The sequence below is a fragment of the Micrasema longulum genome, unplaced genomic scaffold, assembly GCF_059751315.1.
Source record: "Micrasema longulum isolate JH-2025_06_02 unplaced genomic scaffold, ASM5975131v1 h1tg001232l, whole genome shotgun sequence".
NCBI lineage: Eukaryota > Metazoa > Arthropoda > Insecta > Trichoptera > Brachycentridae > Micrasema > Micrasema longulum.
Genome location: NW_028278419.1, coordinates 1 through 54,593, shown reverse-complemented (window position 1 = coordinate 54,593; position 54,593 = coordinate 1). Strand labels below are relative to the sequence as shown.

The 54,593-nt window shown below is 31.1% G+C and overlaps 3 protein-coding genes across 3 annotated transcripts; 2 read left to right on the top strand and 1 right to left on the bottom strand.

The window, feature by feature from the left end:
* Window positions 1-355: 355 nt before the first annotated feature.
* Window positions 356-4,394, bottom strand: LOC148276359 (uncharacterized). Its single transcript, XM_088234368.1, has 3 exons — window positions 4,246-4,394; window positions 3,083-3,190; window positions 356-470 (listed from the first exon to the last, which is right to left on the bottom strand). Exons 1-3 carry the CDS (start codon window positions 4,374-4,376, stop codon window positions 356-358), a joined length of 354 nt encoding a protein of 117 aa, XP_088090494.1. The 5' UTR covers window positions 4,377-4,394.
* A 6,292-nt stretch (window positions 4,395-10,686) lies between these two features.
* On the top strand, window positions 10,687-29,456 carry LOC148276358 (uncharacterized). Its single transcript, XM_088234371.1, has 6 exons — window positions 10,687-10,947; window positions 18,284-18,571; window positions 19,469-19,682; window positions 22,150-22,548; window positions 26,354-26,464; window positions 29,330-29,456. Exons 2-6 carry the CDS (start codon window positions 18,286-18,288, stop codon window positions 29,451-29,453), a joined length of 1,134 nt encoding a protein of 377 aa, XP_088090497.1. The 5' UTR covers window positions 10,687-10,947; window positions 18,284-18,285; the 3' UTR covers window positions 29,454-29,456.
* Window positions 29,457-37,832: 8,376 nt separating this feature from the next.
* LOC148276357 (uncharacterized) lies at window positions 37,833-43,783 on the top strand (the record flags this gene model as incomplete). The annotated part of the gene is made up of 3 exons (XM_088234376.1): window positions 37,833-38,113; window positions 40,428-40,621; window positions 43,673-43,783. Coding segments are annotated over exons 1-3 (533 nt in total), but the record flags the coding sequence as incomplete, so codon positions are not given.
* Between the last annotated feature and the right edge of the window lie 10,810 nt (window positions 43,784-54,593).

Below are 54,593 nucleotides of genomic sequence, written 5' to 3'. Positions count from 1 at the left end.
AGGACTGGTACGATCATGTGCAAAGAATGGATACCGCCAGACTCTCTTATATTGCCATAATTAGCCTCGTGGGTCTCGTTTTCGAGAAAGACCTCCTAAAAGATGACGGACAACTGAGAATCCACCTCACAGGAGGAGTAACCCTCGGAAGAACAGATCATATAAGGGAAGAAGAATAAGATAATTACTCATAATTGATAAGCCTCGTTTTCACTTGAATATAACATAATAATTTGTTGAGTCTTCCATCAGTCTGACGATGTCGATTACGTCAAAATCCGGTCACTGGTGGTAATTATAAATGAAAATGGATAAACTTAATACAGCATTTTTATTATAATTAAAGATGTATGTGTTAGTCGTCTGTATATTTAGAAAGGTGTAATAGTGATAGTGGGCAGTGTCCATCTAAAACGTCACATTGTTCTGAATTCAAATAGGGGTAGTTTATATCGTCTCCCTCAGGTATTCTGAAAAGCAGGAAAAAGAGCCAATTAGTAATAATAATAAAACATGTTTTAAAAGGTAAATTTTAAAATTGACAATTATTTGAGTTAAAAAGTCAAAATTTTCGTAGATATAGTTGGATCCACTCCCTGAGGGTTGTTAATCTTGTGGAATCCAGCCTTGTCCATAAGCGCTTGAACATACTAAAAATATTGTTGATGAAACTAACTGGTATGAGAAGTATAAACATTGAAGAGAATTTCCTGGCGTTGCCTATTAGGTAGAATAATTTAAACAGACGAATCTCACCTACAATAAAGGTTTCAGGTCTTTTACCTCACAAAAGTCACAGATGAAACTGTTGAGAAAGTGTGGATGTTCAAAAAAAGGCAAAATGGGCAATGTTACACGGTATGTAAAGGCCACTTAAATCGGTGAATGACTATTCTCGATCCAACATAAGATCGATCTGCGATCGCGCATGTCTCCGCCTCCTCCCCCACTACCAACTTAACTCATTTAATCCCGATGAATCAATTGAATAAAATTAATTCACTAATTTAATTTATATTTTAATTTTAATTACCTACTCTCAATCAAAAAATGATAACAATTAATACATTCAGTGATGGTTATGGTATTAGAATATAAATATTACATTTTGTGAGGCTCAGATTTATCAAATCGATTTAGGAATTGATCCATAATTGAAAATATAGTCATTGCTATTAAAAATAACCAATCTTCCTTTAACGACCCACTTGAAATTTTAAAAGCTAATGAGTCATTATAATTATCCTTAAGTTAATTAGCAATATATTTGATATTCGAAATTTGCTAAATACCAATGATATGTCTAACGAAATTATTCCAATAGTCTAGTGTAACTCTTTCAATACCTTCTTACATAAGTGTTCTTACATCACTTATTTTGAAAGTAGTATTTTTAACTTTTACGTGGTGTTTTTCGACCATCGACCACACCAATTCAATTGGGTTTAATTTGCATTGATATGGAGGTACTCGATACACAGTTTTATTTGCTCCGCTTACAGTGACCACATACTTGTAATATGTCCCCCTGCACGAGCAACAACTCCGCTTTGATCATTATTGTGCCGACATTAATTTCTCCTTTGTCTTTAAGCCATTTAATAATGTAACATTTTTTCCATTTTTTATTTGGAAGCTTTTTCAATTTCATAGAATGGTATAAGGAATAATCTATAACGATAATGCAATTTTTATCCAGTGATGGCAAAATATTTTTAAACCACTTCAAAAATGTTTATTCGTTCATTTCGTCATGATAGTCTGCAGATTTTTTTCCGATGCAAAAATTAACTAACCATTCTTAGCAAATACTGCGGCACTTCCAATACGTAAAACTATTAACCGCTTTCCTTTACCCGTTGGATTAGAGGGTATAACGGAAAGGCCGCGTGCGAAAACTTGTTGTCTTGATTTAACGGTATCGTCAACACAATTTTTTTTAACACATCTCCTGCATTTATTCAAGTCTCATTAAATTAGTAGGTCGTACGACCTTCCCTCCGGTTTATTTCGATAGCTCTTAAATAATCTCTACGCCAGAGAATTAGGTCTTCCCGCTCTGTCAATGGCGACTGTGGCGTTTACGATTTCAATATTGGAAACCCTTGATTATCTTATGGAAAATGCTACGCTTGAAATTTGGAAAAGAATCATCGCTATTGACAACCCGAAAAACTTTGTTTATTCTAGGATAATTTTTTTCCAAATAAAAAGAGTAAACCTTCGATCTAATTGCATTTTTATCGAAATCGTCGATTGTCATAAATATGCTTAATCACCGTCTCTTTTTATTCGGTGATTTAACTTCATCGGTTCTTGAATATAGTAACAAAGTATTTTTTACTGAATGCACCCCAATACCAGTCTGCTCAGAAATTGTGTGACTGGCACAAGTTTGCGAGATATCAGGGTTCTCAGATATTATTTTTATATATATATAGAAGTGGTAATGGGCAGAACATGTTGCGAGACAAGACCCCACAATATGGACCCCTAAAATTTTCAGATTAAATGGGAGAATAAACGAGGCGTCAGAAGACCTAAACAAAGATGGCCAGACGATATAGCTGCTGTGGGGGGTAAAAATTGGCTGCAAGCAGCAACCGAGGGAAAAAATGGAAGGATATGGAAGCGCAGCAGCGGAGGACAGAGGACTGAAGAAGAAAAGGAAGATTTTTTTAGGCATTTTGTGTTAACACGATTAAAAAAAAATCCTGGACAAACAAATGTTCAATGGATGTACTACTGACACTAAAATTTGGTACGTAAAATAAAATTTTGGTATTTCAGAGCACACCAAACTTTAAAATTTCTTGCCTTCAAAATGTATAAAAAGTGAAAATTCGTATTAAGCCATCTTTTTTTTTACTGATTTTTAAAAAAATGACCCACGGGAAAATACGTAAATTATTTTTTTTAGAAAGAGGACTTAAATTTCAAGTCAAATTATATATGTTATATGTTTTTTTCTGTTGTTATACATTACGTAATTTTACGGCGTAGATTTCCAGGTTCTGTATTTTAAAGCAAACAACTGTATTATCTAGAATAAATAATTATATTTGCTTTGAAGTTTGCTTACGTGAATATTTTCTTGAATAGTTTAAGAAGTATGCCACTTTGAGGAGTTACAAGTCTTGAAGCTTCGCAAAGGGATTTCAGTACGCAGGCTCTTCCGTCGAAGCCGTGCCTAAAAATAAATGAATATATATCAGAGATACAAATTACGTCAAAAATCGAAACAAACAAATAAACAATCACGTAGAAAGGATAGAAGGCTACTTTACTCGGTGTTTGCATAGATACATTTAAGGAATTAGTGATCTTAGATATAAGGCAATAATATATTTTTAGAATAATGATGTTTGTGAAAGCAAATTATCCTACCGAATCCCAAAAGGAACACTCCCACACTACCAGAAGTCAAACTAGAGGATAGATTATCGGGTCTATCAAAAACTCTGAATTCGGGCAAAGAAATTTCAGGTTTCTGGGCCCCAAAATACTTAATATGTTACCCAAACATTGTAAGTGTATTTGACTACACATTATCGATTGTTGCGCGGTGTGATCGATAATTATGAGGTTATGATGAGCATTGGTTTGTATGTTCCTGATAATTACCTAAGACAGCGTCAGCATAGATTGTTTCATATTCCAATATACAGGACTAACCTGCCTATGGTTATGCCTGTTGGAAGGGCTACCGCTATGCTGAACAACATTGCTCTGGATATTGATCTGTTCCATGTATCCGAAGGGGTTTTCCGGAACAGGATTCTTCTATTACTTTGACATGAGTCTCTTTCATGTATATTTTTCTTTTTTATAATATGTACGTATTGAATATATGTTTGTAATGAATACGTTATATTTAAATAAATGAATTGAATGAATTGATTTGAATAAAACCATGACCCGGATTCATTTTTTTTTAATGTAAAAATTTAGATACTGGGTTTAGGTCGACAATAATCGGAAAATTGACTCAAAATACATTCTTAAATTTAATAACAAATAGTATAAATTGATATTTTATAACTGTATAGTAAATTAACAAGTAGATAGTAATTTTATTGTTTATTTTTGCATAAAAATGTCTGCCTTAAAACAGGTTGTACCTAGTAAGGCAGACTAGACATAATTCAGAGAAATCTATTACCTTAGTATGTATTTAGTGGATATAGAAATTGTATTTTTTTGTTAAAAAACCATTATTATTAATACTATTGTAATTATTCTTACTGCATGACGAGCTGCTCCAGGTTTTGATACAAATCTTTTCTTACGATTCGATGACGTTTTCTAGGCTTTGGTTCTTCGAAGTTCACTCTGAAACCTGACGCTTGTGCAAATATTCGGAATTCTGGAACCATATTGTGTTTTATATTTAATCGCACCTAAAAATATATAAAAAAATAAAGTGTTTTATTATTTTACATTTGCAATTTACGATTTTCCGGCCAACCAGGCAAGAGCCAGTTTTGCGACAAATTGTGGACTTACTGGTTGAAAATTAAAAGAACATGTAGGTATACAAAAAAAAAAATTATGGAGTATCAAAAGAAGAACGATATTAATAAATTTAAATATTTAGTTTTTACTGCGTAACTAGGAGTAAGATACATTTTCAATAAACTAATTCATAGTCTCGAAAGCATCATCATTCCCTTTCCACACCTAATGGTGCACTGCATTGGTACATCAATTGCAGTATAAACATCACTCTGTCAGATTTAAAATTTACACTAAAAATGCATTTTGTAACTTAGTAGACATTATAATAATAAATATATACATCTCCCTTCCCCTCCTTATCCTCTTTTCAAGCATTCTTGTCCTAATCCCGCCCAATGTAAATTAACTTACTGTTCTTAAAAAAAATAAAAATTCTTTGATTACTGAAAAATATTTACGAGTACATGAAAATAAAGTTTATACAAACTTAGATGTATTTATTTAATAAGTAATATATTTTCTTTACTAATTTAGTAAACTTTGTGGAAATCTGTTATTAGTTCTGAGTTTATACACTATATCTGTTTGTTTACTATAAATATGTATGTAGAACTGTTGATTTCTCAAATAAAATGAAATAAAATAAAATAAAACATCTTGATCCCCTTGGCAATGAAATATTCTAGTGTAAAAACACCCTTATATATAAATATTTCATGTTAAACATGTCGGGAATCGAACCCGAGACCTCTTCCATGGTAGGCAAACGCGCTAATCACTACACCACGATTTAAGCGTTATTTTATTTATTTTTTTCAAATTATTATTTAAATGTATCTTTACATCTTTTTTCTTTAATCGAAAAGAGAAATACATTAATTTATTTAATTTTAAGACCATTTCCTAAAAGTCGTCAATAACTTGTGCTGGAAAAGTGGAAATCGAGTTTTGGCATAGTGGGATTTGAACCTCGAACCTTTGGCCGGTGAGTCCACAATACTACCACGAGACCACAACCCGATGGATAGTACTCTAATTTAAACAAAACTGTAAATCAACTCTCTCTGACCCCAGCTAATCCGAACGCCTCTATAATCCGAACGTCTCTATTATTCGAACGACCTCCCTACCCCAAGATGAAAAAGATTTTAACCTTTAAGTCTTTTTCAAAGCAGAGGCATTTCAGAAGTAGAGATCATCAATTTCTTAATAAATAATGCTGATTTGGAGTTTTTAACTGATAAAGACAGTAAGAAAAGTAAGAAATGAGCATGACAGCAAAAACGAAAAAAAATCGGAAACTTCGGAACCAGTAGCAAGGATTCCATATACTCAAGCTGTGTCTACCTTGAATTCTTGCCAGAAATGAGCAGATGAAGTCGTTATTTGAATGAACAACTTCAGCCCTACGGAAAATTGGATACAATAAATGTTTTCTTGCGCATGGTCAAAATTGGAGCATTAAATTGTACGGAAAAAATTGTACAAAAAAAAAACAAAAATCATTTTCATAATAACAGACTATTTTGAATGACGTCACTGGTTCATATAAATCAACCTATGATATGAGAGCTATGGAAGATTTCTGGTCTGCTTGCTATGGATGAACCAATGGGAAGAACTTAATGAAAAAAAGCAGAAAAGAACCTCTCCGTAACGAGCGGAGTTATTTCAGAGATACAAAACTTTAAAAAATCGTAGCGCTGATAGTACGATATATGAAAATTTGAAAGTTTTTTTTTTTGGCTTAGTTTATTAGAAAAAAAAATCCTCATTCCAAAATCTTCATCTTAGAACAGGCTGAGCCATGTTAGATGGAGACTATCCTAACTAGAGGACGCTCCGTATTCATTATCTAATTCACTAGTTTAATAATGATTCTCTGGTATTTAATGTATACTTATTTATGTAATAAATTCATAAAATGAATTAGTTAATAAATGCTTTTACGGTAACTCAGGGATCAATCGTTTTCTATGTCAACAATGTTTAAATGTCCAAATGCTTGTAGACAGCCTGGATTTCCTCCCTAGGGTGTTATTTATATCTAATTTGGTTGCAACAGAGAGGGAAAGCATTTTTGGGAAGGTAATATGGAAGTCTAAGCATTTACAGGGCTTATGACCGTTCATTGGTAGGTCTAAGTGGCCACTTAAACATTGTTGATTAAACTAATTGGTAAAAGAAGAAGTGTAAAAATTGGAAAACGAACAAAAGAACAACATTGTTTAGTTAATGAACGAGTTACTCTTTTGAAACGTTCAATTTCATTTACAGCGATTTTAATTGAAACATTTCATATATGGCGATTTCAATTGAAGATTTATTTTAAAACTCAGAAAAGTCAACAGATGGAAGAGTTGAGAAACCGTGTATGTTTAAACATAGGTATAATGGTAAATGTTACGCAGTGTGTAAAGTGACTGCTTAAACCATCCAATGACAGGTCATAAGCCTTGTAAATGCCTAGACTTCCATTTTCCCTTTCCAAAAATGTTTTCCCTCTCTGTTGCAACAAATTTAGATCGTTTTCTATGTCGCTAAATAACACTCGTTAAAGCACTAAATTGGAATTATTTTGAAAAGTGCGATTAGTAGCATTATAATTTAATAAATTAACATTTTGCATAATTAAAACATGCTTTCAGTTACAAAAAAGTTGTTGTTATTGTCAAAACATCTGCACACTATCTTCCGAACACTTTGTTCATCCAAACAGGGTACACATTTAAGGTGTTCAGACAATCGAGGTCCTGCTGAATATCATTGCCCTGATAATCTCTAAAACAATTTGATTACACACAAGTTTAAAAGTGAAATCATGAAAGCGCTCTTATTTGTAATATAGATCCTAACGTATAAAATACGTTTAGGTCATGTTATTAATTATTATAAAATTAATTATAATTTTAAAAATTACTTACAAAATACTTCGATTTTTCTATGAAACGTAGATACCGCTTCTGTCGTCTTTTTGGTTCCTCACATTTGGATTGGTAAACTAATATGCAAATAATTAAAACAATAATTGAAACGCAATAAGTCATTCGAAATCTTGTCATAGTAAATAACAACAGTATGCTTCCGCAAAATCATCAAGCTGCCATCAATTCACATAGCTTTTGTAAACAATCAACGTTTTATTAATGTCAAAAGAGTTGATGTTAGGTCATTTTGTTGAAACATAATACTCGAAATTCAATTCCGGAAACAGTGTGTCTATCTTGATTTTAACAACCCCTTCCGGTAGGAAATATTAAATTATTTTACTTAACACTTAATGTTATACTTATATTTCACGACCTGCTCTTATCTTACTGACTCTGTTTTCATGGCAGATTGACTACTAAAACCTGTAAAAGTGTCGTTCGACGTAAGAACAGTTACTCCTGTATGACCCAGTTAAAGCACTGAATCTCTGAATAACTGATTTATAGTTTACACACTAAATTTTCACAGATGATCAAAAGAAAGAGAGATGTCCGCCACCGCTATGAGTTTTGTATTTCAAATTTCTTTATGTAAGTGATAATTATTTATTAGCAATCGTTATTTATTTAATTTTATTTGGGAAATCAATAGTTATACATACATATTTACAGTAAACAAACATATATAGTGGAAAAAATTAAGAACTAATAACAGATTTCCACAAAATATACAAAGTTAGTATAGAAAATATATTACATATTAAATAAATACATATAAGTTTTTATATATAAAAATGTTATTTTCATGTACTCGTAAATATTTTTCAATAATTAATGATTTTTTTTTTTTTTAAAACAGTAAGATATTGTAAATTGGGCGGGATTAGGACAAGGATGCTTGAAGAGAAGATAAGGAGGGGAAGGGAGATGAACATATTTATTATTATAATGTCTACTTAGCAGTGGCGAATGCTGATTTTATTAACAGGTAAGCTATCAACAGATATTCTATATTTGTACCTACATAGGAAGTACATAATATAATGTAAGTAATGTATACTATAAATGGAACTTTTATCCGTGAAATCAACTCAAACGATGTAATTTTGTGATAAATAATATTTTATTATTTATATATATGTATATTATCCATTACTTCAATACATAATTCATTAAAAAATGTTAGGTATAAAATTGAAATGTCAACTGGCCGAATTGTTCTAGTAATTAATAATGCTAAAAACGGCCGCGTGGAGCGCTATATGTCCTGCAATATGACGCATGAAAGTAATTATGGTCTTATGTCAAAAGTACCATCTCAAATAAAAATAGTCCTTAAGAAGCAATGTTTGAAATACTGTTTTCCAAATCAAGAATCTTCAAATAATTTGTGTAATCTGCGAGTTTAATCTAGGAGAAAAAACCCGTACTGAAGTTAAGATATTCAAAATAAAGCATATTTATTTGTACGAGAAGATAATTTGGAATTATCAGCTTGTTTCTTGGCTCACCGCAGGCGCTGGGCGCATTTTATTAAAATTTATATTTATATTAGGATAAAAATACAAACAGTGGAAATGATTTAAAATAAATATTAATTATTTATTGGTTTTTCTGTAAATAAAGTAACAATAAAACATTATTATGGTAGGTCAAATATAATGGTAAGCTGCGCATAATCGCTTCTATACACGGTTCGCCTCTGCTACTTAGTTTCATAATGCATTTTGAGTCAGAACATCAAACTTCCGTGGTTAGATAGACGCAGCAGCCTCCTATAACGAGTGTCTTGAGGATGCGGCGGTGGACCTGGCTGGAACACATGCTGCGCATGCCTCAGGAGACCCTAAGCCCAAGTCGCCTTTTCTTTCAACTTGAAGGCTCGCGCCGTCCTGGAAGGCCGTCAATGACGATCATTCAACATTATTAGGCGAAACTAAGGCGCGCTGGATTGACGTGGGAGGAGACGAGAGTGCTGGCGGGCGATAGGGTCTCCTGGAGGCAGACTGGTGATGTCTTCATGCTCCGCTTAGGAGTGGATATAAAAAAAGAAGATCTCATTATATTTTATAACGCAAAAATAAGTAGAAATTTATTAACAATACCAGTAGTAGAGCCAATTAAAAAAAATCCTCTCCTAGTCTTATAAGACTAGGAGAGGATTTTTTTAAATATACACAATACACAATATATGTAAGAAAAGAGTTCACATAATTCTATGTGTGCGACGTTTGTATTTATGCGTGTGAGGGTGAATATGAGAGGGTGTGTGAGTGTGTGAGGTTGCGTGTGTGTGAGTGCGTACTTCAAAAATAAACTGCAACTTGAAATGTTTTGAAAATTTATTTCGAACATGGTATGAAAAAGACCTTGATAAGAGGTTTGATTATTATAAAAAATATTAAAAAAATAGTTAACTAGTATACCTGCTTTCAAAACCTTTTAAAAAATATTTTTGATAACTAATATATTGATGCTTTGATTGTATATTTAAAAAGTATAGTATATTATGCAGTTAAAGTCTGATATTGCAACATTTGACTTCATTATATAAAAAATAAGAGAGATAGAGTAAAATAATACTTAAAATGCCCTAAATAATAATATTTTTTCTCAATTCGCAAACCATCTGACAGAAAATATTTATAATTTGAACAAAAACAGAAGATTCAAAATTCTTCATATTGAAAATAAAATATAAAAGTAAGACGAATTGGAAATCTTAGATATTAAAAAAAGCGATGCATAAAAATAACAAAAATATGAATATTCGAATAAACAATATTTCCTTTAGTCCACTCTTGTCTAGTTTTAAAGATCGTATCTATCTCACTTTAAAATCCCATTGCTTGCAGGAGCAACATGACAAAAGGACTTGACTTATTAGCTCCATATGTTTCCATGTATGTTTATTCGATGTTCAGTAATTACTGTTAAAATGAAGTGGGATAGGATTTATTGGTTGGATATGCCGTGATAAACAGGCTTGTGTGGCTTAGAAACCAGTCAGTAGAAGAAAAAAAAAATAGTTGGTTAAAAACAAAGTTGTTCAATATTTATTTTATCAAGGTTGTTTTATTTTAATTTTAATTAGAAACTGTTTATTTTGCCGTAATATTTGTTGTTTCGTCTCTCACTAATTCATCGTTATGTTTTACAAATAGTACAGCGTCAAATTAACAATTTTCCAAGTAAATATTATATTTTCATGCTTACTCAATCTAAAACTGGATCGAGTAGGTTCCTTTTTAACCCAGTTTGAAGCTTCCCGTTATAATTTCGTGTCGGCCTAACTAGCATAAACAAGATGGCTGACGTCAACTTTAATAAGTTAGTAACGATCCTTGCTTCTCGTGTGAAGCACTCTGCAATGTGTAACTATGCGGTTACATCCATTATTCAAATGTAATCAAACGGTCCACGAAACAAAGCTTAAATTAAAATCCGATAAAAAGTATATCAATGACAGAATAAAACTATTTCGATAAGTGCTGCACATCAATAAACACAACAAGACATTTTGGTTTAGATTTTAAAACAATTCGCAGTGAAAATCAAGGTAATTATTATTTAAAAACTCTTATTCGTTTAATTTTGTATACTGTCTGGGTTTTAAAAGAAATATCAACATAAGTGTCCGTTTTTTTCTTAATTAAAAAATGACCGCCATGGGTTGAAAAAAATTTAAAAGGCTATACGCCATTCTGAAGAATGTTTTACGTTGCAGTTATATTATTTTATTTGATTACAGGCCTTCAAAATGTAACGTTAAGTAGACGAAACTCAGCATTTTTGACAAGTCTTTCAATCGAAGGAATAAACTTGCCAAAGCTGCTCACGATATTTGCGCAGTGTACGATAAAGATGCTCTGAATTATTGACTCATTTGTTGTAAAATTTCTATTAATTTTCATTTTCAATTAAAAAACATGTGCATTACAAAATGGAATATCTTCATTCATACATATTGAAATAATTAAAATAATAAGGTAAAATTAGATATATATATAAAAATAACCCATAAGTATACATAATATCCAGATAATAATATGTTTGTATATAAATGTAAGAGAATCTTGTAACGAAAAACTCCATCAGAGACGTGAAAAATGTTAATGTCCAAAGTAATATTGTTCAACATAGAGATAGCCCTTCTAACAGGCATAATTATTGGCAGGTTGGTCCTGTATATTGGAATGTGAAACAGTCTATGCTGACGCTGTCTAAGGTAATTATCCGGAACATAAAAGATAATGCTCCGCATAATTTCAGGCTTGTCAATAATACCGCGCAACAACTGAATTAAATATAATACATTATTCATCAATTTAATTAATTTTGAAGACTTTTTTATTGAGAATTAATCAAATAAAATAATATTTCATTTACTTAAAAGAAAATACAACATTTAACAGAAAATTATTATTTGAATGACGAAAAAAACAGACGCAATTTATGTTAACACCTAATACTCGTATAATAAAATAATTAATAATAATCATCATTATTCCCTTTCTGCACCCAATGTTGTGTAAAGCACTGAATTTATGCTCCAATTGCAGCGCATCATGATCATTATTGTAACATGCAGGTAAGGTGATCAGTTTTACGCTTTAGGCACCGGTACAGGGACTGTAAAAAATTCTAATGTTAAAACCATTTTTTAAATGAATATTTCATATCAACCATGTCGGGAATCGAACCCGAGATCTCTTTCACGGCAAGTCAACGCGCTGACTATTACACCACGAGGCCGATGTATATAATAACATAGGCATACATTGCAAGAGAGAAAAATAACATTCTTAAGGAAGAAAATGTGGAAGTCTAGACATTTACAGGGCTTACAGCCTATCATTGGCTTACAGTGATGATTTCTGCCTAAGTTTGAACGTCCATCTAGTAGTAGATCGATTCAATATGTTGATTTTTGTGAAGAAACGAACCCTCAGAGTAATGATGCGTAACCTAGAGAGAAGCCCTTTAACTATGTTTCATAAAACGCAAGCGATGTTGGTTTGCAACTAATTCGTGGCCATTTTGTTTTATTTGAGAACATAAACATAACGGTTCGATCGGATGCTTTTGTAGCTGCGCTTGGATTTGTTTGTAAATAACTTGCATATTTACATTATAATAAATAAAAATCGACTATGGTGAATTGCAGTATGTTTATTTGCAGCAGTTTTCACAGGTAATTAATTCCGAATATTTTCCCATGATTTACATTGATTTTTGGCATTTATGGTCCCGACACGTGTATTATGTTGCTTAAAAACTTTCTTTAAATCAACATATTCACTTCAAATACTATTTTTTCTCAATTTAGGGGATAAATTTGTGGATTAAAGTGTGTTTACTGTTGATAATGACAGTTGATTATCGGCAATATGTCAGGGCCGCACTAGGCATCCATATAAAGTTTGAGTCTTCATTGAGTAGAGGTCGATTAAAATTTTACTCGAAAACAGCAACGTTAACCTTGAAATCGCATCTTAAATGACGTGTCCTAATTTGACGTGATGTGACGGACAAACAAACAAACTCAACACAGGACTTTGGTTCAATGGAATGGTTCTTATGTCTCAATAAATATATTTTGACAAATAAACATTGTGAGATTATAAAGTGCTTAGTGTAAAATACGCACAAACGTTATTTCGGTGTTATGTGTAAACAATTCACATCTAAAGTCGTTTTGTGTTTATATTCTGCAAATACTTCTGTGCTAAGTGCTTGTATCTAACGAATGGTGACAATACTAAGTTATCAAAATAAAAACACTTGAATTTCAAAACATTTAAGTTTTAAAAAAAAAACATTTAATTGAATGAATCGGATTTAACCTACTCAAGATTTATATTTATTGTTGAAAGGCATATTTAAAAGTCAGATACTAACTAAATAAATTATACAAAACATACTATAAAAAATATTTATAAAAATTGAATACATATAAAAAGAGGGTGCATAATATAATTCTACAATGACTACAAGGAGTAAGCAGCAATCAGGTGAAATAAATCATTATATGATTGAATACATTGATAAAAAATTTGAATCACTAAAGAATGATATATTATTGAAGCTTAATGAGCAGGGAGAAAAAAGTAATAAAAATTTTGAATCATTAAATAAAACCATTAAAGATATGGAAAGCTCAATAAATTATTTATCTGGGGAGGTCGAGGCGACTAAAGACAGCGTTAAAAAGAATAATACTAAAATAAAATTAATGGAAGCAAAAATTGAAAACTTGATTGATAAATGCAATGTTCTGGAACTTCATCAGCAACGACGAGAGCAGTGGGACAGGGCTTCCAATGTTGAAATAAGTGGAGTGCCTTTTGACAGAAATGAGAATTTAATACACACATTCTCTAAGATTGCAAAAAAAATTGGAGTTAATATCAAAAAAGAAGAAATTACGTCTATTCACCGTGTTCAACCTTGGCCAACGGCAGGATCCAGTTCTCGCGATAAACCTAATATCATAATACATTTGATCAGAAGAGAACTTAAGGACACGATTATAACTGCAGCACGCAGACATAAAAAATTGTTATCCGCGGACGTTGGAATATCTGGAGAAGCAAGCCGGATTTTCATTAACGAGCATCTTACACCCGCAAACAAGCTTTTACTGCGTAAAGCGAGGCAGTTGAAAATAGATAAAGAGTACGCATTCCTTTGGGTGAAAAATGGCAACATATTCCTTAGGAAAAATGAAGGATCACCCATATCCAAAATCTCATCAGACGCTGATCTTGAAAAAATAATATGACTTTTGAAGCAGCTGACTAGTGTTATTTCTTGTTTTCCTTATTTTTTGTTTTTACCTTTTCTTTGTACTATTTTCAACTTTTTTAATGTGTATAATTTAGCGAACTACTTGCCTTTAGTGACTGCATTGATATATAGAGACTCATTTTACAGGTGCGTCCAATATAATTTAAATCAATTTTACTGGTGTATTTTAAGTTTATTGTTTAATAGGTTGAAATATTTTAATATTCTCAGGCGCTAATCCCATAAATAGTCTATCTATTTACTACCAAAACGTACGCGGCATTCGCTCCAAAACTCATGATTTTTTAAATAACGTCTTGATTAATGATTATGATATGATTTTTTTATCTGAAACATGGCTCCTTCCAAGTATCAATGATAGCGAAATTTTTGATAGTAGATATAACGTATTTCGAAGAGACCGTGATTATGAGAAAACACAACAGACTCTCGGTGGAGGCGTGCTTATAGCTGTCAAAAAAATGTTTTGTAGTTCTGTAGTAGATTCTTGGGACCTAACGGCGGAAGTTATTTGGATTAAAGTAAACACAATCACACATCACAAAACCTTAAATATGTTCTGTTCCTACTTTCCTCATGGAAATTCACATTTGCGAGTGATATCCGAGTTTTTTGACAAAGTTTCCGATACACTCTTAACGTCCCCTAATGAAATTTTCCTGATTATTGGTGATTTCAATATATCTAATGCTGCCTGGGTTTCGAATCCCAGTTTTACTCACTGCACCCTCGATCCTAAGGATGATCCACTTAGCAAGTCTCTATGTAATTTTATGTCATTTAATAACTTCTACCAGTTCAATTCGCATGCCAATACTCGTGGCCGTATTCTAGATCTAGTTATCTCCAACTTTGACTGCGTAGTCACCGAATGTGTATCCCCATTAACACTGGAAGACGCCCATCATAAGACTCTTGTAATTTTGCTCAATTTACAATTCAAAATTCTTCCCGATAATCAAAGATTTGTTCGTTTATTTCATAAGGCAAACTACGATGATGTTTGTGCCCATTTAGATGATATTAATTGGTTCGATACTTTGTCTAATCTGAACATGGAAGACGCAACCCAGCAATTTTACGTTGTTCTAAATGGAGTTATAAACAATTTTGTTCCCAAGCGTCTCACAAATAATAATTGCCGATATCCTCCATGGTACACTCGACCGCTAATAAAGTTAATTTCAGAAAAAAAAAAATTTCACAAAAAATGGAAAAAGTACTCTCAAGCGTCTGATTATCATACTTTTTCTTTGCTGAGGGAAAGACAAAAACGCACGAATAAGGAATGTTACCTACATTTTATCACAACTGCTGAATATAACATTAACCGAGAACCTAAACTTTTCTGGTCTTTTGTCAAGTCCAAGCGAGCTGGGTGTGATGTGCCTCTTCAAATGTCCTACAAAGATAATTTGGTAATTGGCGGTCAGAATATTTGTAATGCTTTTGCGGAATATTTCCATTCTGAATTTTTGGAAACTAATGCATCTAGTTGTAGTGTTCCTGCCGAAGAAAATAGTGTAATTGATCTTAATGCTATAGAAATAAATGAGTCATTGGTAACAAAATATCTCAAAAAACTTAAAGTCAGCAAGGGTGCTGGCTTTGATGGCATACACCCTTTTTTTATTTCTAAATGTATTAAACAGCTTGCGCGTCCTCTTACTTATCTTTTTCAATTATCAATAAAGGAAGGCACGTTTCCTGAAATATGGAAAAAGGCAAATATTACACCTGTGCATAAAAAAGGAAATAAGAGTCTTGTAGTAAATTATCGACCCATTTCTCTTCTTCCCATTTTTAGTAAAATCCTTGAAAATATAGTAACCGATCAGCTCTTCGATGTTATAAAACCACATATTAATCCCAATCAACATGGATTCTATAAGAAACGGTCAGTTGAATCAAATCTTTGTGAATTTACCGATATTGTTTTGAATGCAATGGATGCAGGTTTTCAGGTAGACGTTTTATATACGGATTATTCAAAGGCTTTTGATAAAATAAGTCATTTGGTCTTACTTCGCAAGCTTTGGAACATCGGTATACGGGGGAATCTGTATCGTTGGATATGTTCCTACATTAGTAACCGCAGTCAATCGGTCTCACTCAAGGGATTTAATTCATCATTTAAACCAATCCCATCAGGTGTCCCTCAAGGTTCGCATCTTGGACCCTTATTTTTTATTATTTATATCAATGATATAAGTTTATGCATTCAAAACTCAAATTTTTTGCTATACGCTGATGACAATAAAGTATTTCAAATTGTGTCTTCAATAAATGATTGCGAAGTTCTTCAAGCTGACTTAGATAGAATCTGTTGCTATTGCAAGGACAATCAGTTATTATTGAATTCTGATAAATGTCTTGTCATGTCATTTACTCGAAAGAAAAAAAGTATACTATTTGACTACAAACTATCTGGGAAAATTGTCAATCGTTCAATGAAAGCGAGAGATTTGGGTGTACTGATGGATGATAAGCTTTTATTTAGAGATCACATAAATACAATAGTAGATAAGGCGTACAGACTTCTAGGGTTTATCTTACGAATCTCCAAGCCATTCTCATCACCAAATACATTAAAACTTCTTTACTATACTTATGTGCGAAGTCAACTCGAATTCGCTTCATTAGTATGGTCCCCTCAATATAATGTATATATTAATCAAATTGAAAACATTCAAAAGAAATTTATAAGGAGCCTGGAATATCGTTTTGGTAACATTGAAAATGATTACAGCGCATCTTTGATCAATTTTAATATAGAATCACTACAAAAAAGGCGCCTTAGATATGATTTAATTTTTCTTTTCAAAATTCTCAATAACATAGTTGATTCGCCGTATCTTTTACAAAATATTGGTTTCCGTTGTCCTCTTCGCTATACTAGATTAAATTCCCTTTTTTATGTACCAACTTGTAAAAACAATTATACCTCGAATTCATTCATTAGACGCACCTGTAGAAATTATAACGAACTCAGTATTGATGTAGACATTTTTAACTGCACGTTGCATTTGTACAGAAAATTTCTTCATGGGGTCGATTATTTGGGATAGTTGCTGAATGTACATCTTGAGTGGTTTATGCTATGCATATGTGCCGCATGTAATGTATATGTTTGTATATGTTTTATATGTGCGTTCATGTGTGTGCGTGGATGGCTCGGAGTGTACATTCGGTATTTTTATTTATTTTAATTTATTACCTCCATGGAAAACGCAAATGTCAACAATTATCTTTTTTTTCACTTAAAATTCTTATTTATTTTTTATTTTTTGTCACATTTAATGTTTATATCTTTTTAATTTATGAAAACTTAATTGGTCTTTTTATGTTAAAAAATTGTTGTTTTTAATACTGATTTTGTATGACTGTATGTTTTCTAAATAAAATAAAATAAAATAAAATAAAATAAAATAAAAAAAACATAAATATGTTGTGAATAAAATAAAAAAATAAACACAAAAAAATATTTTCAGTTTTATAAAATAAATTTAGGCGAATTATAGAAAAATAGATTGGAATAACCCTGCAATGATAAATACACAGGTACATATTTAAAAGTAATGACAATGCAAATTACTACCCGTTTGGCAATTCTCGACCTGAGTACGGCCCATTATTTTGCTGCAAACTGTAGCTAACTTAATACTCAATAGTCGTAGAATGGTTTTTCTACGTTTGGGCTCCTCTCTAGGTTACGCATTATTACTCTGAGAACGAACCTTATTTATAGATGTGAGTGAAATTCATATTGCTGAATCATTTTACCTAACTAGACGATGCCTAAAACTGTGAAGGTGTACGATGGGCTTTTACATAAAAAAAATTGTCCTGCAACAGGCCAGGAGGCCCAATTATAGTGATGAATTACAGAACAGAACACCCAGGCTTGAGAAAAATAGCTTATTTTTGTAAGTGTTCTCGCGGGAATCGAACCTAAAACCTTCCGTTTGTGAGTCAAGCGTCTTGACCACTATCCACGGCTTTGTATGTTAGAGTTATGAACGCCCGGGACAACAGACATTTATTTTTTATTGTTGATATAAACTACAACTTACTTATTTTTTTAGACATGGATTTACTTCGCCTTTTGATGATACTGCAAATATTTCTTTTGCATCTTTTTATCACACCCTCTGCCAGCAGTGACTTTGAATATCTTCCTGTATCATTTAAAGAAGACAATATTTTAATAAAAGAAGAAAAAAATATATCTCACATTCGTACCACTACTGAATCTCTGGATGAAGCGATTAGGAGGCAGGAAGATATTGAAGCTGATGATAAGGAAGAAACAACAGCTCTGTCGAGGAAAAGACGCTATCTTATTTTTCCAGAAGGCAGTTCTTTGCAAGTTGGTAAGAGCTAATTTCTTAGAACTAGAATTTTAATTCCTAAGAATTAATTTCAAATTTCTACGTTTCTATAAAGGTACTTTCATGGCAACTTAATCACCGTTTACTTATTGATATTTGAAAAGAAGTGAGTTAAAATAATATTCAATAGTATTATTATTGTTATTTTTGTATTCTTGATTTATATTGCAAGTTTCCACTTTCCATTACGCTATATCATAACTCAACACAGGAATCGTGGCTTCATGGAGTTAAGGATACGTTATTATTTTTTCGTAATATGTACCTTTTTTTCTCACTGGCGGGGGTCAGTGCTATATAAGCTTATGACGTCACTGCAACCTGTGAAGATCTATTGTGACGAGTCTCCGTGAATAGTTCTCGCTCTCAAAGCATAGCGTTTAAAAGAGCCTGGCCACTGTGAGGAAGGCGAAAGTTTTTATTTTGTTAAATCTCCCCCTCCAAGAGACGAAGAAGAAATTATAAAACAATGAAGAAAAAAAATTGTACAGAAATGTATACATACAACATGCATATATATACATACATACACATATCCAGAAATACATATACATATATATACATACATAAACACACATATACATACACATACATACATACACGTACACACATGAACATGCATATATATATATATATATATATATACACATACATACATACATACATGAACATATACGCATACACAAATGGACATACATACGCGATCATGTTATGTATAATTAATAATAAAAAAATAAAACTAATAAGTAAAACAATAAAAAAAATAGTAACGAAAAATTTTGCTCTTATGACGTCTCTATCGCAATTTTGATATATTTTTTAAAACAGTATTTTCTTTCGTTGAAAAGATCTATAGTGCTAAAATTTGTTTTTTTTCAGTATTCTGTTTGACGTACTTTACAATAATCCCCATATCCGACATATTTTACATGGGAGCTACAGCCTCCCTCGCGTGGGAGCTTCCCCAAGATCCGTATTCCCCCTTTGAGCACCATGCAGAAGCCTTGCATAGGAAGGACCAAGGAAAAGTTGTCTACAAAGATACCAAGTCTCAAAAATTAGCCAACTGGGGAGATCAAATCCTTGTAAATAAGTAAGTCGTTGATATTATTTTAATGTGTTTATAAAAACATAAAGGTGCTCAAAATGTGTTTATCTAACTTTAACCCTTCTTTTTATGGTTTTCATTTTTTTTAGTGCCTTTTTTGTTCTGCTGTAGAGTAAAAAAAAGGGGGGGGGGAAATGTATTAGTCATTTTTTAGTCATGAACTACACGCAAAGAAATAGTTTTTGGCACAAGTTAACTACACAATCTAAAAATTAGATTGATTCATAATTGGCATCAAATAATATTTGTTTTTAAACTTTTTAAAGTAAATAAAAATATTTAAAAAAAATAATATTCTTCTATTGGTTTCATAAGAATTGTTGTTGATTGAGGATAAGCTTTTAACTTTAAAATTGCAATATTTCACAATAAGTGAAATGTTAGTTACCAACTTGTGTCAGAAATCCAACGGTATGTAGGAATATTGTTACAATATAAAACAGACAATTTTCTAAACATTTGTATAATTCCTAGTACTTTTTTGTGTTTGTAGAAAATTTAAAAAAGTATGATATGAAGCATAAAGGTCAAACCGCACTAGAGCGTCTTTGCGCGGCACTGCAAGAAGTGTCGCAGCAACTCGAAATATTATTTCAATTGTTTTGAATCAAACAAGCAGCACTTCAGCTACGCTACACTGCGCAAAGTGCCGCGCAGTGCCGCGCAGTGATGTTAAATAGCCTTTAGTTCATCTTAATTTTATTCTTATTTTATTATTTATTAAGGAAATCATAGAGTCTTTATATAAAAACAAGGTACAAAAAAAACAATTAAAAAAAGTAAGACCAATCACAGATTTCACACTAATTTATTATGAATGAAGGAGGAGAGGGAAAAAAATAATAAAATTCTAAAATAGGAAAAAAATAAATATTAAATAAAAATTACATAAAATGGAGAAGACATTGTATAGCTCCAACTCTACTTTCCTCCCTTTCACTCTGCTTCCATGAACATTTATATTTCTTAGTAAAAATACACAACCAACAATAATTAATTAGATGCAAGTAGTAGATGTACATATAAATAAGTAAAAATTAAGAGTTGAAATTAAATGTAAAAATTAAAATCAAAGGTAAAAGTTGAAATTAATATTAAAAGTTTAAATAAAAATTTAAAGTTTAAATTAAAAGTTAAAATTAAGAATTTAATTAAAAATTGAAATTAAAATTTAAAGATAATGTTAAAATTGAAATCTTTGTGTATACTAACTTTTTCGTGCATATCGGCTTCGAGACGTACCGAGCTCTTCGTCAAGACACTTATGAAACAATCACGCAAAACTCACTTTACACGTTAATCGTAGTAGTTGCAAAAAAATTATAACCAACGTGCTATAAGAAGCTAACACCAACGTGCACGGATTATAAGAAAAATATATTTTATCACGTCGGAACAGTAGAACAAGAAGGGAGGCTCTCCGATCAGCACGTTGGTTATATATATATATTTGTGTACTATGGTGAAGGTGTATAATAATTGGTTTTAAATGTTAGTGTAATTAATGTCCTAACGAAGAGACAAGTGCGTCTTGAAACTGATAAACACAGAAAAGTCGGTAAGTGCTTATTTACAATTATTTACTATCATTTTTTGACAAAATATATGTCTAGATTATTAAAATCATTTTAATAAATTTACATTTTAAATGTCTAAGTTTTAAATATTTTTTTTTATTACTTTTGAATTTTTAACATTTGTTGAGGTTAGTCTTAGTAAAAATCCAATGGATATAAAATGCTTACAAGTGTAGGATGTTCTTATTAATTAAAATGTTTAGTTTTTAATTACTAATGGTATTTTTTTTCATTTCAAATATTATTTTTAAATACGTAAATACTAATAAGATACATTTAACATAACTTTTTCCTAATATATTGCTGTTTCCTGAAATTACTTTGAGCATGTTTTTGTTGATTTGATTTTAATTAAATATTCAAACTACTTTCAGCTATGTTTTTTTCCCTTATAATATTACTTTACTCGAAATAATAAAAATAGGTAATTGATATCTTTAGCATGTAATGTAAAAATTGAAATTGAAATGAAAATTTCTCTGGTCCATTAGAATTAGGTCTAGTTTTATATGCTCTAAAACTATATAATTGTACTGTATGTTTCTTGAATAATAAAATAAAATTTTTGCTGTGGTCATGCTCTGTGGCCCTTTTATAGGCCGCGTTTCTTTGTTCTTTATGTCTCCCCTTAGCGAGAATGAAGTTAATGAATTTCTGGACGTTGCTCTTATGTAGACGTCGTACGTGCAATACTGTTAACTTTGCCCAATATGTTGAATTGTATTCAATTCAAAATGTTGATTTGCTTTTTCTGTCGTTGCTCTATATTTCAGGTCAAATCATTTCACGTATGTGTGTCATAGAAAAATGAAATATGATCCCCACATAGTTTTTTCATTCTCTGAAGTATTCAAATTTTTAATGTTTTCTTTAAGGTATACTGGGAAGCCCATACAACCATTTGCAAAAGATTACTACTCGAATAAAAAAAACAACGCGTCTCCGATGTCAAAGAAGAACAAAAAACCGAATGATTTATACGAAAAACGGACCCAGCAATCACACAAGAGAAAATTCATAGTGAATCCAGTGTTTGCCAAGAGAAGCGTAGAAGGGGAGGAAAGCACAGAGAAAAACAAGGAAACAAGAAAAACGAGACAGGAAACGAAAAAGACAAAGAGAGCGACAATATTAGCAGTAGACAGAGACGCCATGCACCAAGAGCAAAGAGAAAGAAAACATTTGAACGTTGAAAGTATGAATCCTGAAAATGTCGAGTTTCACAGATTCAGTAGAAGAGGCTTGTATGAAAAAATAGAAAAGCTTATAGCGGGGTAAGTAATTTATCAATATTTGTTCTACCCTTAAACAAAAATGCGGTTTTATTATTCAGGGGAAACCTCTTAAGCGTTCCACTAAGGCTAAGATTTGCATTTCATTTACGAACTGAAGAGATAGGCACTGTTTATAGAAATAATAAGATTCCATCCCTTGAAAAATAAAGTACGATGGCAAATTATCGTAACGCTGAAAAAATATGCACAAGAGTTTTATTTAACCACGTAATTTGGGTGCTTAATAGGTTTTTATCACAGATATATTAAATAAGTTTTTATCTTAATATTATGTAAATAAAATTTGTATAAAACCACTCACTTTACATAAAGAAGGCTTTAAAAAATAATGTCCCATTAATTAATAATCAAGTAACTTTCCAATATAGTCCATTATTCGATATTTCATTGTAATGGTCACCCTACCCTCCCCCTCCCTTTTTCCTCCTTTTCCGATTGTTAATCCTTTTGAAATATTAGCTTCATAAGTCATTAACCCTCGTAGTGAAGCATGTGTCTAACCTGCATGGCGATTTTATATTTTTGCAAATCTACTATGGTGAAGGTGTGTAGTGGTATTTGCATGTTGGTGTAGTGTTGTTGTCCTGACGAAGAGACGGGTTACGTCTCGAAACCGGTAGACAGATAAGTCGGTGAGTGGTTTTATACAAATTTTATTAACATAATATTAAAATGTTGGACCACAAAGTTAATGCTTTGAATATTAATAAGTTTTCATATATTTTTTGTACAATAGAAATGAAAATTGGTATCATTACCGACGAAATCATCGTTTGCTTATTGAAGTATGTTTTTAAACAAGTATCTTGTTGTTCATAACAGAATCAGTTGTTATTTTGCCAAACAAATAAAAATGAAACGTTGTAACGTCAAGATTTTTGATAATGTTTTAAACAAATTTCATTGGCCAGGAACAAATAAATATGATTCGTGACGTATTAGGAGCGGGGCCAATGGAATGACCCGTTTTTGCGGGTATTCAAAATTACAAATTACAATTTTTTTTATGTTGCTAAAATATAATTAGCAATTTTTTTTATTTGGCAGTATTTCATGGACCTTTATTACTTTTAAAATGTAAAAAATTCTCTATTATAGTAGTTCTAATAATAATTTCATAAAATCGTCGCTTAAGCGGCAACATAACCATTCTCATTTTTTTTACCAGATTGAGATTTCCGTGCTTCTTGCTAGCAGCAAAGAAGACCTGCAACGATGTATGCAAGAAAAGCGATTTGCTTATGAACGTTGATAAATCGAAAGTGATGGTTTTTGAAAGGGATGAAAATATAACTAAATGTGAGATCAGTGTGAACGGAGATATTCTGAATCAGGTAGAAGAACTTGTGTACCTAGGAAGTATGGTAAGGCCGAGAAAGATATTGAAAGGAGGGTGAGTGCCAGGAACAGGGTGAACGGTGCAGTGAAATCTACTTTGGCAAACAAATGTTTATCGCAGGAGGCTAAACTAGAAGTTCACAACGGAGTTCTAGTGCCAACTCTAATGTATGGGAGCGAAGTATGGAATTGGAAAAATGATGATGAAAGTAGGTTGAATGCTGTCGAAATGCGATCCCTCAGATGAATGTTGTGGTAAAACGATGTATGATAGGTGCACAAATGTCGAGATCCGTGAAACATGTAAGGCTGAGATATGCATTATCGACAGGATCAAGAAAGGGGTGCTGCGTTGGTTTGGATATGCAAAGCAAATGGACAGCGAAAGAACGGCTAAAAAGATCTACGATGCAAATCTTGATGGATGCAGAAAACGAGGAAGACCGAGAAAGATATGGCATGATCAAGTCCATCAAATACTTGAAGGTGGACATGTCAAAAGTAGGAATAATCGGCGTGCGTGCATGAGAAGATGTATGAATGTAGAGGAAACGAGGTCTGTATGCCGATAAAGAGTTTTATGGCGTTCTATCCTCTCTGCCTACCTCTACGGGGAAACGGCGTGATGGTTTGTTTGTTTGAAGTATGTAAAAAGCTTTGTAGCCTTCTGAATCGACCTGCATATTCGGTTTTGACAAACTCTCACTAGAGGCGCTACAAATCGACTCATGTTAACATGACATATCAACATTTTCTCTAGATTTTGTCTACAACATGACGTTTATTTTATTCAGTTTTTTGTCTTTCCTGAAAATGGCAAAAAAATGAGATAGGTCAAGTTGCCGCTTAAGTGACGGTATTTTACTATAGTAAAAAAAAGAGTAAATAAATAGGTGTTAACATAAGTTGTGTTCGTTTATATCCAAATGAAGAGGACGTGAAAAAAAAACTATAAATTAGTTAAAAGTGTATTCTCCTTCAAAATTTTACAGTAAAATTGTCTACATTACATATAATATTCAACGTACACTGCGCAAACATCGCGAGCAGTCTTATTCCTTCGAGTAAACGCGAACCGAAGAATGTGCAAAAATGGTAACATTCGTAGTAGACGTAGTCAAGTAGTGACATTCAATTTTGATGGCTTGTTATAAAATAAAATAATACATGTAAACATCGAATTAAGAAAAGTAATAAGAAGGAGTGTAGAACCATATTTGAATACATCGGACTGTGTCCAATAATTCCCCCACTATGCCCCACTTTTGCCGCGCGCATTCGTGATGTCGCCGAGAAATGATGCACGGGGGAAAAAATATACTTAACATAACACAAATGTAACGAAAAAAAAAGCAATCTTTTGATTTTTCTAAAATTTTATTGTGCACGCGGAAATATTGATTGACCAACAGAGTAAATAAGTAAAGGGTCATTTAATAAGAGTAATTGAATTAATGAACTTTAAACTGAAATCATAAAACAAATTTTATTTTACATAAAACGGATATTTTTTTATCATGATGATATTTTTTTATTTGATGTTTTAAAGATAATGTCGGTCAAATGCCCACCACAGAGTTGTTTAATCCGAGATCAAATTTTCAATATTTTTTTTATTAGATGAGCTAAGTAGAGTAAAAAAAATACTACGCTGGCAACACTAACGAAATGTTCATTTTGTTTCTTTCACAATCTGACAGATGGAAAAATAATTCAATTTTTATGTAATGCATTTGCTACATACACATTCATTTGTTAATGTGATTCCATCCTGTTTCTTTAAGATCCTAGCAGTATTTATACACTTTAAAAGGACACAACACGGCATAGTTGAATTCAAATCAGGAATTGCATACTGAGCGACGTCTACAAAGAAACTAATGGGTCAAAACGTAAACCTACTCATTTATGAGTAGTTGATTCGCCTTCTGTTTGATGTGCGTATGTGGTTTCTGGACTATTCCTAATTATATGCATGTAACGTAAAATCAAACACAACGTCTTATAGAACAACTTTTTTATTTTTTATTTAAATTTTTCATAGATAAACCCTTACGGGTTACATACATTTAACAAAATATTTTTGCTTTTAAAATTCACATTCTACTGTTAATAATAATATTTTTGACATATTTTATAGAGGTTGTCTAGGTCTTTTGTTGAGTTTTGTCTGGTAGTTTAGTGTATAATTTCAGTCCATGGTTTATTAGTCTCGATTGTCCTTTTCTCGTTTTAAAAGGTTGCATATGATATTTTTCTGATATTCTCGTATTGTGTTCATGTTTACTAAGTTTTAATTCTTCGTCTACAATTACAGAACAGAAAATTTTCCTTTGAATGACGTATAAACTTTAACAATTTTTTAAGCATTTGGTGATCATTTTCAAATTTAGAAAAAAATGGACACAACTTATGTTAAAATCTGATATATTTGTAATAATTTCAGAATGGGGTACCATGGAAGGGAGTGTGTCCTGAAATCCTTATGCGAGATAGGACAGGACAAGCAAGGAAGTCAAGGGAGCTTTTTAGAAGAAATTATGCGAGTTATATTCACGTAAGCATTAATTAGTTAACTTATATACAAAGCGAACAAGAATCAGTTATGGAGGTAGTTCTAGAGAGGCAAGTTTTCAAACTAATTTATTCACAGAAGGCGCCCGGGGTAGTTTATTTCTGAATTGGTATCTATCAGGGTAGTGATTAATTGAAACTATTTGAAAATTTTATGGCTACAATATTGGATACCTGCCCTGTTAGCTAATTATTAAGATTTAGGATAGGTTTCGGTATACATGCGTATTAAATTATTTATAATTTTATTAAATAATACGAGATTAATAATCCGATTTGTGATATCGAATGAATTACTTTTCAGGGTATCGCAGATGCAGTTTCACAAAAGTAATTAGTGTACAATAGTTCTGTAATTAGACAATATCTTTATATTCATCAATGTCGTATAATTAAATAGACACGTTACAAGCTTGAACAAAATGACATTTAAATTCCGTATCTTCATTATTTAATTAGTCTTTATCATGGTCAGACGTGATACTACTCAGAAATATATTATCGTGTGCAAAGAAAAAATGCTTTCATTGCACTACAACAGTAAAAAACAGAACATAATTATTTTATTTCACCTGTAAAAATTTATGGAATAAGTAGATATTAGTTAACATATTTCAACTTATACAATATTATACAACAATGTAGTGTTATCATATGTTTTAATGTATAGGATCTTTACCGAGAGCCATATTAATTGTCCTGGTGAGTCCTGTAAAAAAATAATTTAAAAATATTAAAAATGTAATATTGTATGTAAATAATACATAAATAAAGAGTACATAAATTAATTATACTCTAACAGCCAGTTCCTTTGTACATGGTTTTTTAGGGCCAGACCGAGAAACGTCAAAAGAACATTTCTTATGGTAAGCTTTAAAAAGTTTTTTCCAAAAAGTCATTAAAAAAATATTTTTTTTTTATGATCTCAAAATAGAGTCAACCTTTAATTTCTCGGAGAAGCATCCCTTCTGAAAACCCGTACCCCTCCCCGGCAAAAATAAACTGCGATAAAACGTATTTGACCTACGAAGCGATACGCACCAGACGCGGACAAGGGAAGCGGCTGGGTAGGAGATGGGTAGGGGTTTGTGGAGGGACTGCTTGCCCAAGAAATTAAAGATTTACTACATTTTGAGATTACATTTTTTTATTAAATGACTTTTTGGAAAAATATTATTAGGATTTTTATTAAAGCTTACCATGACGAATGCTCCTCTAAAGTTTCGCGGTCTGGCCCTGAAAAACCGTGGATAGGAACAGTTGCATTAATATGTATAGAGGGCGCAGAATAAAAAACTGTTAATTGTCTTGCTAATGAAGACATTAACAATCTAAAACACTGGTTTGATAAAAATCTTTTATCATTGAATACCGAAAAAACATATTTTATGCCGTTCACTATAAACGAATTCAACATTGATCCACAAATAAAAATAATCATACACGATTCCAAATGCAATGAAATAAAAAATTGTAAACACATATGTTCAAAAGTTAATCCGAAAAATGAAATGAAATATTTAGGACTGGTTATAGACCCAAATGTAAAATGGAAAACACATGTAAGTACATTAGTTAAGCGAATAAGAAAGTGTATATATATTTTTAAAATACTATTTTTAAATATCCTTAAAATTAAACAATTGAAAACCGTATATTATTCCATTCTACAATCTTTACGACAGTATGGTATTATTAATTAAGGAGGTTCTTACACAAGTATTATAAACTCAGTAAAAATAGTACAAAGATTAATAATTAAAGTGATTAAAAAAAAACATCAACATTCCAAACAAAAGAACTATTTAAAAATTTTAATGTTCCATCAATTCATAAAATATATCTAAAAAAATCAATTTTACAAATCTATAAAGAGAATTTAAAAAAAATCTACACATTAAGTTATTCACGGAGATGCCAATATTATATTAATATGCCAAAATTTAAAACTAAATATTTTGAAAAAAAATATGTATATCAGGGAATAAATTTCTATAACAATTTGCCAGACGAAATAAAAATTATAAATGTCTACAAAATTCAAACAAAAGGTAAAAATATTTGTTTATCAACCTCCTTAATTGTATGTTGCTTTTTAACATTTAAATGATATTTAAGTTTTCTAAAATTAACGAAATATGTTTTTTTGATTTTTTTCTTTTTTTCAATGATTTTTCTCAGTACTTGAAGTTCTTTTGTTAAGTAACTTGAAAACCTAATTTTATAATTTTCTTCACCATGTTATATTATGTATGTGGGTGAATGTGAAGGTGCGTGTGAGTGAGTGTGCGTGTTCGTGTATATGAGTGTGCAATTAAACATGCGTGCGCACGCATGCTTATTTGCATGCATATGTATATTCACTTATTTATAAAAAAATAATTTACATTAATTAATTTTTTGAAATATATGTGTATTTTGTACTTAAATTATTAATATTGTAATCCAACAGCGAGCACAAAAAGTTGCTTTTTTTTGGTGCGGTATTCCGTTTCGTTTTTTGTTTTTGTACTTTTGCTTTATTATGTATTTCTTTTTGTTAACATGTTGTAACTTTAAATTATGTTAAATTAAAAATTTAAAAAAAAAAGTAAATAGTAGATATGCTCGATATTTGTTTTGAATTGTTGAATTCAACGCAATATTTGCTAATTACGAAATGCGGTTGGCAAGGAAACAACATATCAATTTGTAATACGTCAGTGATTCTAGATTACTAAATTTATATTTTAAAATCACAAACCCAAAAATTTACCTACTCGAATAGTAGATTTTACAGTCTCAATCTCAATCTGTTAAACACTTGCATTCATGAAGCCATTTTGAAATGTATTCAATTTTGTTTTAGGTTACAACAAGGAAAACAGTTTGACCATGATCGCCACCAGGCTTATGATGAGGCCCAAGTTAATAGGAAGAATTGTACAGAAAAATATCCTAAATGTACCTTCTCGATTAAATCAATAAAATAACATGAATTTTATTTGATTTATAAGACTAATGCACATATTTGTTTTTCTTAGCAAGCGCAGGCTAATAAATACTATTACTGCAGTGAATCACAGCACAAAATAAGTAGGCTTGAGAAAATATGCAATTTTTTTGTTTGATGTATGTATCATCTGATGGTATATACTCGTAGTTGCATCGTTTTGCCGTAATAAGCTCATAAGTTCAACTCTCCGAGATCTATCATACGGTATTTAAAATTATCTTTTTAAATGATATAATTCTTCAGTACGTGTGATGTCACTGAACTCCTCCTAAACAGCTGAACCGATTTACGTGCGGTTTTCAGCGAAATGTAAATCTTTGTGCTGCGCGTGTTCGTAGATTAAAAATTAAAAATTTCAATCTAATCTGTGAAGAAGAAGCACAAATATTTTTTTCATCGACCTACCAGAGTTACATTAAACGAAAATGCATAAACAAAAAAATTAAAGGTGGTGTTTTTTTGTGTTTAAAAAAAGTTTGTTTTTGAATGTTTACAGACAACATTCGCTTTTTATGGATCCCAATCAGATTCATTCCTTATAATTTCTTCCCATTTATTTCCTTTTAGTGATACTAAAATAATATTAACTGATATTAAATACATTTTTGAAAATCGCATTCATGAATAAAGTGCACCCTTGTTGTTGAAAATGAATTATTTTATTATATTGAGTTTTTCTACTGACATTTCTTGGTGGAACTGCATTTTAATAATAATAAAAAAAATACGTATATAATTTTATTCCACTTTTATTTATAAATCGACGTCTGCCCATTTATGTAAACCAGTCTGACGATGTCAGTCACGACAAAACCCGGTTACTGGTGAAAAATTATAAATAAAAGTGGAATAAAACTATAAACGTATTTTTATTATTAGAATTAATTTACGTTTTAAAGTTCAACCAAAACCAACTGAACCAACAAGAACCAAGGTACCTACTAAAATTCAATATTTGAATATTAATAATCTTTGCTTTTGGAATTTAATCATTAACAAGTACCTAGGTTCCTACTTATGAATGAAAAGCCTTTTTTCTTTAATACGGACAGTTTTTAGACGCTTTCACGACACAATTGGGCATTTTCCTTTTCATTTATTTTGATTTTAAATCGAATGTCAAGCTCGGGTCAAAACCCGGCTGGCGGTTTAAGAATGACTTAATTCGCATTGGACATGATTTGAGTTTCATAATTTTAGAGGGCTCAGGGTAACACGTGGATTTACTTTACTTTATTAACACGTATTCTCATATTTTCTCCCTTAATAGAGCTAGAGCAGTAATTTTTGCATGATTTTGATTTGAGCACGACGAGGAATCTTAGCCAATCACACGAGGAGATACAACGAAAAACTAACCCTTAATACAAATATGTGAATACCTCAAAACAGGTTAGAAATAAATAACATTTGTTCTTATTTCTTTATTTATCTTGTTATTTATATAATTCTTCTGTTCGCGTGTATGTCACTGAACTAAACAGCTGAACCGATTTTGATGAAATTTTTCGTGTGTATATAAAAGTTGGTTCTTGGATGGTTTGTATTTACAACTGCACCCAGTAGGTGGCGCTGCAATCTTAATGTCAAATATCACTTAGTATATAGTTTATCGAATATTCGAATTTTTCAAGATTTTGTGTTTGCTGAACCAGCTAATAAATAGCAGGCAAGCCAACGTTCGGGCAAGACAATGTCTGTCGGGCCCGCTTGTTTTTTATAAATTTTTCTAGCCTATTGGCAACTTGGTGTAACTATAGAAAAATTCTGATTTAAATGCCATAAAACATTTCAAAGGCGATGATCTTCGTTCGAGCTTTTTTGAGATGCATCGTTTTGCCATAAAACGGGCTTCATGTGATCTCACCGAAATCAAACTTGGAGCCCCAGAGCCCCAGTGTATGAGACAAACATTATAGCCACTTCTAAGGTTGCCTAGAGTCTGTTGATGATGATAAATATATTAAAAAACAATTTTAAACATATGTTCTTGTTTTTCTTTCTCCTCCGATGGCGCTACAGTTTATATTGAGTTTTGGCCTTCTGCATCTTTTGCCTATAACTTCATAATATATTATTGGAGCCATCTTCTAATTCGCCACCCGAAGAAGTTGCGCCGCACCCTTTCTCATTTTATCCTGTTAGTATGTAAAACCACTATATTATAAATAAAAACACAATAAAAGAATTAATTAACAATATTATTTTAAACAATATATAAACTAAAATGGACTCCTCTTGAAAAACCATTTCAACCAATCCCAAGGGAAAGATTGCATACTCATTTTATTTTGAGAAAGAAATCCGTTATTAGGAACACTGTACCACTTACGCAATTATTTTTTCTAAAGGTACCACTACACAATGCGGCGGACCTATCTCCACTCAATTCCCTTATTCAGTCTAAAGCAATCGATCAAGGCTTTGGTTCTATTTCACAGACAGAACTGTATTCTTCATCAACCTGAACACAGAGTGGAATTTAACATATGTTGACGGTACTGAACATAATTTTGGTTAAACAAAGAGTAATATTAAATATTTTAGTGTTAATGTTTAAATTAATGAAAACATTATTTCCCGAATACATGTCTTGTGATGTTCAGCGTAAAAATGAAATTCCTCGCTATCTTACGAAAAGAGATGAGAGTTTCAGACCCCCCAAAACAAGAATCCAGGCAACTCAAAACAGTTTGTATCATAAAGGACTTAAGATGTTTAATGAGTTGCCAAAAGAGATTAGAATTGCTGGGTGTATCGCATCGTTTCGCGAGATAACGATGATTTTCGTTAAAAACAAACATTCATCTAGGTAGATCGAGTGTCATCGGAAAGCGTCTGGATTTTATAAAAATGTTTTGTTTTTGAAATTATTTTTGTTTTAACTCGTATATTGTTTATTAGTCAAAGTAAAACAAGGTGTTTATATTTTATTTATGCAACTATCTAAATACATTTCAAATATCCAGTAATCATAATTAATTGGTTGTAATTACTTGGTCTTGAAGATCCGTCAAATGCACGAAATAAGCTCATCTCATTTCAATTTAGGCAGAAATCTTTCATATTTAGTTAGAAATCCACGTTTGACCCAATTATAGTGTAATATATAGTTGTGGGTTTGTGGGTCAAAGCAATAAATAATCAATATGTGAGTATGGGAAGATATTTTAAAGATAATAATATTCGTAATAGCCACTTAAGCGGCGAGACAAATTCTGGTTAATTAATAATGAGATTCCATCGGCGATACCAAAATAGATTTGGGTCACTTTAGCTGGACCGCGCTAAACTATATTTGTCGTGGGTTGCCAACCCGCAGCCGCCGAGCAGGTTCACATAAAAGAAAATTCAAAAAAATATTTTAGTACTTTTTATGTAAGTGTCGCGTGTTTGAGTGTCCGCGTCCCGGTGTGTGATTGTGTTTCTGACGAACCACGGGGCTTGTAGAATGATGCGTAGAGTTTTGTTTTGGAATAACTGTAGTTTGTGGATATGATTGGCGGTGGTACCCTTGATGGGGCAGGCGTAGGCGATAATGAGATGGAGAAATGCTGTGTAAATGAGTAGCTTTATTTTTGTGTTGAGTGTGTTATTATTCCTGAGGGGGCCCAGTGGTTTTTGCGAATGATGAGTTTAATGTCTTGGCGCCAGGTGAGTTTTGAATAATTGCGAAAAATCCTGGAACCTCAAATCTGGAAGTTCGCAACACTACCACTGAATTGCAACCCGGGTTTTTATAAATTCTATTTGGATGCTAAAAATGTTGGCCATCCATGATATATGAGATGCGGCCCGAATAACACTTAGAATAATGAAATATGTATAGGCTGACATATATATTATTAACCCTTTATATTCCATATTTTCATTTTATTAGCAATCAATCGAAGCTAGACTGGCAGTGAACAACGGAGTTTTAGTCCCAACACTTAAATATGGAAGTAAAACATGGAACTGGCAGAGGAAGGATGAAAGCCGAGGGAACGCGGTTGAAATGCGATCTCTTCGACAAATGTGTGGGATATCAATGTATGACAGGGTAACAAATGATAAAATCAGGCTAGACTGTAAATCTGAGTCAAGTAAAATTGATAAGATTACGAAAGGGTCTCTGAAATGGTTGGGTTATGTAGAACAAATGAACGACGACAGAATGGTAAAACAAGTATATAACAGGGGCGAACCGTGTATAGAAGCGATTATGCACAGCTTACCATTATATTTGACTAACCATAATAATGTTTTATTATAACTTTATTTACAGAAAAACAAATATATAATTACCATTTATTTTAAATCATTACCAACGTTTCTATTTTTATCCTAATATAAATATAAATTTTAACAAAGCGAGCCCAGCTCCTGCGGTGAGCCAAGAAACTAGCCGATTATTCCAGCTTATTTTTTCATACAAATAAGTATACTATATTTTGAATGTATTAACCCCAGTGCGAATTTTTTTCTCCTAGATTAAACTTGCAGATTACACAAATTATTTGAAGATTCTTGATTTGGAAAACAGTATTTCAAACATTGTTTCGTAAGGACTATTTTTCTTTGAGATGGTACTTTTGACATAAGACCATAATTACTTTCATATGTCATATTGCAGAACATATAGCGCTCCAAGCGTCTGTTTTAGCACTAGTTATTACTAGAACAATACGGCCAGTTGACATTTAAATTGAATACCTAAAATCGACTGAAATCATAGTGGTATTTTAAATTTATTTTTCAATGAATTAGATATTAAAGTAATGGATAATATATCTATATAATATAATATATCACGAAATTGCATCGTTTGAGTTGATTTCACGGATGAGAGTTGTTGTATCACACAGAACCACAGACAAATATCAATTTAAAGTATATATTACTTACATTATATGATGTACCTCCTATGTAGGTACAAATATATGATATTTTTTATAGCTTACCTGTAAATAAAATCACCATTCGCCACTGGTATATAAGTATATATATTGTGAAAAAAACGGTATCGTGACGATCAAAGACGACCAAAGAAGACGTGGCATAATCAGATAAACCAAAATTTTAAGTCTCGTCATGTCAAAAACAGACAGAACCGAAGGGCATGTATGACAAGATGTATGAATAAGGAAGAAGCTAGGAATTGATGCCAGGATAGACGCGTGTGGCGGTTAATTCTCTCTGCCTACCTCTACGGGGTAATGGCGTAGTAGTAGTCGTAGCATTATATTCCATACTATTTTTAGCATGAAATACAAACTACTAGAGTATTTTAAGCATAATGAAGAAAATACTTAAGACTATACACACACAATTGTGTTGAACATCACTTCAGTGTTTGTCAAAGTCTTCTAGTTCTCAAGGAAGTCGTTTGTTTGAATATTTTCAAAATTTATTTTTCATTATAAAACATGTTAAAACATTAGAAAAAAAAACTATTGTTTTCACTCTGATGTTTTTATTTTTGTTATGAAAAATGGGAGTCTGTGCTAGATAAGTTCCTAACATCATTGCTACCTGTGTAGATCTATTGTGATGGGTCCATGTGAGTTAGTTCTTGTCCTCCAAGCCAAAGTCTTTGAAGAGCCTAGCTACTGTGTGAAGGCGAGTGTCCTCATATTGCTCAATCTCCCCTTCCAAACCCATAGCTCGCCCAAGCGTCGACGGAAAAAATCTGAATATCATCACAAGTAAATTTTGCAGGAGTAAGTTAAATAAAAAAAAACGGAAACCGACCATACCTTTTGTAATTTTAAATAAATTCCAAAACAATGTCTCAAGAACAGGTGTTATGTGTAACCATAAGGGCCATGTAGGATAAATAACAAAAACTTTTTTTAATTTTTTTGTTTTTTTTACAATAAACATACAAGTTTCAAACAAAGTATACAAAAAATAAAAGATAATTACACAGTTAAGAAATACGTAATAACGGTAAAAATAGTAAACAAAAAAATCCCACAAAGGCATGGCCTGTTCGTGGGTATACAAAAAATGTTTATGAATTTTTGCTCCTATAATAAATAGACAGGTTTAATATAAGAAAGAGTAAAGAAAATATTTTACAAAAGATTAGAAGGTCTTTTTTTATTTTAAAGTAATTAAAAAAGGAAATAAAAAATATATTTAAAATTTTTTTTCCTTATTATTAAAGGGCAACAAAATATATAATCGAAAAAAAGATTTAATATCTTCAGTTTGAATCCAGGATAGTGTGTGTTTTTTTAAAAGAAGGAAAATATTTAACGTTTGAGATCAACGAAATATTATTAGTAAAAAAATTATTTAAAAAATTTGGGCCTGTAAAATATGCATGTCTCTGTGCTAGCCTCGTTTAACAATGTGGTATTTCTAACACACGATTCCTTCTTTGACTTGATCTATTTGAATTACTTGTAAATACATTTTGGTTCTAAAATATATTTTAAACATTTGAAACAATACATAATTCTGGCTGATGAATAATACCTTGTTTTATGTATACCCCCTTATTTGGATAAATACAAACTATTGTTTTTTTTTTTTTCAAACAGATAATAAATGTTATTAGTTTGAGACTCCTGAAACATTATTTAAAAACAATCATGCTTACTATATATTGGTTCAACATGCTAACTTATTAATAGGAAATAGGTACTACTAACATTGCAACAATAACCAATGAACCAAAAATGAATATTATTTTTTAAATATTATTTATTGACAATTCTTGATGGAATTTCATTATAATGATGTAATAACGTATAAGATTTTAATTAAAAAATACTTAGTACACTTCCACTTATTTATTTGACCAATTACCGCTTTCACCCTCTAATGGGCATCTTCAGACTGGTGAATATTATACAGTGTAAGACTAATTTATATAAAACTTAATATTATCTTCAGTGTAGGTTCATTTAAAAATAAATGAAAAAGATACAAAACGCAACATTTCAATGGAACAGAGTGAGACAAATTATTGAAATATGTGTTTTATTACAAAGTACAGGGTCCAACTAAAGGGGCTAATAAGGGTGTGTTTTTGAATTTTATACGCTGATTTATTAAAATTCTATCGCTATTGGTTTTTATCATATTTATTTGTAAAATTTCTAATCTATCTAATTTTTAACCTTTATGTCCTACATGTAAAATTCCTACGTTTTTTGTTTTGTCAAAATTATGTTTTAATTTATTTAAATGTGATGCATAGTTTCATAAATCGTTATTTAATCTATGTGAAGCTAAATGTCCTTTCAGTATATATTTAATTGCGCTCCCGCTTTGTCTAAAAACGAAACTGTTTAAAAAACGAAATTCAAGACTTATTAAACCTACTCGTATGTATAGATCAGAACTATTTTAAATTTAACAATGAAATTTATCATGTCGACATATACATTCATAGACAAAAATAAGAATAAAAAGTGGGTATAATTAAAACAAGTGTTACCAAAAAATAATCTTTTAGCTTCGTTTTATAATAAAAATAAATCTATTTTATCAGTTTAATACCACAAAACGAACCTAATTAACATATTTTTATCAACACTCTTACCTGTAAAAACAAGGAAACGACATTTAAGTTTATTAAGTCAATCTCTTTCCAATTTTCTTTTATGATTTATTCAAACAATCCTAATTCTTTATTCACTTCAGCTTTGTAAAAATCTGACGTAATGTCGCCATCTTAGTTTTATCTGTTTTACCGTCTAACTGTAAAACACTGCTTTATCGACAACGCGGAACGCTGTAACATTCAAAAATAAAGGGAATACAACATTTCCTCTACATATATTATATCCATATATTCATATCTTATGAAAATAAAAATAAACATTTGCGTTTTTAGGATTTAACCGAATATTTCAATTTATGGTCCATTTTATTTTCGTGGTAAATAACTTTGCTAAAAATAGGGAAACAAGTTGTGGTAGGATTTTAACCTTAAAGCTCCCAATCCGGAGTTTACGACACTACCCACGAGACCACAACCTGTTTCAATTAAAACTAGAATTGAAGAAAAAGACAACAAAATTGTGAAAGAACGGAGTTTTAAAATGGCGAAATCAAATGATTTTCTTACTTTGCCTTAAAAATTAAATCCAGTAGGCCTAAAAAAACAAATATTTCAATAATGATGATTTATGGTTGTTGCACTGATTCAAATTTCATTTGGTGGGTATAGGATACAGTATCAGAAGTAACGAGAGTTTCATTATTACTTTTGTAAACAAATATTTTAACGAGGATCACATTTTTTCAGTACGTTATTTTAACAGTTGTACTTTAGACGTTTCTAAAGTTAAGCAATTATAAATATGAAAAAAACGTGATGGAATCTATATAATCATTATTAAGAATATGAGTTATCGAGTTTTTAAAACAATTATATGATTTATTTAGTTTTTATTAATTTACAAAGCCAAAATGCATTTACGTATTTCCGTGATTTATTTGTTCATAGCGTTGAGTGCAGTTTTTGTGAATTGTGAAGGAAGTGTTCGCAAAGAAAGCGATGTTGAAGACGATTTTTCTTTTTCAAATGAGAAAACTAACAAAGATTTATCCGATAAATGTTCAAATAAACGTAATACAAATTCGCTATTATCAAGAAAAAAGAGAGCTTTAAGTTTTCCTGAGAACAGCGCCTTTGTTGTAAGTAAAATCAAATAAATAACTATTTTTGTGGGGAGAAAATGCGCTGCTTATTACATTTATTCTTTTTTCCGTATTACGAAAATGCCATTAATATTTAAGTAGTGTAAACAATATTTTCTTATACGCAATATTGTATTGACGCAGCCTTGTGGTGTAGTGATAAGCGTATTTCCTGTTATGCATTCAGGAGTCGGGTTTGATTTCCGGCAAAACTAGCATGAAAATTATATAATCAGAAAACATCTTTAAAATAAAATACCCAAACATCACCATAACTAAGCTCATTTTTTCAATTAAAAAAAAAAACGTTTTTTATAATATTTACACAATATTTTTAAATTTACGGTCCTGCTGAATTGTAAGCATACAACTCGTCAGCAAATTCTTATATGTTGCTTAGATTGTTCAAACTTAACCTGCATTAATCATAATTTTATTTGAAAACATTATATATTATACCACATTTTATTACACTATCAAAAATTAAAAACTAACATTGATCCAAAAAGCTTTCTTTCATTCGCCATAATTTGAGCATACGTCTCGCTTCTGTATTTGACTCACTATTTTTAATATTGTTTGGTAACATGTTATATAACAATGTTTGATTATGTCCAAATGCTTGAAGACTGGCTGGATTTCCTCCCTAGGGAGTTGTTCATATTTAAATTTATATCAACAGAGAGGGAAATTTTTTTAGAAGGGGATATGGAAGTCTAGGCATTTACAGCTGTCATTGGCTGGTTTAAGTGGCCACTTTACACACTGTGTAACATTCACCATTCTGACCATGTTTAAACATCCACATTTCCTCAAATCTTCCATCTGTTGACTTTTGTGAAGTAAAAGAGTGTTTCAGCGATTTCAAACATTGTTGAATTACTACCTGGTAAAAGAAGAAGTATAAAAAATGGAAAATTGTTTTCAGGCGTTGCCTAGTAGGTGATTTGGTTCAGCCGTATGAATCTCACCCACGTGATAAAGGTTTCAGCTCTTTTACTTCACAAAAGTCAACAGATGGAAGATTTGAGGAAATGTGGATGTTCAAACATGGTCAGAATGGTGAATGTTACACAGTGTGTAAAATGGCCACTTAAACCAGCCAATGACAGGTCATAAGCCCTGTAAATGCCTAGACTTCCATATCCCCTTCTCTGTTTATATAAATTTAAACATGTTATATATTTTAGGTAAACTATATTGCAGTGTCCCTTTGCCATATTTATACCAATATCTAGGAACAGCTATCGCTTCCATTCTAGTAAACCAGTAGCTTAATCACAAATAACTATCGACGTGCTTAAAAACATTCTAAGCATTTGAGCGATCACAATGAACAATAATGAACATGCTTAAGTTATCGCAGTCATAAGTCAACGCGTGCGTAATCTCTAAGTCAACGCTCGAGTCAGTTTGTTTTTTGTTTTCCTCGTAAATAAATACAGTTCACTGGCGAAAAATTGGCGCTTACTACAAAAAAAAAACAATTTTTTCCTTTTGCAAAATAGGAAGGAGTATCTAATACAAAAAAGTGAAAATTAAGTTACAATTACTATGGCGACTGCTTTTTTTAACATTTGGTTCGCCAACCCTTAATGCAATAAATAGCGTGATAAACAATAAATAAATAAATAAAAATAACAGTTTTGGGATATTTTCCATATTTACACCAGTGAAATTCAAATATGTGATTGCGCAGCAGGATTATACGTCGCGAAAGGTAAATATTTTGACATTTAATATTAGGTGTTCACGGATGTTGCATTGTGACCGCAAATACGATTATGCTCATCACATACCATGACAATCATGGTAAGTAATTGTTATCACGTCGCTTGTTAGCACGTCGATAGTTATTTGTGATTGAGCTACGGGTGTTGTAATCATGTACCGATTTGTGTTTATACTCGGAGTGCGACGCATGCTGACAAATTAAGTTGCATCAAAATAGAGTTCTAATCATCGCCTTCGTGCCGTTTACTATTTTTTCTCTAGTGGAAATTTTTCTTTTCTTGCTTCAGTACATAGATTTATTTTTAGAACAATAACAAATAGCAAGTAACATTTACATAGACGCATACAAAATAAAATTTAATTGAGTCCGTAATCTTGTATAATTGTCCATAGCATGCGAATTACAAAAGTCATAAGGATTTTTTAAAAAATAAACCATAAAAATAAATGAAATTCAAGTCGAAATAAATCAATGTTTTTTGTGACATCTTAACGCTAATTGTTGTACTGTCCACACATACGTTATTTCATAAAAGTCGATTGTAAAAAAATAAATATAATGGTGTTTTATACGCAGATAACGCTGTCTCTCGTAAAGGCTGTGTTGATTGGCATACCATTGGGGTGGAATATTGCTCTGGAAATTGATGTTTTTTATACCACTCCTACTATTATTGAAACCCTTAAGATGAAGAAGCAAAGCCCTTTATTTAATCTTCACCACCGCCAACGAAGAGATATCTTTGGAAACTTGGAGGAAGCTCTCCAAATGTAAGAAATCAATTAATTTACTAACATCATTCAAATGTAATTTACTGAATAAGCGTCATTATAAGCGCACTTCAAAATTGTTAAAAATGTAAATGCAGAATATTACTATATGTATATATATATATGGATTATTTATATATCGCCGTTTTCGTGAAAATCACCTCAAAGGCGCTGTACAATAAATAATTATCCCACAACGTCTTGCAGCTATAGAGCGCATGGACGGTTGGGATTCTTGTTCCTCGTCTCCAATTATGATATATGGGAGCTAGCTGACAGCACGTCTTGCAGCTACAGAGCGCATAGACAATAATAAATCTAGCCCCTATTTACATTTTTTATTTGACAATAAAGTTTAGAGTTTTAGTAATATTTAAAAAAATGAAATAAAAACTAAACTTATAAAAATAGAAGTTAGATAACAACAAGTCTTGCAGCTACTAAGCGCATGGACAGTTGGAATTCTAGACCTTATTTTTAGTTAATTTAGATATTTGATAGTTGCCAATAACATTTACCTATTGAAGCTAGATAACTAATCGTCTTGCAGTTACAAAGTACATGGACGAGTGAAATTCTAGCAACTTAAAATTATCAATAAATTTACAAAAGCAAACATTGATCATGTTAGTAAATTTGTAAAGTATTTAAATTTATTTCAACAGAGAGGGAAAAATGAAACGTAAGACTGATCATCTTACCTTCATGAAACAAAAATGATCGGTGGTCGCACTATTTATCTACTTATTTATATGACAAATCTGTTGTTGTTTTCAATGTTACAGTGTAATTAACGTATTTTCTCACGACACACGTCAGTAGTCTTCTTGCGTTGAAGTTCCGTAAGATAAGAAATATATTGAAAGCAATTAATTATCCACGAAATGAAATGTTATTTTCTATTTAATTAAACGTCATTGATAATGATCTTATTTGTAAAAAAAATCTTAATCAGAATGTTTATTTTATATTTTTATATAATGAAATCTACAGTCATATAAACAGTGATAGAGTTAAAGTATAAAATATACTTAATACTAGACTTAAAATTATTTAAAATTTATAACTTTTAATGTTTATAACCCTGATGTATGAGAGCAAAGTATGGACTTGGAAAAACAGGGATGAAAGTAGGCAGAATGCTGTCAAAATGCGATCTTTTAGGTGAATTTGTGGTAAAACTATGTACGACAGATGCACAAATGTTGAGATCTGTACATTTTGTAAGGCCTAGATAGGCATTATGGACAAAATCAAAATAGGAGCTCTGCGTTAGTTTGGATATGTAGAGCAAATGGACAGCGAAAGAACGGCTAAAAATATTTACTGGGGGAATGTTGATGGATGCAGATATAGAGCAAGACTAGTAGACTCTTTTAACTTACTTTTCAAAATGAATCTCAATGTCCCGTGAAATCAGTATTTGTTCCATCTGCCAGTCTGTAGCACTAACTATGCACAACACTCTTTCCTCTATCGTTCATACTCTAACTATAATGTTTTTTTTTCATGTATAGATATATTTTACAACTCCTTATTTCTGGCTGCCATACGATCCCACTAACTATTTAATGATGCTCACACTTACACACACCTGAACACTTACTCCTACACTCATACACATAAACACACATCTACACTTACTCTCATACAAATACACATAAACACACCATTTTGTTGTAACACAATTTAATAATATGTATGATTCTTATTTAGAAACTTTGCTGGTCTGTCTTTAAACTGTATTTTTTTAATGTTACTATATCATTATCGACTGTTTGTTTCTTTAAAATAAATAATAAGACCAAGAATGAAATGGTCTGACCAAATCCAACAAATACATGAAGATGGACATGTTAAAAGTAGGAATAATCGGCGCGCGTGCATGTGAAGATGTATTGATGTAGAGGAAGTGAGATCTGCATGCAAATATAGAGTGATATGGCATTCTATCCTCTCCGCCTACACTTAAGAGGAAACGGTGTGATGGTTTGTTTGTTTGTTTGTTTGTTTGTTTGTTTGTTTGTTTGTTTGTTTGTTTGTTTGTTTGTTTGTTTGTTTGTTTGTTTGTTTGTTTGTTTGTTTGTTTGTTTGTTTGTTTGTTTGTTTGTTTGTTTGTTTGTTTGTTTGTTTGTTTGTTTGTTTGTTTGTTTGTTTGTTTGTTTGTTTGTTTGTTTGTTTGTTTGTTTGTTTGTTTGTTTGTTTGTTTGTTTGTTTGTTTGTTTGTTTGTTTGTTTGTTTGTTTGTTTGTTTGTTTGTTTGTTTGTTTGTTTGTTTGTTTGTTTGTTTGTTTGTTTGTTTGTTTGTTTGTTTGTTTGTTTGTTTGTTTGTTTGTTTGTTTGTTTGTTTGTTTGTTTGTTTGTTTGTTTGTTTGTTTGTTTGTTTGTTTGTTTGTTTGTTTGTTTGTTTGTTTGTTTGTTTGTTTGTTTGTTTGTTTGTTTGTTTGTTTGTTTGTTTTTTTGTTTGTTTGTTTGTTTGTTTGTTTGTTTGTTTGTTTGTTTGTTTGTTTGTTTGTTTGTTTGTTTGTTTGTTTTTTTGTTTGTTTGTTTGTTTGTTTGTTTGTTTGTTTGTTTGTTTGTTTGTTTGTTTGTTTGTTTGTTTGTTTGTTTGTTTGTTTGTTTGTTTGTTTGTTTGTTTGTTTGTTTGTTTGTTTGTTTGTTTGTTTGTTTTTTTGTTTGTTTGTTTGTTTGTTTGTTTGTTTGTTTTTTTGTTTGTTTGTTTGTTTGTTTGTTTGTTTGTTTGTTTGTTTATTTGTTTGTTTAAAAATAGTTTAGGGACTCTAGTGACAAAACCTAACATCTTGAATGCATCACCTGCAATATACCTGACGTGTTCTTTGTAGTCGAGTTTACTATTTAAAAAAACACCAAGGTGCCGAATTATCAGAACATTCTTAATTGATTTAGTAACAAGGTTATATTGATGATGAATAATATTGATGTTTTGAGTAAAGGTGAGATGGAAGCATTTAAATATATTCGAATATAATGTTACGTAAATTATATTTTATCAAGTTGATAAATAATAAATCGTGTATTAATAAAATTTCAGATACGGTATAGATGGACAGCCTTGCATACTGAGGACGATATGCGAAGCGCAGAATTTCTTGGCTCCGAAAGATAGTATTCTTACCCATGACGTTCTTAAGCTTATTTTTTCGTAAGTACTCAGAAACAACTTAAAATCTATATTTAATTTATCTTATTGTACCCAGAAACTTTTCGGCATTTCCAACAATGTTCAATTCGGAAACTCGTAAGATTGATTGTGTCTTGTGATTAATCTAATCGCGACTTAAGTAATCATTTTATAAGCTTTCAGACTTCAAATAAAGTTTCACGTCATGACAAACTAATTTGTAGGACGACGACATTTTAATCTAACGATGTTACAAAGCTTTCCTTAATCAGATTAAGTTATTTTGTTGTTAAGTGTAACAAGGTGTCTTCGGGATTGAGGTGTACTTACTTAACCAATTTGGAAATATACCAGAATATCTTCAAGTTACAAATTTGTCAAAACTTCTTTTAAATTTTCGGGAAATCTAATTTTCCTTGTAGTTTAACGAAACTAAGAAAATGTAACGTTCAATTCCTACTTTGCTAATATAATTTTTCATCATTCATAATTATTTGAAAACCACATGGCATACAGATTGACCTCATATATTTTTGACATTTTATTTTATTCATTTTGATGGTTTTTAAAATCTAAAACCTATGTTATCATTAACATATCATTTACATTCATGACATCCTGCCAAAGTCGTACTGTAAAAAATAATAATTGCTGTGGTTTATTGAAGAAAATGCATATATGTATTCTTTTTTGCACTTTGAATCACAATTATTGTAATATTATGTTTTTATTAAATAAAATTTATTGTATTTTCCATGAAATAAATAAATGAAAAATAGTTACCAATGTTAGCAAATATGTCTTAACCACTTTGAATGTCTACCGGTTTTAAGACGTACTCGTTTCTCCGTCAGGACCGTCACAAAACTAACTAGAACGAAAATACACCGTCACTACACCATCATCTACACATCTACATCTGTTAGGACTACTAGACATAATGTCCCATTTTATATACATAGATATTGCTGCCACTAATTATGACATGAATTCACCTATTTTTAGATTGCACAGTCTAGGGAACCAGATAAGTTGTATTGACATTTTTCACATTGTCCAAATGAAGTTTAAACTTGCTATTAAAGAAATAGTTTAGGATTTTGACTGACGTTTAAGTATTTATGTTTATTTATAAAAAGAGAAAAATAAATGTTCAAATAAATACACGTCAAATATATTTATAAACGTACGACTATATATTAGTTTTTTTTTAGTTTTCAAAATTTAAAGTTTTAAATATTTTTTTATTTTTTTTAATTGAATTTTTTTTAACGGTTTATAATTTTGTTTCTTTTTATATTTTATTTTTAAAACGGTTGAGAACCCCTGAGCTCTCATCAGGAGACAGCTAGTATTATTCCTAGGGCATTCAATATACATTGCAACAATACCAACAAATCAATGATTTATGATTTTTGCAATTTCGAATATCTTTATTTTTATTATTTTTCTACCTAAGTATGTTAATTATTAAAATTTCAAAGTAATTATAAAGAACATTTAAATAACAACTGTGTAATATGTATAGATATTTTGTTTTTATATTATTTCATAATTTTGTAATAGAACACTGTATGTTAATTGTATTTATGTTTATGTTTATAAAAGGCATTTGTGCCGTGTATACACTGATAAATAAATAAATAAAATCACCACAGTATTCATTCAAAGCACCAAAACATTTTTTATAATAATTTTTATTTTATATAATAATATTATAAATAACATGTACAGTTTGAGGGATGCGAAATTCACCAGTCCTTAACATGTGGGAATTGCATTTTAATAATTTTTATTACTTATTGCTCTTTGACATAGGTCGGTAACTGGTTATATACAAATATTTACTAACTTAAGTTAGAATATTATATTAACTAACATTACTGCGAATCTGAGGCATGTAATTTATTTAACATTTAGAAAAATGGAATGAATGACAAAAGAATAATAAAATATATATGTGAAGCGAGAATGAATGGTGGCATCACCAGATAAACCAAAACTCATTCATGTCTTGTGATGCAAAAAACAGACACAACAGAAGGGTATGTATGTTAAAATGTATAAATGTGTAAGAAACTAGGCAGGTCCATACCCCCACGATGAAATAGCATTATGATAGTAGTGTAATTACTTGAAATGTTTATGCTTTTAATATAAATAACAATTGATTATAAGAGCTAGCGGAGAGTTTAAAATAATGCCATCGTTGATAATATGATGACTTATGAATAAGAGGGATGCATATACAAATACACATATATACATACGCGTAAATATATAAAATTGTTAATAAAGTAATGAAAACTAATATATATATAAATAATACTAAAAAGTTTTGCTCTTGTTAGGTCTCCATCGCAATTTTAAGGTGTTTTTAAAACAATATTTTGTTTCGTTGAAAAGATCCATCGTGTTAAAGTTTTTATTTCATGACGAGCATACTCTTTAATTAATGTTTTCTTGTATAACCCAGATTCGATTGTGTAAGAGGTGGTGAAAAAAATACATTAACACATTAAAACAAAATAATATGACGTATTGAGGTATATCAGATAATTTAAAATGAAATATTTTGTCCATCAGGATCTCCGAAAATGACAATATATCGAGTGCCCCGAGAAATATTGGCAATAAATTATGTAATCTCATTAGATCACTAACCAAGACACATGTAATTTTAATAAAATAAAGAGAGACAATGAATATCAGGCAATCATTTCCTAACCTCATGTTTACTACGCGGTGTCTCGAGAGAGTTTTTTCACACATTATGTTAAAGGTTATGAAAACAATTCTGGATTTTGTGTTTCAATGTTAACGTTACTTGAAATTCTTTGAAATCAATTTTTCCATCATTTTGTAAATCTCTTAATCCCATATATGCCGTGCGAAATGAAGTAAAATTGATATAGCGAAACTCAAGTTATTCTTGGAACGTTAATCCCTACGCTTGTAGACTCAATGGTTTTTACAATATTTTCCATATTTTATAATTGTTTAAAATATTATCATTTGGTTTGCAGTAAAGCCCAATGTGCGTACAAAATCCCTTTCCACACCCAGTGGTGCATAAGGGACTAATTTGGTTAACAAAATGCAGTGCATTTTGGTCGTCTTTTACATAGAGGTAAGGTGATCAGTCTTGGGCTTCAGATGACAGCCAAGAAACAATAATAGTCGGTGTTTCAACAATATTTAAATGAAATATTTGTTAACATATTACAACAGAGATGAAGAACATTTAAGAGAAGGTAAAATCGAAGTCTAGGCATCTATAGGGCTTATGACCTGTCAATGGCTGGTTTAAGTGGCCACTTTACACACTGTGAAACATTCACCATTCTGCCCATATTTAAACATCCATATTCCTTCAATTCTTTCATCTGTTAATGTTTGTGAAGTTAAAGAGCCGAAACCTTTATTTATGCGGGTGAGATTAATTTAATTGAATTATTCCACCTTCATACTAAGCAACACCTGATTATGTTATTTTTTCAATTTCTATATTTCTTCATGGACCAGGTGGATTTATCAACAATATTTTGAGTTTGTCCAAATTTTCGTAGACAAGGACTGGATTCAACTCCCTGGTGAGCTGTTTATATTAACATATTACAACAGAGATGAAGAACATTTAAGAGAATGTAAAATATAAGTCTACGCATCCAAAGGACCCCGCGTGTGACGTTTCACGTTCTCTTCCCCATCTTCTTGGTGAATTCTGCTGATTGGTTAGTTAACTTACCGTTAACTGGAAATAGATCACAACAACTCTTATCATTGGTTGATTTGGTAGAATTCGTGGCGTCGTTCAAACAATTTCATTTTTAAATTTTTGCAACTGAGAGGGAAACAATTTTTAAGAAGGGAATATGGAAGTACAGGCATTTACAGGGCTTATGAACTGTCATTGGCTGATTTAAGTGGCCACTTTACACACTGTGTAACATTCACCATTCTGCCTATATTTAAACATTTATATTCTTTTAATTTCAATTCTTTCATCTATTGATGTTCGTGAAGTTAAAGAGATGAAACCTTTATTTATGCAGGTGAGATTCGACAAGAATTTGGACGAGCTCAAAATACTCAATATTTGACATTAACCCTTTATAGAACTCGTAATACAAAGTGATGCATAGATATAACATTTCGTAGATATTCATAATAAGTCTTATGTCACACAAGAGTATGGTGATAACTTACACTGATAGATCAGATATCCAATCAGCTTTTTCAAATGCCACATGTAGTGCAAAGACGTAAATAAACACAAAATATGTGTCCTATAAAGGGTTAATGCTGCATTCGTCTACCATTTTTGAGGTACATGGATCGATTTTTGGCAGGATGGACGTAAACTATTTATTTTAAATATTGTTAAAAGTGCTATATTTTATTCTTATCGGACTGGCATCTGAAGCGTTAGACTAATCACCTTACCTTCATGTAAAAGTCTCGAAAAACGCTGCATTTGGTTTACCAACGCAGTTTTTTATGCACCACTGGAAGCAAAAAAGGTAAAAGTGATGATGTTGATTTATTTTGTGTTTAACAATGTTTTGAGTATGTATTTTTTTCAATCATGGGTGTTCTGTGTTGTACTTAACCAGTATAATTGGGCCTCCAGTCTGTTGTGGTGCAAAAATAAAATAAAAAAAATAATAATTGTAATTAAAAATCCACTTGTTTGGAAACACGATTGTTTCTTTGTCAAGGCGTAAGAATAAAAATAAATTTGATTCAAATTTGTTGCAACACAGGGGAAAAACCTTTTTGAGAAGGGAATATGAAAGTCTAGGCATTTACAGGGCTTATGTCCTGTCATTGGTTGGTTTAAGTGGTCATTTTACACATTGTGTAATATTCAACATGCTGCCTATGTTTTAACATCCACATTTCCTCAACTCTTTCATTGGTTCAGCCGAATGAATCTCACCCGCAAAATAAATATTTCAGCTCTTTTACATCACAAAAGTCAACAGATGGAAGAGTGAGGAAATGTGGATGTTAAAACATAGGCTGAATGGTGAATGTTACTGAGTGTGTAAAGTGGCTACTTAAACCTGCCAATGACATGTCATAAGCCCTGTAAATGCATAGACTTCCACATTCCCGTCTGAAAATTGTTTTCCCACTCTGTTGCAACAAACTAACATCAATTTTATGTTTGTTCTTCTGCCTTGACAACGAAACAATCGTTTTGCGAAACTAGTGGCTTTTTCATTAATATTTTTTTAATTATTTTTGCATTAAAACAGACCAAGAGGGTAAATTACAGTATTTTAGTAACAAATATAGATCCAATTAATTCCCTAGGAAGGAAATCCAGCCAGTCTGCAAACATTTGGACATACTCAAAACATTGTTAAACACAAAATAAATCAACATCATCACTTTTACCTTTTTTGCTTCCAGTGGTGCATAAAAAACTGCGTTGGTAAACCAAATGCAGTCAGTATTTTTGTCTCTCATTGAATACATTTTTGTTATTTTTTTAGGTTAACCTTTTCTTTTATTTCTTTCTTATTTTATTAACATTTTTTTTATCTTAATTTTAATACTTTCAGTACTTTTTTTTTCTTTCTGTAGATATAAATTGAAATTTTCGATTTTCTTTGTTTTATTTGTTTTCTTGTTTTGATTACATTTATAAGCACACACTATTTACATACATATGTCTATATATTTTTTCCTATTTTTTTAAATATATTTAAGTAAATAGCTATTCTTTAATTTTAATTGTATTATTTTTCTCTATTTTCCAACTTTAAGAAATATATTTTTCGAATCATTTTATCTGTTTTTTTTTTAGTTTTTTCTTTTCAATCTGCTTAATCATCTTTTTAAAAGTAACAAAAAAAAAATTGCTTCATTATTTTAAACGTATACAGTATTATGTCCGTACTTTTTTATTTGATTTTTAATTATTAATGTCTGAGCACCCGATGACAAACTATTATTTAATAGTTTATCGGGACAAAATATGTTTTAATACTTTGTTTTCTTTTAGTAATGTATTAATTTTGTAATAATGTGTGTATTTTATTGAATAAAGACTCTATGAAAAAATAATGTTTTCTTACTGGGAATCGAACCCGGAATCTTTGGTGCTTGCGTCAAGCGTGTTTATCACAACAGCACGGAGGCCGCCTATTGTTTCAGGTTAATAATAAATTATAAAATACTTTTAACGTTCAAACTTACTACAAACACACGAACACGGGTGCAATATTACAATTTTATTTAACTGCGAGACATTCAAAACACCATTTATCAAATAATGTTTATTTCGTCATAAATAACTCTGACTCAAAGCAGCGAACTTCACATTTCATCTCTGGTTCAAGTATGAAATTCCAAAAAGAAAAACTGTCAAAAAGACTTCACATACTTCCCAAGACTGACAAACCCAGCGAGATTGGCCTATCATCGTCACTTAACCTCAGGCATAAGCCTATCGGCTTCCAGACCTATCTGGACCAAAATGTATCTGGGAAAAGATAATCCCGGAGGACAGAAAGTTATGATTAATTAACCCGACAAAAAGCCGTTTGTTTGATGAAATGTACAACATTTTCTCTTATATAACTTTATTTTTGCTTGCGCTTTTTTCAAAGTAAGAATAACTTTTTTGAAAACCGCCGGTTGTGTCACGCGTCATAAATTATTCTCTAGTTCCCGATAAAAAAATATTTTACGTATTCAAAAGATTTTTGGTTTTACATAATGGAACTCGTTAAAGAAAATCGTCCCCGGTTCGAGCATTCAAAATTGTATTTGAAATCTGATTTTATTTCAAATCTTTTGATCATGAACTAAATAAATTGAATCGGGTTGTGGTCCCATGGCTAGTGTCGCGGACTGACGGATCAAAGTTCCGAGAATCGAACCCCATTCTATCCCAACTCGATGGGCATTGAAAAAAAAAAGATACGTTTTTGCGTTCTTATGATTCACCCAAGTATTTCAATTTGGGTGGCCATTTTCAGCGAGTTGTAAATAACTTGCTATTGGAAAATGGAAAATAAACTGAAGTAGACTGAGGTGAGAACCTCGGACCTTTGATCCATAAGTCCACGACACTAGCCACGAGACCACAACCCGATTCATAGTGAGTTATTTTTCGTAACTCGTTGAAAATGGCCCCCAAAATTAAAATGCTTTAGAAAATTATAAGAAAACAAATATTTATATCTAGTTAAAAAAATAAAGAACATATATATATATGGATAAAACAATAGTAGATGCAATTTCTTGCTATCTTGTTTAAATAAACAAGGAAAATTTACGAAATTATACTATACATAATTTTAAATATTTTTATATTCAACTTATTTATTTTATATGAACTTCATCACTGAAGTTCTAAAATAACATGCTAAATATTTAAATATTATAAAAGTACATACATAAATGTAATCATTATATGTGTGAATGTACGTGAGTGCTTATTTTTATTCTTGGAGGTGGGGGTCAGTGCTTTTCAAACTCCCGACGTCACTGCGACCTGTGAATATCTATTGTGACAGATCCCGGAGAATAATGAGTACTTACATATATGTATATTTATATATAGATATATATAAGTACTCATTATTCTGTTTGTACTCATTATATATTGTTTTATATTACTTTTATCATTTTTTAAATTTTTAAATTTGGATTTAAGGCCGGAGCGTTCTTAACAATCTTAACAATTTTACATCGATCGATAAGGTGGTTAATAGGTTTCCTCATCAAGGTTTAAAAAAAAAACAGATATTTTTTTATAATCATTGATCAATAAATCCACTTATATTCACTACACACTCTCGCATACACACAATACTCACACACCCATACACATATACACACACCCTCACACACCCTAAATATATATACTCACCCTAACTAACATGTACAATAATAAAACGGATACACTAAATAAGAGTACGCATTGTTTTTTTTATTTAATTGTGACTATTATTACTGTAATTGTTGATATACATGTATAAAACTTATTATTTATTTATTTAACTTTTTGTACATATTGTAAATTTGTACATTGGCGGGCTTATTGCCAAATGGCAATTTTTCCAACCAACCAATAAAATAAAAGTTTTATATTTATAATTCAAGTCACAGAACATATTCAATAGAAAAAAAATAAAAAGCTAAAGATATATAAAAATAGAAATAAACGTATTTGTTTATAAATTACCTTAAATCGAAACTATTACTCAATGTGAAAAAGGAAAAAAGAGGAAAGAGGAAAAAGGAAGAAGGAGAGATTAAGGATTAAGATTACTACTATGAGACTTTATTAATAATCTAGTAAAATTATATTCGATTGTATAAATTGCATCTATCTTAAATTGAATTTTATTAAAATAAATCTTATATAAATTCTAATAAACTGCTTTAATAACATATAATGAAAACTAAATTTTGATCTACATATACACATTTTTTTTGTGGCTATTGGTGTTCACATATAATTGGTGAAAGATGTTAAGTATTATTATTTTTTATTTTATAAATTGTATTAATATTGTTATATCTTTTACGGTTTGTGAACTGAAAATAAATAAATAAAGAAAATAAATAAATAAACACGTTGAGATGCCCAATTACATGTAAAAATAAAATAACACGTAATATTATATGTATAAACCTATTATGTGTGTATGTATATTGTACATGTGTTCATGTGTGTGTATGTGCGTATGTGAATGTGCATGTATGATAATAACTATTTATTAATTTTGTTCATAAATATGAACAAAATAACCGAATATTTTTTTTGTTCCATATAAACACTTCGCCGGGTACAACCCGTGTAGAGGCATACATTCACATTATTTAGTTTACGCTCATAGTTATTATAAAAGATGTGTATTTAATTGTTTAATATTTTATTTAATATTTGCCTTTAAAATGGGAAGCATAAGAGGAATTCGAACCTCAGACCTCTGAATCGTGAGCTAGCTGGCTACAGGACCAAAACCGTAATATATACATACACACACACATAATTGTAAAAATACGTATATATATATATGTTAACATCTGTGTTTATATACATATATAAACATATACGCACACATACATATTAAGTATCTTGAAAGGATAAATATTTTTTTATATCAACATATTCAATCATATTAGAAGGCAGGTGTTCCTCAGTGCGTAATATGATCACTTCGCGTATTTTTCCCTTCTTAAAAATTTCATTATCATGTTATAATGCACGTCAGTCATGAGGTAAGTCCTTGTCTACATGCATTTGGTCATGTTCAAAATATTAAACAAAACGAACAAATCATCACGCCATTTTTCCTTACTCTGAGCAATGGAGATCTTCGAAAGTTAAATATTCCTGTTAATGCATCTTCTTATGGTGCCTTATCAGGTGCCCCTGGGTTGGCAATCACTACAGCAAAAGTAGCTCGATCCTGCATTACTCCGAAGCCAGGACTACTGCGTGTTGGATATTCTCGCCATAGTGATTCCTGGGAAAAAGATGACCAGAGTAGTTTCCCGTTACCTTCTCTGGTGGATTTTTCTGTTGGGGTTACCTTCCCTTAGCTGGTTGGTTCTGGTTTTGAGGCGCCAGAAACTCGCCTTTCACCCTTACATTATCTGCTGTGATCGCACCGTTATGAGTGTAATCCCATTGTCCAGAGTTCGCGACGTGAACGCTAACGAGTTAGACTAGTCAGTAGTGTTGCCGGTGGAATGCAATAGGGCATTTGCAGCATTTGATAGAATTACACCCTTTAGCAAGATGTGACTCACTGCGACCCTACTGGTGCATGAAACTACACTGGCTCAGTATCAGGCATAGAAGAAACATTCACATTCTATCACTTCTTCACAATATTTCAAATAATCCCACTTCGCCTGTTTATCTGGGAGAGCTCATCCAACTTCTTTCACAACATGGACTATCTCTTCATTCTAGTAACGAGAGAACCCTTTTAATACCTTGTCATCGCTCTAATTTTCTTGCCTCCTCTTTCACAGTAGTAGCCGCTCGATTGTGTAATAATCTACCCACTAATGTTAGAGACACCCCTTCTTTATTTACATTTAAGTCAAGATTGAAATGTCACAATATAAATATTTAAATTGTTCCTTTATCCTTCTTCTTTCCTTCCTATCACCTCTCCTCTCTTCATAGTATAGTGTTATTTTTTTTTTTAATATATATATTTATTTTTGTTAATCTTTGCTTTTAATTTTTGTATGAAATTGTAAGATTCAATATGTCCATGTATTTATAATTTTCTCAAACTGAACGGTTTGGGTAGGTAGGAAGAAATTGCCTTAAGGCAATATGCCCGCCCTTATATGTATATTTATTGTATATGTATATATACAAAGATACACTTTATAAAGTGTCAAATAAATCAATAAATACTGACGGTCTAAACCCCGCTTTTAAATGTATACTTTAAAAAATAATAATTAAAGTGTTAAAATTTGCGTAATTTTTTAGTTTCGGGACCATTTTATTAGAAAATGGGGATCAAGTTGTGATAAAATGCGGTTCGAATCTTAGACCCTTGATCCGTAAGTCCGCGACATTCTATCGGGACTTCAACTCAGTATATCATTCGAGTATTGATCGTGCCATCTAAAAACAATTGAGACTTATTCCCAAAAACATATCATATATGTATAAATCTCCATCGCAACATAAAACTTTATTTCAAAGGCGAAACATAATATTTCTTCTCGAAGTGACATCTCACTAAAAAGATGATAAAATTGTATTTTACGACAAAAAATATAAATATTAAAAGGAGTTTTCTTCTCCTCTTAGTAAATTTAATAAATCACA

Bases quoted from the DNA above. Each gene is read 5' to 3' on its own strand.
- LOC148276359 (XM_088234368.1), bottom strand. From the start codon at position 4,376: ATGGTTCCAGAATTCCGAATATTTGCACAAGCGTCAGGTTTCAGAGTG. The intron at 3,191-4,245 runs GTAAGAATAATT...ATTTATTTTTAG, and splicing joins CTGGAGCAGCTCGTCATGCA to GCACGGCTTCGACGGAAGAG. The intron at 471-3,082 runs GTAAGCAAACTT...CCTGCTTTTCAG, and splicing joins CTATTCAAGAAAATATTCAC to AATACCTGAGGGAGACGATA.
- LOC148276358 (XM_088234371.1), top strand. From the start codon at position 18,286: ATGGATTTACTTCGCCTTTTGATGATACTGCAAATATTTCTTTTGCAT. The intron at 18,572-19,468 runs GTAAGAGCTAAT...GTTTTTTTTCAG, and splicing joins AGGCAGTTCTTTGCAAGTTG to TATTCTGTTTGACGTACTTT. The intron at 19,683-22,149 runs GTAAGTCGTTGA...GTTTTCTTTAAG, and splicing joins GATCAAATCCTTGTAAATAA to GTATACTGGGAAGCCCATAC.